Source organism: Brassica napus, chromosome C3 (genome assembly GCF_020379485.1).
Source record: "Brassica napus cultivar Da-Ae chromosome C3, Da-Ae, whole genome shotgun sequence".
NCBI classification, from domain to species: domain Eukaryota; kingdom Viridiplantae; phylum Streptophyta; class Magnoliopsida; order Brassicales; family Brassicaceae; genus Brassica; species Brassica napus.
Window position 1 is genome coordinate 28,378,118 of NC_063446.1, and position 72,089 is coordinate 28,450,206.

Consider the following 72,089-nt stretch of genomic DNA (forward strand, 5'->3'; position numbering starts at 1 on the left):
AAAAAGAAGCCAACAGAAACTACACTAACTCAAACTTCCCCTCAGAGTTTTATCTCCATTCTCTGCATTATTATTGAAGCCAATATTTTTAATACAAGGGAATATTCTTTTAAATGGGATACCTCCGGTTTTTGCTATAATAGTTTTGAAACTCACAAGGTCGTCAACAATGGTCAATATGATGCACAAGTACTTAAATCCATAGCCAACATTGACAGTTTTGGCTGTAGAATCGAGAGATATTGCGTTGTAGACCCGCCATAAATACAAAAAGGTATAGATGGTTTAAAAGATCAATCAAGTTACATACTCTCCAAACCACTCCTACCATCTAAAAGGATCTTACTGATTTCTCTGTCTTATTTTGGTCAAGTTTAAACTGTAACAAAAGCAGCACAAGCAACACAAACAAGATCAAGAAAATGAAAATTTAAAGCGTATGAACAAAATATAACATTGAGGAAGCTCGAATGACGTAGCGACGGCAGTGACAAGGAAGAAAAAATTTCTCTGTATAATCCTTACTGTGTTTTATATTTAAATTTGTTAATCAGACTAAACTGAACGAAAGCCGACTAATAGTAGTGGTGATGATTGTGTAAAACAACAAACAACTAATACTGATAAAGAAAGGTTCTAGCGGTTGGTTTCTCTTCTATATTTACTTTTAAAATTATTTAACATAAATAATAATTTAGGATATATTCTCAAATCCAACCAAACTTAAAACATTAACCTTCCCATAAAACTATATTAGTCTAATGAAAAATTAATAACTATTTTAAAAATAATAAAATATAAAAAAGGTAAAAACAAATGTATTATAATTCATTATGATCTTCTCTTTTTCACAATTTATCAAATAAGAACTAACAAAAAAACACTGAATCTCAAGAAATTTTACGTCTTTGGATCAATGCACTCAAAATAGAAAATAAATAATATGCAACCACATTTACAAATCGTAATTCGTACATGATCAAAAAGTATTAGAAAAATTAACTTAGCAAAATAAAGAAAATTAAAAGCTATACTAACATAAAGGTCCGCACATTCTTTTTTAATCATGATTTAAAGATAAACATTACAAAATACATACGCTGTATATACATTAGAAAATAATAGAATTACAAGATAAATCAATTGAAAGCTGTTTAAAAGTACATATGCATCAAAATATAAGGACGCGTTTTATTAGTCAAATAAACACAATACAAACTATTAGAAGAACTAAAAAAAATAATGTGAACATAAATACTGACATAAAATAAAACAAATAATTAGCAAAACAATTATCAAACAAATAATTTTTTTTTAAAAAAAAAACTAAAACTAAAACATATTTATAATTATTTATGTATAAACTATTAAAACATCTTTCATGGTGAAAGAAATGAAAACAACACCAATCTTATAGACACATCAACGTTTAAAATGTTCTACGTTTTAAATAACGGCCCAAAAAAACTACTAATGATGGATGTGCAGGTGATGAGTTGACGAAGTCAACGACTCCAAAGGTGTTACAAACCGTCGAAGTATCGTCGCCTAGAGTAACGCTTATGCTTGGTATTGAGACCGACAAATTGAGTAATTGAAAGACATATTTTATGTTAGTCATAGTCATAGATAATCAGTTTTTTGGAAAAGAAAAAAAAGATAATCAGTTAATGATAAATACGTTCAGCCTCAGCTGAAGTAGCTTAGGTCCCCCTTGAGCATGTATTTAATACTATAAACAAACGAACCTCTCAAGTTGTAACTGAGATAGTTAGGAAGAAACTAGGAGTCAGACCAATAGTTGATCCGAGTAAAACAATGGCTGCTAGACGTCAATGTTGTAAACCTCTACATCATTTTATACCATCCACTACCGGCAATACACTTATTCTGTTAAATGGTGAAGAAGTTCTTCTTTAAGAAAAGAAAGTCCCAACCACCACTACTTATACACTACCGTTCCTCCTGAAGGAAAACAAAATAATTTTCCGGCTTCCTCCACTAGCTCACGGTCACACAAAAAAAAACACAAAAGTACAGAGTTTAAAAATCCTTCACACAATGCCTTTAATTGCATGCCCTCAACCCTCATACCAATGCCACTATTTTACATTACCAAAAAACATATCAGATCACACCATCTCACCTTTCAAATAAACTCATACGTTCAAATACATATGAAGTCTAGGTCAATTAACAAAACACCTCCTAACATATACATTAACACTTTTGCATACCCCGCTCGAAGTAAAATTTGAAAGGGGCCGGTCAGTAGCTAACCCGCCCGTAGGGCGGGCCAAACTCTAGTATTGGATAAGAATAGCTGAAAGGATACTACAAACCGTGTTCTATTTCTTCTATACGCTGTTATTGGAATTTTAAATATAAAAATTTCAATAGCCACAAGCGAACGTAAAGGCGAGTTCTCAGATCTGTAACCGTGCTCTGCCGTCTCCTCTGATCTGATCCACCGCCTTATCCAGACTCACAAGGGAGATTATTAACACTCCTTGTATGTTCTGTCGTCTCCAAAAGCTCCTCCTCTCTGAAGTTTTTCTGGCTTCTTTGCCAAGTTTCCTCCTCTACGGATCACGTAATCGCAAACCTTCGATCTCTCCTCAAGCAAACTGCTACGAAACCTCACCCCATCTCTCTACTCAATGACTCAATCATCGCTGACTGTTCCCAAAGGCGGATCCTCCACTGTGCGCAGCAAGCTTGAATTGGAAGACGAGATCATCCGGATCCCGGACTGCGATCTCGACGCTGTTGCAGACCGCTTTCGTCTGACGCTCATCGGGCGTGTCTTCAATCTCCAAGGACGAAGCATCGATGCCCTGATCCACCTCCTTCCCCGCAACAGGATTTGGAACGTTGAAGGTCGAGTTCGTGGGATCAATCTTGGCAACGGACGTTTCTAGTTTGATTTCGACAACGAAACAGATCTTCTCTCGGTCCTAAACAAACGTCCCTGCCACTTTAATCAATGGAGTTTCGCGCTTGAACGTTGGGAACCCTTCACCAGTGAATCCTTCCCCAACAACATCCTTTTATGGATCAGTGTAACAGGAGTCCCAGTCCATTTCTGGAATGATCCGACGTTCATCGCGATCTCTAAACCTCTAGGAACTTTGACCTCCCTAGACTCAAAAAGGGCAAGGTTTCAAGTCTCTGTCAATGTTAACATGCCTTTACAATTCGAGCGGCGTATTGAATTCCAGAACGGAGATATCAAAAGGGTTTCCTTCACTTACGAGGGCCTTCACCGATACTGTTTTACTTGCCACATGATCTCACCCGACGAGAATGCATGCCCTCAAGTTACTCCGGAGGAACGAGAACACAAAAGGCAGCAACGAGCGGAGCTCAGCGCTCAAGGGGACCCACCCTCTCTCCTGGTAGGACATGACACTCGAACTGTGAACATGAAAATACCTCGATCCCCACCAAATGGGCAACGCTCCCTTCCTCCAGGGCGACACTTGCTCTCTTCCTCAAATCAATCCCACAGCGACTACCGCAGAGAAGGGAAAACACAAAAACACTCTCGATCACGTGACACCAGAAACTACCACACCAACCACAACGAACCCGTGAAACGCAACCACTCTCGTAAAGAGGATGTCTGGAGACGCATTGAGCTCCCACCCCGTGCTTCTTCCGCATATGGAAAGTCCACTTCCCCTCGAGGTCCACGTAGAGAGAACCCTGAAGGGCAAAAGAATAAGGTATCTAACCATTGATTGCCGTAAAATGGACGTTACCCAAATCAACGCCACCAGGGATCTCGAAATTGGCGTCCCCGTTCACCACCAAGGACTGACCTGCTCACTGCCAGGATGCTAGCTCCTTCTCGCACCTCCCACCAGAAACAAGATGCCCCTGCTCGAGCTGCCTCAGACTCTCAACGAACCATCTCAGAGCAGTTTGGCCAACTAGAGCTGTGTGAAATAAACACGAGTAATCAACCTAAGAGTCCAACCGCTGAAACTGCTGAAGACTGCCTACGACGTATCAAGGGAAAAGCCCATATCACTGATACCCCCACCTCCCGTGATCGTGAACCTCATAATCGATCCTCTTCTCTCACCATCAGAGGACAACAAGAAAACGACCTCATGGTTCCCCAATCCAATCAAGCTCAGAAGGACGTTGCTACTTCTCCTATTCATACAAACAAGGTCTCTAAGAATCTGGATATCGACCTAGATATTGACTTTGGACAAGATTTCGACATTTCCCTCACTGAGGATGAGCACGCCCTGGTTGATAGCATGGCCACGGAAACAGAACACCTAGAAATGGATGCAGAGATGCTGGATAACAACGATCTCCTTGACGAAACTCCAGATGACAACGCAGAAAAAATCGACGCCAATTCCCAACTCTCTCTCCAGCAAATGCTGAGCCCACAACAGATATGCAGGAAGATCTCCTGCGACCCCCGGATCCCTTGGTGCCCCCTCACGCTCAAAAGAAAACTGATCCAATCCAGGACACAACCCACCGAGCCCCATTATCTCCGTATACAGCTAAAGGTTACCTAAAGAAGCATATCCCAAAGAACCCTGAGTTGAAAGGTGCAAAGGCATCGAAAAAGCTTGGCCCCGTGGTCGAAGTTCTCCAAAAAAGCGCACCAAGCTGGGTAAACTCTCTACTGTCTCTTCCTCTGTTGTCCCTCGTAGTGAGGTGTTTCCTTCTGCTCTAAGCACGAAAACTTTCAGGTTCTGTGGTGTCCTAGAAACCACCCAGTAAGAAGATATGAGTGCCATAGCTTGGAATTGTCATGGCGCCGGAGCTTACCTGACCAAGAAACACCTCGGGGAATTGCATCGTTGTTTTACTCCTTCTTTTCTTCAAGATTTTCAGTTTGAATTTGTTTATAATAAATTGTTCACCGTGGAACCCGAGGGCCGAAGCGGTGGACTTGCTCTTTTTTATTTAGACTCTTTTGATGTTACAATTCTTTTTAACAACAATCGTATAATCGATATTGAAGCTACCATACCAGGGCACAAAGTTTACATTACTTTCGTCAATGGAGATCCAGTTATTAATTGCCGTGACGTATGGGAACGCTTGACCAGAATAAGCCTTACCAGGTCGGGAGCATGGCTCAGTCTTGGAGATTTCAATGAACTAACCAGCAATATCGAAAAAAGGGGGTCGCAAGCGTAATGACTCAACTTTCATGCCCTTCAAGAACATGCTCGCCAACTGCGGTATGATCGAATTCTCGTTTTTAGGCAACCCTCTCTCGTGGGTAGGCAATAGAAGCAATGGCAAAGTGCAATGCCGGCTAGACCGGGCAGTGGGGAACGAAGATTGGCATCATTCCTTCTCCCACACTAATGTGGAGTACCTCCGCCTATGGGGCTCGGATCACAGCCCTATACTCACATGCTTCCTCTCTTATAAGAAACCCAGAAAAATAGGGTTCAAGTTTGACAAGCGCTGCATAGGTAAAGAAGGATTCCGTGACGCCATACTGCATGGTTGGAACGACCCAACCTTCTTTGATCGTGATGATCTCCACGACATAATTGAGCTATGTCGGAAGTTCATTTCTCGCTGGAAACGGGCAAATCCCTCCAATACTGCAAAAAAGATCGAGGACATAAAAACCCAGCTCGAGCAAGCCCAACTCGATGATAACTTTTCGAACGAAGCGATCCTGAATCTGAAATGGAATCTTTGTGCAGCCTTTCGTGATGAGGAACTCTATAGGAAGCAAAAGAGTCGGGCTAATTGGCTACGAGAAGGGGACCGAAATATAAGATTTTTTCATGCTACTACCAAGCAGCGGAGAGCAAGAAACCGAGTTTTGAGGCTACGCAGATCAAACGGCTCCGGGGCGGATACGGAAGACGACATGGAGCAAGTGGTAATATGCTATTTTTTGACGTTGTTCACTTTGTCAAATCCCTCAGATTTCGATGAATCCCTCCGGTACATTACGGAGAAGGTAACCCCAGCCATGAATGAAGCCCTCACAAAAACTCCATCAGATGATGAGATTCAGAGCGCAATGTTTGACATAAACCCATATAAAGCCCCCGGCCCTGATGGAATGACGAGCCTCTTCTTCCAGAAGTATTGGGGCATCATAGCCGAAGTCGTTCGCCATACGGTAAAGGAGTTCTTCTCCAATGGCACCATGGACCCCGTTTAAACCAGACAAACATCTGCCTCATTCCAAAGACGAAGAGACCGACTGAAATGACTGAATTTAGGCCAATAAGTTTGTGCAATGTCTCATATAAAGTCATCTCAAAGGTTATGAGCAAGCGCCTAAGGAAATGCCTACCGAAAATTATTTCGGAGACCCAATCGGTCTTTGTAGCTGGACGTTTGATCACAGACAATATCCTCGTCCCACACGAAGTTTTCCATGCACTGCGAACTAACCCTGGATGCCGATCAAAATTCGTAGCAATCAAAACAGACATGAGCAAAGCCTTTGATCGGGTCGAATGGTCTTTCCTGGAAGCACTCCTTCTGAAACTCGGCTTCGCTGCACAATGGGTAACATGGATCAAACTCTGCATATCATCAGTCTCCTACCAAGTCTTGTTGAACGGCGAGCCAAAAGGAAAAATAACTCCTTCACAAGGAATCCGACAAGGCGATCCTCTCTTCCCTTTTCTCTTTATTCTCCTTACGGATGCTCTTATCTCCCATATCCAAGGAGCTGAAAGAGAAGGAAGAATCACTGGCCTTAAGATCGCTAGAAACAGTCCACGAGTCTCCCACCTTCTCTTCGCGGATAATGGTCTTTTCTTCTGCAAAGCCGACGTCCAGCAATGCTCAGAACTAGTGCGGATCATTAACATCTACGGTTTATCCTCTGGACAACAACTGAATGTTAATTAGTCGTCCATCCTCTTTGGAAGTAAAGTACCCCCAGACATCAAATCAGAACTCAAACGACCCCTCGGGATCTTGAAGGAAGGTGGAATGGGAGTCTATCTCGGATTACCGGAGAAAATTTGTGGCAGAAAAAAACAGGCTTTCGCCTTTATTCAAGAACGGCTCTTTAACCGTATCAACTCCTGTCTGGGAAACTCCTCTCCAAAGGAGGGAAAGAAGTACTTATCAAATCAGTGGCTCAAGCCCTCCCCACATACGTTATGTCGTGCTTTCTACTCCCCCAGGAGATTACTAGAAAACTTACCAGTGCAATCTCCCGCTTTTGGTGGAGCACAAAACAAAACAACAAAGGATTGCACTGGATCGCCTGGAAAAATATTTGCATCCCCCGGGATAAGGGTGGACTTGGCTTTCGAGATTTCAGAAGTTTCAATCTCGCATTACTTGCGAAGCAACTCTGGAGACTAATCCAATATCCATCTTCTCTCCTCGCAAGAGTCTTAAAAGGGCGATACTTTCTGCTCTCAACCCCCGTGGCCGTTACTCCGGAAAGCTCTCCATCGTACGTATGGCGCAGCTTGATGGCCACTCAACCACTCCTGAAAGCCGGTCTGAGACGATCTGTTGGCACATGAAGCAATACTATGGCATGGTCTGATAACTGGATGCCAGACGCGAAGCCACGACCAGCCACCCGTTGTGGTCCCTCTTTTAACCCAAGCCTTCGCGTGTGCGATCTCATAGATCCAGAAGCTCAAGGCTGAAACATACCAAAGATTCAAACCTTGATATCACACGACGACATCCCTCTTATCAAAAGTCCGAGACTTCCCAGAGCCCCCCTTCCAGACGGCTACTGCTGGGCTCCCACAAAGTCTGGAACCTACACCGTCCAGTCTGGGTACGTGCTTGCAATGGAAATGGAATCAGACCGCTCCCCTACACCCCCCCCCCCCCACTGTCTCGGAACCTAGTACCACAAGTCTGAAAGCCAAAGTTTGGTCCATCAAGACCTCAAGCAAGATCAAACACTTCATTTGGAATGTTCTATCAGACAGTGTACCGGTTTGTAGTCGTCTCACATATCGTTACTGTGGTACAGACAGGCACTGCCCTCGCTGCGGTGCTGACAACGAAACCGTAAACCATCTACTCTTCGAGTGTCCACCTTCTGTTCAAGTATGGGCCCTTGCCCACATCCCTCACTCTCCGGGTCTCTTCCCAAGCGACTCCATCTTCAGCAACCTCAACCACCTCCTCTGGCGCGCAAAAGGACTTGGCATCCCGTCCTCGATCCTCGATAATGTGCCATGGATACTGTGGTTTATATGGAAAGCTAGAAACGATAAACTCTTTAATGGGAATGACACTCCTCCTCTTGATATAGTACAGATCGCTATCTCGGAAGCATGCAACTGGAGACTAGCGCAAATTCTACAAAACTTTCCCGAAGAGGAAGAGGCCCTCCCATCGACCATCGCTCAACCCCTCGGCCCCTGATGCTCGATTGATGCCTCATGGCATCAAGAAGACGCTCTCTTCGGCGGAGGACTGGTCCTAATGGACGAGGATGGGGTAACAAACGTTGGTTCATTCTCTAGTAACCGAAGCTTAACCCCCTACATGCCGAGTTTCATACTCTGCTGTGGGCCATGAAATCCTCACTCCAGATGGATCACCTGGATATGACCTTTGAAACGGACTGTCAGTAACTGGTCAAGATCATCAAAAACGACAGCAAAGAAGACTGGCCATCCTTATTGGTCGAATTTGAAGAGTTTCACCACCTTCATTATATGTTCAATTTTTGTTCCTTTTGTTTTATCCCTCGTACTTGTAATCTCCAAGCCGACGCCCTTGCAAAAGGTGCTCGAGCTCGCGGGTTAATTTTTTCCCATGTAAACACTAGATCCCTTTGTTGGATGGTTCAAAACACCCACATGGATCCCACTTAATAAAACATGGAGCTTTAGATGTCAAAAAAAAATTAAAAAAAAAAAAAAAAATTAAAATTTCAACTTATAAGGTCTTCTATTATCAGATAACATAACAAAGAAAGACTAAAGTTAGCATATGTTTAATTTTTTAATGTTATTACTGGGATCGGAAGGCTTGTATTTCTTTTCTTTTTTTTTTTTGATAATCCAGGGGTTCCCCGCTTCGCGGGTCATTCTCCTGGGCCCGGTCAGGCAGCGGTCCACTTCACCCGGGAGGGCTTTACCTGGGCTGGATCGAACCCAATACCGCTTTGGTGTCCAGAAGAGACAGGGTAGTTTCTGCATGGGGGGGGGGAATCGAACCCGGATGGTGGTTGCCACCACAGGCCCGTCCTGCCACTTGGACTACCTCGTCCGGACAAGGCTTGTATTTCTGAAACCATTTCAATTGTCTATCCGCGAGCCAATGGAATATCGTCCGGAGACGGATAATATATAATATCAATCAATATCTTCCACATATTTTATAAGGGCTTCAAATCACCAAAAATTTATTGAGGTGCCATCACGAACTATATCTGTGTTAGCAAAGGTTTATGGTGTGTGGAGAGTATCAAGCTTTGTTTAAATAGAATACTGTACGAAGTCGTATAGCTATTTCTTGTATATAAATAATAAGATTTAGGTAGTGAATATAATATATGGGGAGAATATTGAGTTCCCACAATCAAGCCTAATAGTTCGGCAACGGTAGAAATTCATAATTTTATTTGATGCACACACGAAGATCTTACCAAATATATATGAATTTATAAATAAGTCAAGTTTTAAATTAACGTGCACACAAAGGTTAACATAAAAGACTTCCATATTTGATATTATTTCATATTTTGAAATGTACGAATATAATTACTTTTGAAAGAATCAAATATTTTCGGCAGATTTACTATCACCATAAAAAGTATACGCTAATTAACTCAAATATGATTGTCATTATCTTCCTTTGAACTTCTATTGTATGGAACCCGCGAATACAATTGATATGATCCAAACCGTGACAAAGACACACGAATTGTCCCAAATGCCTAAATAGAAATGGAAATCTTATTAAAACATATCCTCAAGCATATTTTCAAAACGAAATACCATGTTCTTGCAAATATTCCGAATGATGCTGTCGATTATTCAACGCAGTCTCATTCTTAAGGATATTGTTTGGAACAATGGACCTTACTCTTTTGTTCATTGATCGTGTTTAGGTTACTTTTGTGTCAACCGTTTTAAAAGGAATCAATGGACCTTGTTTTTCTAGGTTATTCATGTGTCTGCAATTTTCATTAAAATAAAATTTGACCATGCTTTTCAGTGAACAATTAGAAAAATGAAACAATGGAACAATGAACATTATTGTATAATTTGTTAGTTTATTCATTTGTTCTTAAGATAAGATGATTTATAAACACTTTATAAGACCGCAGTGAAATTATAGAGAAACTGACGTATTACTGAGTTACATATGGATTTCTAAGTCAGTGAATATGTAAAATTGACATGTCCCTTTTGTATTACGGGTGTTTTACTGGAAGAAACAATAAGGTTACAGAAACTCAAGAGAAGTAGATGTTAGAAGACTACACGTGATGTTAAAAAGGGATAAAACTTTTGCAATGTCAACAACTTCTGAGATGTTTCACGGTAATTTGTGTATAATAGTCCATGAAGATGATAAGTGTCTATGTTAATGTTTTTCTAATAGAGTTCAGTGTAAAAACGTGTTTAAGTTAATGACATAACCGTGTATTAAATTTATCATATACATTTAGGTTTTGATTAATATAAGTAGGGGTTATTGGTTGTTGTATTTTAATGGATTTGAAAATCCGAACTAAATCTAGTGTTATTGGTTCTATGATTTTCAAATCTGTATTAAAATCATATGTTATTGGTTTAATGATTCATAAATTCTATATCAAATCAAGTGTTATTCAATCGTACGGATTTACTAATATATTTGATTTTATAATGGATTTGAATGGATTTGTTTGGATTTTTTAGTTAAAAATACAAAGACTCAAATCCGAGGGAAAATCTCCGGATTTGCATATTTTACTTGGATTTACAAATACTATATGGATTTTTAAATCAATCAAAATATATAAACCAATAACACCTAATAAGTTTTTCTAGCAATTGGATTTTGGACTTACTAATTTTTCAATTGATTCTTATGTTACCACGTATGTCAAATTGACATTCTAATTAAGTGATACCTAAACAAGACCATTTTATAATTAATACAACTTAAGGTTGTAACTTTTTTAATGATTCTCTATTAATATATAGGGGATATATAATATAGCTGGTTAGGCCAATGTCAATTCTTCTTATATATTCACGTCCAAATTTTAAGAAGATACTCCTATATAATTTGTTTCCATTGGCTCGTGAGTGTCGAGAAGAACACTCCTCATTGTCTTATTGCTTTACAGCAATCACAGTGGTACGTTACACACATCATACAATAAGTAAAAGGGAGATACGAGCATCAGTTAGGCCATCCACGTCTTCCAATTTAATCAGCCAATCATGAGGTTCTCTAACGCCACGTCACTTCCTCTATTAATCGAGAGCATATAACAATGGGTCAACTTATGTGGGCTACAAATCTATGTTAAATGGCCCATCGTTAATGAGCCCAAAAGAACTCAAATCCTGTCACCGTCGTCCCGACTCTTCCACTTCATCTGAATCGATTCGACTAGCTGCAAATTTCAGTTCTCTGTATTAATCAGCAGATTCACCATCCCCTCCTACTCATCAAATAACATTCTTGAATCATATCTTCAATTTATTCCTTACCCAATTCGTTTCTTTTTCTTAATCAATGGATTACTGACGCAACCAAAGGCGTACCGCTCCGCCGTGCTGATCCCGATACTGATGAAAGCTATAAAGATATATATACCTTTATGACTTGTCATCGTAAGTCTTTCCATTGATGTTGCTTCATGAGTCTACATTTGTGTTTCCTTTTCAAAAGCTTAGTTCATCGTAAATATAGTTTTTATCCTTCATGAATAACTTTTAACTCTCACTTATTTATCTGCTGGGCTTCGACTGATTCTATTATTATGTAAACATGTAGTTTTTCCCAGATTCGGGTTACATGTTAGTTCTACAAAGTTAAGGAGACAACAAGGTCATGGTTTCCGAGGGCTACACTACTGCACCATTAGGAGATAATAACGCTTCTCCTTCTACTGCTGAATATACAAGGCTACAAAAAGCTTTTTCGATAAAGCAGAGTAATTTACCCGAATTTGATTCATCTCAAGTCAATCAGGTTTCTTTGGTCAATGGGTCTGGCTCTGAAGGTGGTTCAAAGAAGCCTGCTGAGAATGGATTTGTGACATGAGGTGGCTGTAATAGCTCGAGCAGCAGAGCATGAGACAATCACGATAATTTGTTCTACTTTTGAATCGCGTGTGTGAGGACATTGATCTTTTTTTTGGTCAAGCACATTAATCTTTCTTAATTTACACATTATTGAGAATGGAACAAATTTGGAGGGGACAATGTCACTAGAACCTGATGTTAAATTTGATTACCATTCGTTGCTTTATTCAAGCTGTTGAGTAGAAATCGTAATGTGGCTCTGGAGATAATCAGTGTTGTTGGGTGGATAAGGTATTTGATCATTATTTTGGGTAAGAGAAAAAGATGCAGACGCATACTCAACCTAGAAAATGGTTGTCAAACTGTATACTAATTTGTGTTTATGTTTGACTCCAGGCATTGAACATGAAAAGGTCTTCAAAACACCACAGAAGAAGTAAGACACAAGAGTTGAAAGTGGCGACTACAATGTAAGAAAACTAAAGAAGTATTTGTAACGAGGAGATTAAAAAAGTTTCTACGGTGTGTGTGTCTCTGAGGATTCAGTTTGGTTTATTTTGTTTTCATTACCAAAATGCTATTATCATACTGGTGCACTTAGTTAAATACAAATAGGTAGACCAAATATTATTACTTCAAATCAACATTAGTTACTCAAAGCTGACTTCGGCTACGTTATGTATATAATAAGATAAATTTTCATTGGGATCTAAAAAGTAATTGTGTACAATATGATTGATTACATTAGATATATGAATAAATATGATTTTATACTATTCCAAATGTTGATTATAATAACTAAATTCAATTTGACAACAAGATTAAAGTGAATCTTTGATTTTAAAAACTTAATAAATCAAATTAGAAATATACAAATACATAACCAATTTTAAGGGATAAGTGTATGTATTTTTTATTGAGCCCTCATATCATATTTGAAGTTTTGAACTGAAATTATTAATGTGTTATACATATTTGATGTTTAAGAGATCTTTTGTTACAATTTAGATGATGTTTTCAATTTTTGATATAAAATTTATTATTTTAAGCTAAATGGCTATTCTGTAATTTATTTTTCTATGGGTTAGACAGTTCTAACTAGTTACAATACCGAGCCAATGTCTGGTCCGGTTTTTAAAACATTGAGTTAACAATTTTGTTTTTTTACATTTGTTCACCATCCTATACATATTTTAGATAGTTAAAATAATATTTTGTGAGTTATACTCATATTTAATTTAATTAAATTAATTATTTATTATTTTTAGAACGTAGATGTAATATATGTGTAATACATATCATTAAATACAAGGATATTTGTATAAATTACTCAGGCGTAGCCCGGGCAAAATCTCTAGTTTTATTAAAAACTTCTACTCGTTGGTGTTGAGAGACTGCTCTCGTATATGTGTTATTTTGTTTTGGCTTTTTGTTGTTGTAATATTTTGTATTCTAAAGATTTGACATAAATAATTTACTCTATTTTTAATGTTTAGATATTTTGGATTCGAAATTTTGGTACATCTTCCAAAGATCTAAATTATTTTAAATTAATTTTCTCTAAAGAAAAGAAAACTATACGCAACGGATATTGAACTCTTTAGGGCATCTACAACCATGACACTAAATTTGGTGTTGAAAGTACACCAAATTTGGTGTTTTGGTATCAAACGTTTTTTACCATCTCCAATCAAGACACCAAATATTACACCAAAAGTAGTATTATATATTGTTTGATGTTATTAATTTAATAATTTTATTATTTTAAATTGATAAATAATTGTTTTATCACACTTTGATATTATGTTTATTTTGATAAAAAAAGATAATATGTTTGTTAAATTTTTGTAACTATATTTTTTTTTAAATTTGTTTAAATTTATATTTTAGGTTTGACAATATTAAAAACTAGTATTAATTATGAAAAGCACATAACAAAATAATATATTTATTTTATTAAGATTTGTATCAGTTAGTAATACAAGTTTACCTATATTATAAAAATGTTATTTTAATGTTTGGTGAATTTAATAGTATTACATAAAGTTTAATTATTTACTATTAAATCTAAATTTACAATAATGCAATATTATTAATTTTTCATTACTGATTAAATATAACTTAAATAAAGATTATAATATTTTAAAATAAAAATACATTACAAGATAAAGTAAATGATAATAATCATTTAGTGATTTCTTATTTGAAAATAAAATAAAATATAAAAATTATATGATATTTTAGTTTTTACAAGATAAAGAAATGATAATAACCATGGAGTGATTTTTTTAATTGAAAATAGAATAAAAAATATTTTAACTATGTAAAAATAATTTAAAACACAGAAATAATACAATACATTTATGTTTAGTTACAAATTTGAACCGGTTAATAATAATAATAATTGAACTATATTATTAAATAAGACATAATAAAATATGAATATTTAATATTTACTGTTTGGTGTAACACTATTTACTCTGCACAGAATTTAGTGGGATGGTGTTATTTTTGGTGTTCCATTGGAGATTAAATCACACTAAATTTGATGTTTTAGTGTCCCATATATATTTTCTTCTATATTTCACTCTAAAATAAAATAATTCTATTATAGAGTGAAATTTGTTCTAATAGTTAATTTTATAATATAATGAAATATATAGAAATGTTGTTTATTTACTCTATATGTAGAATAAAAGCATAATTTTTCTATATTCCAGTATATTATAGAGTTAGCCATTAAAACAAATTTAACTCTATGATAGAGTTATTTTATTTTAGAGTGAAATATAGAAAAAATTATAGAGTATCAGTGGAGATGCCTTAGCTCTTTAAATCTCCACTGCGTAATCTAAAATTTTTAGTTAATAGAACTAGTTGGTAATAAATTACTCTTTTCCACAACTACCGTGTCATATAATGGAACCATATTAAAATTGTAGGTTATTAATTTGGATTGTTTACTATCGAGAGAAATCGTTGTCTCCATTGAGGTTTTCCCATAAACTTGCATCATTAATCCGCTGCGTTTTTTATATCGCGTTTTAAAAGAAAGATTTGACATTATAGTACAAAGGGCCATCATGTGGGATATACATTAATGGAAAAGGATTTCAACCCTCAGTTTATTATTTCTTTAGAAACAATAATATGTACTCCTTGTCAACAATTCAACAGTTATCGGCGCCTCCACTTGGTGAATTCTTTATATATTGGAGAATCTTGTATCCTTGTCAAAACCCATAATCACTGCTTTTGAATTCCGTTCTCAATATTCATATATTTCATGTTAATAAGTGTAATCACATAGTATGCAGTACTGTGGAAAAAATCTGAACATAGGTATGGAGAAAAGTAATAAATGTATACTGATCGACGACGAACTTTATATATCAATTATCTTAAGATTCATACAAAATAAAGACACTTATGTATTAAGCCCCCTAACTCCGCAAAATTACTAATTAGATGGAGATCAGTGATAAGCATTGAAACATTTGATGCGCCTACAATACGAGAGCGGGTCCATGGGTAACTAACTTCTTATCACCACAGTACACATACATATACGGATATATATTATTCATATTCTAGATAAGGCAATTATGACTCTATTGTGAGTTGTGACAGATGATATATATCTAAGTATCTGTACTGCTTTTCTTAATGTGGGCCAAATTTCGTACTGTTTTTCAAGATATATTCGTTAAGTGTTCTCTACGTTTAAAGATTATGTCGGAGAAATAATGTTCACTGTATATACAGCGTTTGTGGGCACTACCAATAGGAGGCATTAATATTTTATAATCATTTGAAATAATAGTGTATTTAGGTGCTACCAAGTTCTCTAGTGGTTCAAGTATCCCCTTATGCTCTCCTCAAGAGAATTATTGAAAAGTACTATTTGTTAAAATCTTAAAATGTGTGTGGTTGTTTTGAGAGTCGACGACCTAACTTGTAAGGCCCATTTGAGAGTAAAACGCTACTCGATGTATGGTGCCGGCTTTCGGCCTCGTCATAGATCGATAAAATTAGTGAAAAAACGAAACCGTGCTGCTATATTATTACCACCCTTTACATATCTACATTGTTTTTTTCCGGGCTTTTTTTGGTTCATAAATATCTTATTACTCTAGTTAATTTCAATAAGTACTGCGAATGTAAAGGACAAAAATATTTTTGGAGTCTATAAAGTTTCTGATATTCATTGACACATTGTGAAAAAAAAAACTTTGAAATGGTAGACGCCTTAATTCGATTCTGTTTTGTTTAACTTTCTAAAACTTCATCCGATTTTTCTTTGTTTAACGCTCTAAACATTTTATTGATCATATTTCAAAAAAAAAAACAGCTATATAACATGTGTTTATTTTATCCGGCAAACCGCTATAACACGTGTTCATAGTTCCATTTCTTAGCTTCTCTTCGTAGCATCACAATCATGGACATATTATTAAATGACATATCCATTTATTTGATAAGAGTGGTAACTCCATACTTGCTTTGAGTTAGGCATGTCTCAACGAAAATGACTATCCTAATTCAATGTTTCTATCGTATTTATCATTCATGTCTCATTCATTTTCCCTATAATTCCCCAACCAAAATCTAACTCATCCAATCATACTACCTTATGAGAAGAACACCAATTGATCATGACGTTGCTCTTTACTTTCTGCCTATCTTAATTTACAAAATATAATTGAATTATATATATGCATCAATCCAAGAAACATAGAGTAATTGTGTGAATATTTGGAACAGAAGAAATGATGGAACTTTTGCAAGTAAAAGTTTGAGCAATATGTTTTATAAAGTTGTTTTTTTAACACTCAAAAAACATATTACATCATCATATAATCTTTAATTATATCATATGATGTTCAACTACCTACAACATATGTAATATTGATGAACAACTCCACGGATAAGAATACCACGATGAATCTCTTTCCGAAACGCTTGGATCAACGGACAGTTTTAAATGTACGACATTTTTTATGGACATGCAGCAAAAAATTGCATAGTCTGAGATTTGAACCTCGTACTTAGACGTAGAAACATTTAAACCTTAACCAATAAATTACGGGGTTTCCATCTTGCTAAACAACAAATATTATCTAAAACAAACAAATTAAAGCTATCACTATTGGATTGTATATATGATTAAACCGGTATTAGTATTGTGTATAAATAGGTGTAAGTACACTGATACAGTTACGACTTACGGCGTATACCATTTTACACCTATTTATGCACAATACTAATACGGGTTTAATCATATAAACAATCAGTTAATAACTCCAGTAATCACTCTACATACATAATGTTTTTCAAACAAAGAAAATCTCTTTTTAAAACTGTCATATCAAAGTGATAAGTGTGGTTAATTTATGCTTGCAAAATTTCAAAATTATAAGTAAAAGTTTAATTTTGTAAGTGATACATCGCGATAAATTTATACTCGACATATTTTTATGATAACAACTTGAAATCCAAAGCACGATCTAAAACGTATTGCTATGAAACCTTTAGCTAGCTGTACATGGCTAACAGCATAGACACGAGATAGCTTTTATTTTTTTAATTAGAGCACTAAAAGATTAGAAGATTAAATTGAGATGATTGTAAGTCGGTCAAGTTTAACTTAAAACGTTATGAACAAATTATTATCACGAAAACAATGTGCTAACTTGAACAATTTTTGTTTAACTTAAAACAATTTTTCTTTGTGATGTTTCAGTCTGTCCACTGAGAAACGGTCCAATAGTTGATAGATAATGCAAAATGTGTTACATACAATGTATATAGTGAGAACAATAAAGCTGCTAAAATCTGCACTATAGCAAAAGAGACGGTAGCCACCAAAATAATTGATATGGATTGATCATTCTGAAAACTCTTTTTGGGTTTCAACTTTTGACCTTATATACTCAGATTTTTTTTTAAATATATATATATATATATTCATTAATGGCCTTTCATTCTCAGCTTCTTACGTAATTATGCTAAAGTTGGAGCGAAAGTTAAAAAAAAAAGCTTTTACAGAGAATAAAAACTTCATTTATTTTCAGAAAGAGTTATGTAGACATGAGATGATGATTAATTATGTTCTAAGTACCTTCCTAAGAGATAACGCTTTTTAAAGACATGGGAAGATATATCAGATCAGATCAATATAACAAAAACCACATGTACAATTGAAAACTCTGAGACCCTCTGGCTCAAAACAGAAATTTCTACAAGACTTCAAGTCCTCATCTTCTGCTGCTTACTGCATCCAACTGCAAATACAGATGAACACTTTCTTAGTTATTACTTCCCCTATAAATCATCTTAACATAAAACTTTAACACACAAGAACATAAAAGCTTACATCTCAAGGTAGACGAAATCTCAGAGCTTTTAACCACACGCAGTCTCTTCACAGATGAAATAAACATGCTGGGATTCGAACATAGGTAAAAGAATAGTTAGCTTACATTCATTTCGCAAATGATAAATCAATTTGAGAAAACACTAGCAAACAAGAATACTTAATATTTATTTTGTTGTTATGTGATATAAGAATCTGATTCTGAAAAACACTGAATCAGATTCAGAGAAGAAAAGGTAGAAAAGATTCTTACTGCCAAGGAACATCCCCAACAAGCATCTTGTCCCCTTCATTGTCTTCATAAGTTAAAGTGAATTCTCCTTTCCCATCAAGTAAACGAATGATCGGTTTCTCTTCTCCTTCAGCACCAGAGGTATCTCTTTGGGCTAAAAGAAACAGCATAAACAAAACACACAAGTCAGTGAAACAAGAACCTTACTATAAATATTAAATAACAAAGATTTGGAATCAAGATTTAACCTGCGAGTAGACCTCTGAAGAGTTTGTCAACGGCAAAAGAGAGGTGTTCGTAGCTATTGTAAGCATTGAGATCGACTTTTCGACCAATTGGAACACTATCCATGTTGATCTTTACATACATTCCTTCCCTCTTAGGTTGGACTTGCTTTTCGCCATCACCACTCTTGTTGACTTGACCTCCAAGGAAGGATTCGTTTCCGAGCTTTGAAGAGCTTGTGCTCGCTAGTTTTTTTCTGAACGAACGAACCGGAGGCCAACCCACCACTGGACCAGGAGCAGTTCTTTATACCATACAGTAAATATGTTAATACCAAACAGAGCAAAACAGAGCAAAGCAGAGGTGATGGGTCCACAATGTCTAGAGAATATTCTTTTTCAAAGTAAAGAATACCTTTTGTGAGAGATGTGAGGAGCATAAGTGGTTTTGTTGGGAGGCGAGGAATGGTTTCCGCTGAGATTGAAGATAGATTTGTCTTCTGCTTCCTTCTCGATGTTGTTGTTTCTTGTCTCTATGTTCGTCTTGTAAATGGCAGAACGATCTTCTTCATCACCACCGGGTGGTGCAAGCCTTAGCTCAAGTTTGTGTTTGTGATCTGTGTTGTTCTTCTCTTCATGGTACCATTTTCTTCCTTGAGGAATCAAATCGAGGAGTTTAGGACATGTTTCTTTGTTTCTTGGACAACCCTCCATTTGACTTTCTTGGTTACAACGCAAGAATCCAAACTTCAAAAAACTGATAATTTGCTTCAAAAGGATCAAGACTTAGTATAGCTTCCTCACAAGATGAGAGGTGTGACAGAGATTCACAAAACCCTAATAAACCTTTTAAGGAGAAGAAACCTGAGAACCCTCTAAGAAAGAAACAATCTCCAAAAAAAAAAAAATTGAGAGAAAGAAAGATGTAATGAAGGTATGGTAAGACAAGTGGTGGGGTTTTATACAAAATCAATGCTTTGGTTTTTTTGTTCCCTGGCTCTTTTTCTCTCTCTGGTGCACGCTTTGGTGGGCTCTCTCTCTCTCAACTCTCAAGGGTCTGAAAGGGACGAGATGAGAAAAAAATTAAGAATACAGAGAAAAGAAAATTTGGATTTGTATGCAGAAGAGCCGATTAATAAACAAAAAGCCAGAAAATAGGGAAGCAGAGAGAGTGACTCTACTTTTGCATGTTACAGAGAAACCGGTAACTTTTCTTGGCATGAAAGAAACACAGTAAAAACGATTTTAGAATACTTTCTTGGGGTAAAAGACACGCAATCTATCTTTTTTTATGCCTCAAATATCGGTAATTAAGGGTTTGTCTAGTGAAAGAAGCAAAGCGTAGTATTTGCGAAGTAAAGAAATAACTAAATGAATAAATCCAGTAAACAACTTGAGCCCAAAAATATAAAACAATTGTTTCTGGGGTGAATAAGAACAACTAAAATATGATAACAATAAAGAAACTAGGAAAGATCCCATAATTTAAGGACCATTATCCACTGTCCATGCGATACACATCCCCATGCTTTTAAACACATTTTTATTTGTTGTAATAGTGATATAAAACTTTAATACTCATTACAATATCTACAAATATACATTTTTTTTTTTTAATTTTTTTTTCTGTTCAAAATAAAGGAACTTCATTAATTCAGCTAATAAAAAGTATCATATTATGTAACTGAACAGAAACCTTATTTTAATAACCACGTCGTGGTGGCCTAGTGGTTTCCACTAGAGGAGGAGTTGCCCTGTTGGTCCAGGCCAGGGATCGATTCCCCTCTAGTGCGAAATTACTAGCTCCACATGTGGCCACGCGGATATGGGCCTATGCTTACAGTCCATTTGAATACCCGGGAGAGGATCCATCTGTGGGTTGTACCTCCCACCCGGAGGTTAGGTCTGTGTCTTTAATAGACCCGAGTTTAACCTCTTTTTTTTTTATCAAAAAAAAATAAAGGAACTGTATGGGAGAATGGAAGATTAACCGAGTGATTTCAAGAAATGGGAGTACATACAAATCTGCATGTCGTCTCCGTGAATTGTTTATTTAACTGTTCAAAATAAAAAACTTGCCATCACAACAAAGAAAAGAAAAAAACTGTCAATTTGTTAGGTAGCTTAATCAATAGTTTGTTCAAAAGTTAAGAACAATGCGTACGTGTGGATAGCGATGGTATCTATAATATGTTTCCCTAAACAAGTAAATATTTCTTCTATTTTGTTTTAATTGATATTTAAAGTTAATGCACATATATTAGTAAAAAATTGTATATTTGATCTTGATTACATAAAAATATCATTGAATAACATTAATTCAACTAATAAAAAGTATCATATTATGTAATTGAACAGAAACCTTATTTTAATCAAAAACATTCTATTTAAACATCAAATAAAACTGAAATACAAGGAGTAAATTACACCATAAATCATAGAATTGACATAGTTAAACATAAAAAAATTAAAGTTTAAAAATAAACATAACAAAAGACATTTATTTGGTAGTATTTTTTTTCTTTTCAAGAGGGGAAACAGAATGTGCATGCCTCCCCCACGTGTGACAGCGGTATCACGGAAGAGACAGACGAAGAAAAATGAGGCTGAAGATTTCCGGTCGAGTAAAGAAAGGTATTTTGGTAAAAAAACATTTATTGTCTTCGTTTACCCAACTCCTTGACTTTTCTCTCACTAGAGACAAACCTTAACTACGCGGTTAACCTCTTCAGTTTAACCTAACCGCACTTTCTTATCTCACCATGGTTCAAAGTGAAAATACAGCAAAATAATATAAATATTTTAGAAACCAGAACTAGATCCGCTCTGACAGATTAGACAGTGGATCACATATTACAGCTGCGCAAGCTTTGTAGTTCGTACGATAAGGTTAGATTTTGGCCTTCAATCACAACCGTATAAATGAAAAGAGAGGCACAAGAAACGAAGGCTGTGATTTAAAATTACAAAGAATCCAATTAAAAGGTGGCGACACATGAGAAAAAGAAACAAAACAACTCGTGAAATGAATGTCCATATCATGAAAGGAGAAAGAAAAAAATAAAAGGGGAAGATAAAGAAGAGAATAGTGGTGGCAATGATGCTCTTTCCAGAATTTCACCACGAAATATAAGCTGATGGTTTGTTTAATTTTTATATTTAAATTTGTCTAAATCAATAGATTATTTGATGCACTAATTTTTATTTTGTAGGGTTGTTGCTTTTCGGTGTGCTAATTGCTATTATCAGTTGTACACTCGTTTTCAGTGTACGATAGGCACATATTATGTATTAAATAAACAAAACACGACAGTAAAAATATAGTATTATATATGTTGTTTAAAGTTTTTTTACACAAATTAAGAAAAATGTTAATTTTTTTGTTTTATCTTTATTTAATAATAATTTTTATTTAGTTTTCATAATTAATGAATTAAAATAAAGATATAAATTAGAAAATTTGTTTAAAATATGCATTGAAAATGTACAACTATACTTATAATAAAATACAATTTAAAAGTTAAAACGACACTTAATATAAAACGGATGGGATCTATGCATTTTTTTGGAATTTTTAAATATTTTTAAATATTGTCCTCTAATTTTTATTAGTCATATATTTTAATGCTTCTGTCCAAATTAAAAATGGATCAACTTATCCAAAAAATAAGATAGATTAAAACATGAATGCACTGTCTAAATTAAATAGTATTAGTCTAAAATTTTATGTCTTATCTAAAAAAAGTAAAAAATCATCATATTTTTGGGAGGTGGGGGAATGAAATTTCCGATATTCTCAATAAGCGTTATCTTTTCTTTTGGAACAACATCAATAACCCTAATCTAAATGGACGAAATGCACAGCAAAAGGCCCAACTTTTTATTTAACTTGCATTGGAGAATTTGTTCGGTTTTTATAAAACTTAAGCTGAACTCAAAACCAAAACTAGTTACGTATATTTGGGTTGTGTTCGGTTTACTTTAGCTTGATTTGGGTGAAAAAGGAAGAAGAGAAGATTAAAAGAATATGGGGATGAGGTTGTGGTGTGGATATAATTTCTTTATTTACTTAATACCTGATTTTCAAAAATTATATCACAAAAATCTATTTGCGCGTCACTCGTGTTACTTCATCGATAACAAATATGATAAGAAGCTTGTAGTCTCTTATGGGTGGGGGAGAAGACAAGAACATAATCCTTAGAGCAAGTCCATCGATAGAAATGGACTCTTATGAATAAATTAATAGTTAATTAGATGATTTGAGAAGTCAAGAACCTATGTTATAATTTTGGGACGTAAAAGACACTAATAGGGAATCATGGCTTTGGCGAAAATTGCTTCAGCTCAGACCGGAGGCATCAAGTTTCATGCGCTATGAAGTTAGAAGTGGTGACTCGACTTTCTTCTGGTTTGACAACTGGTTAGGCACTGGAAGTATTATTGACACAACAGGAGATCTGGGACTGCGGTACTTGGGTATTCCTCGACAAGCTCGTGTAGCTGAAGCGTGTCCAAATGAGGCTTGGGGTCTGCGTGGGCGGGGGAGGAGAATGTTTGGTGATGTGTATACAGCCATTGAAAATGTTCAGAAACCAGACGCTAGGAGGGGAAGTGATGTTATTTTATGGAGGCACAATGAGGAAGATTTTAAGGACCATTTCTCAGCGGCTAGAACATGGGATCAGATTAGAGTTCGGGGGCCAGAAGTACCTTGGCATCATCTAGTGTGGTTTACCCAAGGAGTACCACGCCACGCTTTCATTGTTTGGCTGACATTTAAGGATAGACACTCTACAGGAGTCCGTATGCGACAGTAGGGGATCGCACAGGGTTGTATGTTATGTGGAGAGCCTGACGAGAGCAGGGACCACCTGTTTTTTGCTTGCCCTTACACGTTTACGGTCTGGTCTAATCTAACTGCTACTCTGCTAGGCACCGCTGCTTCTCCGGATTGGACGACGACGGTGACTTCTCTGCTACGGCGCAATAGAAACAAGATGGATGCTATCCTTTTGCGAATGACCTTCCATACAACCATTTATTTGGTTTGGAAGGAGCGCAACTCTCGTAGACACTTGGGGCCTTGGGTAACTACGGAAGCGATTACCAGGCAGATTGATAAAGCAATCCGTAACAGGATCTCTTCATTGAAGTACACTGGACAACATAAGTTGGAAGGTCTGTTCCGTCGATGGGTGGAAGTATATATTCGACAATAGAAACTAGATGATTTAATCTGATCCAAATAGAAACATTACATTAGAGTTTTTTTCCAATTTTTTCACTTGTAAATGCCCTTTTATTCTTTGATTAATAAATATAAAATTTAATCAAAAAAAAAAAGAACCTATGTTAGGATAATTAATTTTTTCCTCCTCCAATGGGAAAACCTCATAGGGGTTTTTAATTTTTTTTTTTAAAGTTGAATGATTTAAAATAAAAGCTTACATAAAATTTTTAATAAAAATGACATAAAAGCATATTAAAAATACAAATACAAATCGGAAACGAGAAAAAGCCGATTAGTTGAAATCCTGTTGATGTATTATTTTGGATTTCAATTGTTGATGTATTGTTTTGGATTTGCCCGCATTTTGATGATCATCATGATGAATGAAAAGATTTTCGAATTGTTGATCGAAAACTTGGTCGAATTTTTCATACATCATGTCTTCGATATTATTAGAAGAAGAAGCCATTTAGAAAAGAAATGAGAATTGAAATGGTGAGAAATGAGAAGTGAAATGGAAAGAGAAACAAAAAGAACACACAACTTGCAAAGCTTGTTCTATATCACACAACTTGCAAATGGTAAGAGAAACAAAAAGAACACACACTTGTTCTTTTACACTCGGAAGAGGAATACAACTTGCTTACACTCGGAAGAGAAATACAACTTATGCACTCTTTAAGTGAAATGGCTAAGCTTATGAAGATATAAAAAGGAGTCACAACTTGCTTTTGTTGTCACATGTTGCTACTGTCGTTTGTTGGTATCACATGTTGCTACTGTCGTTTGTTGGCTCCACCTGCAAAAGCAAGAGCTTTATGAGTTACAATCGTAAGCATCAGTGACGAGCTTTATGAGTGAGTGAAACATACAAATGTCATCTCTTGGCTTCTTATGTCACATGACTCACGAGATACACAATACAACAACAACTGATCAAAGCAACCCGAGATACACAATACAACAATGTAAGAGATATATTATACAGACCAATACAACAACAAACAACAACTGATCAAAGCAAAGAGAGATACACAAGGAAGCAACTATGTAATATATTATAAAGACGAATACAACCCGAGATACACAATACAACAACACGAGACAAAGCAAAAGCAAATGCAACATTAAGCAATAAGCATTAAGAGATATATTATACAGACCAATACAACAACAAACTAACTTGATCCAGACTCGAGAAACCATACTACAGACCCGACATTAAAGCATATAGAGAAACCAAACTAACTTGATCCAGACTCGAAATTAATCATGAAATAGAAACCAAACTAACATATGACTTATTTAACCTGAAACAAAATCAGAGTAAGGGAAAAAGGTATAAAAAACTAACCAATGTAGCTACTATGTTCTTCCTCTCTCTCTATGGAGTTCCTACAAAACCGATAAGCTCAATAAACTTATTGGATCAAGGAGATACTGAATCAGAGACACAGAAAGATACATACCTCTCTTTCTCTCGCGGCTCTTTCAATAACAAAGAGGTTTGGAATCTGGACAACAACATACGAATATTAAGATCGAACCAACCGATGTAATAAGAGAGACAAAGAGAGGAGATTAATAACAGAGTCACATCCCATCATCGAAACAAAATTTTCGATTCTAATCGAAGGAATTGAATTCACGGGAACAACAAAATAAAATAATCTGAACCTTCACGGTGATGGAATGGACGGAACTGGAGGAAAACATCGACGAGTAAAGAGAAGCACCAAACATCATCTCCGTTGGAGATTTCAACAGAATCTACGATGACGAGAGAGACCAATCGACGACGGCGATAGAGACCAACCGACGAAGCAACGACGAAGCAACGGATCAAACTTCATCTCCGTTGGAGATTTCGAAAGAATCAAAATCGATTCGTCGACGAAGGAACTTCGAGAATGTCGAAGAAGAGAAAGAGAGAGACCGAGAAAGAAGAGACAATTTTTTTTCCCTTCGTGTGAAAGCAACGAGCCAGTAAGCAGCCGCCACGTATGGGGTTTCTATTAACTTTAAACCCTCTAAATTAAACACCGGTTCTCTCTCTAAACCTAGCGATGGAGCTGGTCTTAGAGCCTTAGACAGTAACCAACTGTTATTTGACTATTTAAATCTTGATTCTGTCTAAGCATTAAGTTCCATGAGCATTTGATTATTCTATGACTAGAGCTATACATTCCATCTACATTAGTTTGGTGATTTCTTAAGTCAACATTTATTTAAGTACATATCTTAGAACAAACTACCAAGTAGTACAGTCGACCAAATATTAATAACTAACCATATATTTTCCAACTTACTAAACAGAATAAAATGTGAGCAGCATCTCTAAAGGGTTTAAATTTTGCAGTTTTCCAATAAGCTGTGGATTTTATACACAAGCAAACATTGTGAATTTGAAATAGGGAAGATTACAGCTCATATTTTAAAAAGTGATATTACCCAGTTATATAATTCCTTACTAACATATACTCTCAAAATGTATACATAAAGCGCACAAATTGCTTAATAATACACTCATATTGAAAATTAAGGAAAAAACGCAATACGAAATATATTATATTATTCATTGAGACATAAGTAAGTTAAAGATTAAGAGTCTGACTAATGACCATTATAAAAATAGTATGAATGAATAGAAAAAAAATGCAAAGAAATAAAATTAGAACATTATTCCTTATCAATTTTAGTGAGGAACAATTTTGTTTTATATTCCTCGAAAATAAAAGGAATGAGAAGGAATAGAAAGGAAAAACTATTCTTTATAAATGGTAAAAAAAATTAGGAATAACAAAGAATGCATTATTGCTTTTCATTCCTTGGTCAACATTTAGACCCTAAGACTATGAAGATTATACTGAAATAAGTACCATGGATCACATCAACTAGAGAAATGATTTAGTTTTAGACTATCGCTCAATGATATATAACAAACTTTATCATTACTAAACACAAATATAACATTATTTGTAAATAAAACTGTAAATGTGTTTTTTTTTTGTATATTAGGGTTGTAGTATCTCCTATGACTTGTATGCACATTGACATTGCAATTTACCGTACAGAAGACAAGTTCTTCATCAAAACAAAAACAAAAACAAAAACAAAAACAAATACTGTATGTCATGCCACGCAACTGGAGTTATTGACAACACGAAAAATAATTAAGAAAACGAATTTTCTCAGTTCTCACAAGTAAACATTTTAAAATCAAAAGCCAATGTCAGACACTAAATCGCCGAGTAAAAGCCCACCTAATGCTCCTCCCAAAAGCCCAGCTCCCATTCCAAGCCCAGGTTTATTATTCTTGGGCGGCATTTGCGTCGGCGGACGATCGTGCCCGTATCCCGGCGGCGGATAACAGTACCCATGCTGAGTCTGTGGAGACGGCGGCGGCGCATACCCGTGAAACGAATGTGACGGTTGCATTTGGTGGAACGAGTGCCCGGGTGTATCAGGAGACGGCGGCGCATACCCGTGAAACGAATGTGACAGTTGCATTTGGTGGAACGAGTGCCCGGGTTTATCAGGAGACGGCGGCGCGTAACCGTGAAACGACTGTGACGGTTGCATTTGGTGGTACGAATGAACGGGTTTATCAGGTGGCGGCGGATACACATTGAAATGATGCGGCGGAGAACCACCGTAAGACGGCGGCGGATACACATTGGCATGATCCTGCGGAGATGCACCGTACGACGGCGGAGGATAGAGATTCGAGGCAGAGGACGACGGTGGGTAAGCGTTGACCGGCTGTTCCGGGTAATGAGAATTGTACTGGTGCTGGTACGGGTATGGACACGGCGGCGCGGAATAGCCTTGCGGCTGAGACGACGGAGGATGTCCAATTGACGATAGTGGTGGATAGAAACCAGCTTCAGTCGCCGGAGGACAGCTCGCCGGCGGGAGAACAGGAGATGAATCAACCGGATTCGATTGAACCGGAGATTCCACTAGATCCGGTTTAAACGAAGGCATATCGAACCGGTACGAGAAAGTCAAGGAGCCTTGACCTTTCCCACACGGAGTTCTCACCTGATACGTCACGAATCGCATCCCTTGTCCGTTTCCGTTACCATCACCGTTAAATGACGGCAGCGAACTGAGAAGCTCAAGAACAGGGACTTGGACTTCTCCTATATCTTTGTCGCCCAACATTCGATCGCAGACCAGTTTCACGACGAGGGTCAGGCGGCCTTCACGTGCCAACCTTTGATCGACGGAAAACTTGACGGCGTGGTTCCATGTATGCTCAGATCCTCCGGTTCTGTCAACGGCTGTTTTCTCCTTGTGATTCTTCTGGGAATCACCGCCGTTGATCCAAACGACGGCGTATACGTCCATCTTGGTGATAAGGTTGACATTTTCAAGATCCTTTGCAGAGTAGATGTTGAGCTCTAAGGTGAGATTCGCCATGGTGTAGAGAGAGAGAGAGAGAGAGAGAGAGAGAGAGAGAGAGAGAGAAGAGAAGGAGATTAAATTGTTGTTTTCGTCTAAAATGGGATGTAGTGACGGATAAATATTTGTCTAACGCGTAAAATATTAAGTAACGGAAGCTTCAAAGCTATTATAGTCGTGTTATTACATTGACAGGTGCGTATCTAGTGGACAGTAGAAGATTCTTCTCATTATAAAGAAATCAATCTAAGCCGTTGATTTTCATTGTCTTTTGACACGTATCAGTAGATTAGATACTAGTATTTTCCTATCTCGCTTCAGTTTATGGCATTGCTTTCTAATATCACACAAGGCTTGACCGATTGAACGAAATATTTCCTGACGCGGAAACTTTATTATGCCTGTGTCCACCATTAACGATAGAAGGAAGTTAAAGCTTAGTTTACAAGTCAAATCGTTTTTGGGCTCCACGACTGGAGTAGAGGAGTCAACGCCGTATGAGACGAACCACTAGGCTGATTCGCTCGCATTTTGCAATGCCATGACTTCTCTTCGTAACATGTTTTATGCCGGTCAAAACCGTCGGTGGTATTTAACGAAATATATTAAGAGTAAATTTGCTGAATATTCATAAGAGACGAAAGAATGAAAAATATGTCCATGCTACAGTAAAACGGGAAGGATGGGACAATTTGCGCACAAACGTGACCGAAATCTCCTTCTAGATGTGTGCGCGTGATGTTGACACTCTAAAGCTAAACTGTCATATTATACTACATGCCATATAGTAGAGTCATACAAATGATTGAATTAGTTACGAGGTTGGATTTCATCCAATACATGACTATACTATACATAGTTACGACATAATATAGAATACTCGATACAAACACTCGATACAAACACATAAGCTTTTTATTTATGTGCATGCTCACAAGGCTTTATCAATTGGGGGGGGGAGGGGGGGGAGGAGAGTCAAATTTAGTGTGACAGACGTATATAACAATCGTACTAGAAACTAAGTTTAGTTTTGTCCCAACGTTGTAGCCATGAAACAAAGATTACAAAATAGAGAGAAGCAGTATGTCGGAAAAATTATAAAAAACATCATTGGTTAATACATAAAAGTGATGCAAGATGAAAGCATACGACACAAAGGGGTTCATTGCGTGAGTAAGTCCGAACTGAAGCTGGAGAATGTTGCAACAGCACATGTATGTGCTGCGACGCCAAAGGAGGCCTCTCTAAGGGTGTCGCACCGATTAAATTGTATTGTCGCATTGACTTCCAGGAGAACAACCGTCACAACACACTAAATCTGAAAAAGTTCACAAGTAACACATGTAAGTGAAAGAAAAATACTATACTACATACCATATAGTATAGTCATTCGAAGGAGTTAACTAGATACAAGGTTGAGTTTCATCTATTGAGTAGTATACTTTTCAAAAATACACATATCTTGTATACTATATTACTAAAAAATCTCATATAGTATAGTCAGAGAATTTACACCATGCAGGGACATGCATTCAACCACAAATGTATATAGATCTATCTATACTAAATTATTGAAACTACAAGCACATCAACTGTGGTTGGGAAGGACAAAACGAATTGTTATACATATCATGTGGCTTAGTACATGGCTAAGTGCAACAAAACACTATTATTTTGCTTACATTTACCTTGGCGTACACACGGACATGAACACATTTTATCACACCCATGCATGATATACTATACTACAAACCATGTTCATGTAGTCTTAACTATACTATAAACGATGTCCATGTGGTCTTCACAGATCACACAAAGACACTGGCACAAAACCGATAGGCGGAGCACACATCAAATATGCATACAATTCAACCATAACCTATACTATTACCACGAAAGTCATTGCCATTATTTTCCTATATTGGGGAACCATACTATGTTTGTGTCCCATATAGTATAGTATAATACTTCATCTTCTTCACCCTCCCCTGTAACACCCACTAACTATGCTCGACAAAAAATAATTAATAGTGACATAGTTTCGACATTTTGGTTTTCATGAGCAACATAGAAGACAAGGAAATGAATTGCCAATCAAAATCAATTGTGGTTATCGTACCTTTTTTCCTCCTCGCCAGTACCTGCTCTAACCGGATCTGTAAAATAAACGGCGTTTCGATTTGATAATGACAATGGCTTTGTCATTATCTCTTCAATCGCTTTGCCGTAAAATTGAACAAACACCGGAACCCTAACCACCATATTTTTCTTCGAACACACGTGATTCACCATATAAACCTTTAACCTTCGTAGACTAAGACTCCCAACCGCTATATCCAACGCCACTGCTTCTGTCGCATTCAAATGGAGTAGTCATAAAAATGATTTTTCGTTATTCAAGAGAGAAAAAAGAACCCACTTTCTACGCGCAAGCAAGGGTAATTTTGTCACTTTTCACCATATTATATAACATATTGTAGCCATCCTTTTGTTATGTGTATAAAGTTAATATTTTGTCTTCTATGTACATGGCCCCTAATTTCTCATACGTTAATCCATAATAATGACACTAGAAAGATAATAGAAAAAAGAAACTAACTACTCCCTCTGTTTTGTTAAGATAAAAAAATTAAAAAAAAAATTGTTCACAAATAAAAAAATTTTATGTTACATATACAAAAATTGTAAATTTCAATAAAATTAATTGAATTTATTGAAAAGCTATTGGTTAAAAAGCATTGAAATTTAATATTTTTAAAAAATTAATGTATTTTTTTAATATACGTGAAAAACATCAAAATATCTATTTTTAAAAAAACGGAATGTGTAGTTATCAAAAAAGGAATCTATCTTAAAATTTACTACCAAAAATGAAAGAATAAATATTGGGAAACCACAACATTGATGCGTCTTCATAGGGTAATATATCAGCATAAACCTTACACAATGGCAAAAAAAATCATTGTTAAGAAGACTAATGCAAGACCAAAGGAATCCAACCATGGTTGGGGACCTTAAATATCCAGGAATCGAAGAATACTATCAGGCCTTCGTTAATATGGGCTTTCAATCTCTTATTTGGGCTTTGAATATTTCATTTGTTTAATAGAGACATTAACCTCCTTTTTGATTAAGAGGTTACAATGGTGCCTTATATACAAGAACCTAACTTTGAACCAGAATTTAAGGTAGACCAGGAGAAACAACTTTGGATTAGGTACACTTTGATTTGTTAAACATAGGCTTTGATTGGTGACATGAGTTAGAGTTGATTTAGTTTGATTTAGGGCCGTAACTCAAAAATGTTATCAATTATGCATTAAATTAAATTTTTTTTTATTTTAATTTGTTTATAGAAGATCTATGATAGATGATTTCACTCACCTTCTGTTTCAATGTCTCTGCACACACGTTAGCACAAAAGAGCCTCTAAACAACTTATATATTCAACTGCATTTACACTCCAGTGTATATTAAAACAGGAGAATCCAAAAAAAAAAACAGGAGAATCCATCATCCATGCAAGAAGTACACACTCCAGACGTTAGGTCTCAATGTTTCATAAGATGGAAACGCGTGAATCGGTGAGAAGTGAGAACATATAATTTTAGTCGCACATCATACAATTAAGTTGCAAAGAAAACCACGAACAAATTCCAAATAAAGCTCAATTCCTTGTACGTGTGGGGTCCAAATCCTCTTTTAAATCAATTTCCATTTTCATAAACTTCTGTTTGGTGGCGCCGTGGCGTTGCGCATGATATGATTTCTCTAATATCAAATTTAATGGAAATAACAAATTACAAATGGAGTATCACTAACTAACAGAGTTTAAAAAAAAAACTAACAGAGTAAATATATAAACTCCTTAATAGGTACGTTTTTCTTTGAAAAAAATCACAGATCATGGAAGGAAACCACTCATAATTGTCAAAAAACTAAATGCGCTCTATACTATTCTTATCTACCCTTGCATTCAACTTTGAAAAAAAAACAAGTTTTTAAAATGTTATGCATAATTGCAAAAGCAAAAGAAACATAATCATAACTTTGTTGTATCAAAAACAATAACCGTTCTACACTTCTACTTCTGATTATGATTAGATTTAGGACGATGTAAAATTAACCATAAAAACCGTAGAGTGATCATGCAAAATTTTGTGAAAAATAAAGAGGGGATGTCTCCATCAAAACACTTAGCGCATTAATCATTCTTAGATCTGAAGCGAACTAAAAAGACCCCACTTGTAATAAAAGCTGTATATCTAACATCAAAACCATATAAAGTTAAGTGGTATTATCGGTAATAACACACATCTTTCAGTGGCATTTCAATAAGCAACTTCTCTTTTAATCAAACCTTTCCTCTGTCTCTCTCTTTTCTCTTTCTTCAAAGTTCGTGCACAGAAAACAATGAGAGGACTCTCCATAAACTCCGGCGCGGCGGCGATTTTCGGGATCTTTGTAATCCTCGCCGTCCAGCACTTGTCCGTAGCCGCCGTTGCTTCTCACTCCCTCGACTTCCCTCCGTTCGAGACAGAGTGCCGCGGTACCATCGCCGAGTGCTCGGTTTCCGCAGCCTTCGGCGACGAAGGAGATCTCTTCTACGGCGGAGGAATGGGAGCTGAGTTCGAGATGGACTCGGAGATCAACCGGCGCATGTTAGCGACCAGGAGGTACATCAGCTACGGTGCGCTGAGGAGAAACACTGTTCCCTGCTCAAGACGCGGCGCGTCTTACTACAATTGCCGACGTGGCGCTCAGGCCAACCCTTACTCTCGCGGCTGCAGCGTCATCACTCGCTGCCGGCGATAAATATTGTAAACTGTAATTTCCTCGAAATTCCTTTTTTATATATAATTTGTCAGAATTTTCGTAGCTCATTGCTTATTTCATACGCAGTCATAGAGGATGATGATTGGTAGGGCGGTACATGTTCTGGACAGGCAAAATTTAATCTACAGCTATATATGTCGATCTATCGAGATTTGTTTTCCTTAAAAAAAACTCACAGCCAAAAAAATCTGTGCAAAATCAGCGTAGAAAACTTTTATTTTCAGAGCAAAAAATTAGTGTTTTAGAAATCTACAGCAAAAACAACTACAATAAATAAATCTACAAATTAAATTCTACCTCAAAAAATATAAAGCTACGACACTTACCAATCATCTCCATAAACTATATATGTAAATTTCTGGATAATATATGTCATCGATATGTAAAAGTTTGGTACATAAACCAGGAAAATAAAATATGGAATAAATGAGATAATTTACATTGTACTCGATAGTATCAAGGCTGATAAAACGAATGTGTTGAGCGAATAATGTAGTTAATTGGAATATTGATAGGCAGTCTATAGTCTATACGTGTTATGTAATGATATATTGTATTATAGTATCATGCATGTGCTAGAGATACCTCCTTTCCCGAAAGTAAATGTTTTAAATTTTTTATTTGTTCCACAAAGATAGATTTTTATATGTTTAAAGTATTTTTTTATACTTTTAAAAAACATTAAATGAAAATATTTGAATTGATTAAATTTCATTGGTGAAAAGTAATTGAAAAATGTATAATAAAGTAAAAAAAATTAAATTATAAACATTTATTAAATTCTTAATAAGTGCGTATTAAATTCTTAATAAGTGCGTGAACACTTCAAAAATTTCTGTTTCGGCGGCAAGAGAGAGAGTACTATTTTATGAATATTGATGGAAAATAAAACGGACGATAATGTGATTTGGTTGGGAGCCAGCTTCACTTGTATCCCTTTCGGCAAAGGCGCAAAGCTGCAGAGTCTCACACGTATCTTATAATAACTTTTGTTTTGTGAACACGTCAGAAAATAAATAGTATAAATAATCTATCATAGTCCAAATAAATATATAGTGAAATTATTATTACTAAAATTTGTTGTCACGAGTAGGTCTGGAACTTTTATCCGAGATCCGGATTCGATCCGTGATTCGATCCAGATCCGATCCGAAAATCCGGATATCCGGAGAGGCTGAATCCGGATCCGGATAATAAAATGTTGGATCCGTCAAAGCCGAATCCAGATCCGGATATCTTGATTTTTTAGTCTGGATATCCGGATCCGTAAATTTTATTAATAACTATTTCAAAAATAGTAATATCTATATATAAAAACTAATTTTATTTAATATATTTTTATTTTTATAATAGTATATATAAACTTTATGTAAAATTTGTAATATTATACATATAAATAATTAAAAACATTATATATTTTTATTTTTAAATTATTGTTAATATTTTATATATATTAATATTATTTTTTATTTATTTTAAGGATTCAAATCCGGATCCGGATATTATAATTTTTAGAAGGATATCCGACACCCGGATATCCGCGAACCCCGGATCCAGATAAAGATAATAAAATTATGGATCTGCCGGATAAAGATCCGGATCCAAATATCTTAAAATTACCCGGATATCCGATCCGTCTCAGGCCTAGTCACGAGAACTCCAACGTATAAACCAAACACATGAGTTTTTGACCAAATAGAAAACAAAAGAGAAAACCAACACACATAAGCTCTTCGCGACTAACGGGATTGACCATTACTAGGAAAAAACTCGTTGGAAGGGAAACGAAAATTTATCAAAGACAAAAGGAAATTGTTATAACCGGGCCTCGTAGTCTGGTGGTAAAGGAACCTCGGCTGAGGTGCCCGTCACCCGACTTCGAGCCCCGACCACGAGGGGTATTTACATGGGCTGTCTCTCGCCCTCCAGACCACTTCGCGTAACCAGGGGCCCTTAAGTGGACGCTTAAAAATCCTGTAATTGCTTGAGCTTAGGCCCGGTGGGCTAGTCGATCACGCAAAGTGGTCGGATACTGGATTATAAAAAAAAAAAAAAAAAAAAAAAAAAAAGGAAATTGTTACACTAATTCAAAAAGGATTCATATGGGTAAGGACTCATTTGAAATCGCACCAACAATTCGTTTACGTACATTTTCAATTGACTTATTCTTGGGTTCATCCCCTAGAGTGAACCTAACCAATAGAATTGTTTTATTTTATATTCGATATCTTTTAAAAAAAGAAACAAAATATTGTCAAATTATATTATGTTTTTAAAATTAAAAAGCAAAAACAAAAAAATAAAAAATAGTAGTAATTACAAAAAATAATATTTTTAACGGTGCCAACATAACATTAAACCCTAAATCCTAATCCCTAAACCGTTAATCTTAAACCCTAAACTCTTGGATAAACCCTAAACTCTAGGATAAATCCTAAACTCTAAATCAAAATCACTAAACATTAAAACACTCAAGGGTTTAGGGTTTAGGATTTAGGGTTAGGGTTTAGGGTTTTAGTTTTTTATTTATTTAGAGTTTAGGATTTATCCAAGGGTTTACGGTTTATCTAAGGGTTTTAGGGTTTACCCAAAGATTTAGGATTTAGGATTTAATGATTATGATTTAGGGTTTAATGTTTTGCTACAACGTTAAAAATATATTTTTTAACAATCTTTTTTCTGTAACTATTATCTTTTTTTTTACTTTTTTAATTTTAAAATCATAATAAAACTTGACAATATTTTGTTTCTTTTTTTAAAAGATATCGAATTTAAAATAATAAAATTCTATTAGTTGGTAAACTTAGAAGTTTACTCTATGGGATGAACCCAAGAATAACTCTTTTCAATTTATTGCACTTCGAATCAACGGGTCTCATTTTTCCTCTTGTCGCATTTTCACATTAAAATACATGCAGAAAAAAGAAATGACGCAAAGGCAATTTGGACCACATCTCTCTCCCATCCCTCACTCACAGCCCACAGCCCAGAGGCAAACAAAACTCATCACCGATTTGGAATAATTATTATACATTCGAATTATTATGTAATATTGATCCAATAATGAAGCTCAAATATAATACTATATGGAAATTAGAAAGTCTCTCTCATGGGCATTACAAAACAAGAAACGACAACTACATCTCCCACGTCCTTGTCACGCGGACTTTGCTTTCCCATATCCTTAATACAAGTTCTCTGTACAAGTAGCATTTTCTTTTCATAAGAATTTCATTTTAGGTAGATTCGAATGGTTACATCAATCTTAGTAGCTGGCATTGATTTCTTTGGGATCAGACAACAGCTCATTTGGACCCAGTTAGAGCTCTCTGAGCTTTCTCTAATAAGGATGGACTGGACAGGCTTAGACCAGGCCAATGTTAGTTTACATGTGACAGGTTCAAAATAAACCATGATGATTTTTGTTGTCATTTAGATTTAGGCCAGTCCTGTGTACTATCTCCGGTTAAATGTTAGATTCGTGAACTTGTTTCCAACAAACATGATGCTAGTTTTTTTTTAAAACATGACACTAGTTTTTTTTAAACATGATACTAGTTTTTTTTAAACATGATACTAGTTATGATGAATGCGGCAAAAATCTTGTAATATGGTTAGATTCAAAATATTTTCACTCAATAAATGGTGAATTCTTTTTCAGTAGACTGAGAATATAGTTTTTGATTCACATTGATTGTATATTATAGACCGAGCAAACTTGGCTTGGAGACTGACAAGCCCGGCTGCTTTCCGGAACAAGACAAAGCTCAATTGCTTTACATAGCTTTCTATCAGGCTTCCTGGTTGTTCTTCCCCCCCTAGAAGCTTCATCTCCTGATTATGTTATGGAAAAATAGAAACTTAAAAAAACGATAATAGTCTAAAAACCGTGTATAACCATTAGTCATGTTTTTTCGATCAAAAAAAAAAAAAAAAATCATTAGTCATGTTTACATACCTCGCGAACAATCTCAGTGTATCCTCTTTTTCTTTTCGGTGTGCAGCCATCATAGCTTCCTCTTCCTGCTAAACTTATGCGGTGGTGGTTATGATAAGACATAAACAGAGATATTACCACAAATTCTACCATTGCTCATGTTTTAGAGGTCTAAGTGAGAATTTTACCTCCAGCAGTGCATCAATGTTTTCATCAAGTGAAGGGTCGGTTTCATATTGCCTCGAAACAGTTTCACTTTTGTTCTGTCTAAAGTTTGTCAAGGCCATATAGCCTGACATCTCTTTTAGAAAAGTTTTGTGGTCTGTCTTGTTTTTCTTCCCGCAACCCTTTACCACGAGGTGGTGACACTTCCTTCACTTTCTCTTCGCGGTCTGAAAATTCTTGGGGATATGAAGACAAGTAGTTCCTCTGACTAGGGAGCCAGAAAAAAAAATTGTTTAGTTGTATGACTGTATGTATGTGTGCGTGTTAAAAGCTACCATACTTGTTTGTGTATTGTATAATTTAATAAAAAATACGAGAGCAAGAATATTTAAAAGTAGAGAAGTGGTGGCAAACAAAGCCTGTGGATGACTTGCTTTTGAATCAAAAAGCTTTTGCTTTTGCCTAAAAGCATTACAATATAAAGGATTTCTGATTTTTTTTTGTTTTTGTTCAAACAACTTTCATTGAAACTTAAAAGAGTTCAACTCCATCAATGGAGGATACAATATGGCTACATGGAGTCAAACAAACCAAAGCATAGACCAATACACTGGACAAGCAAATAAGAAAGCTTAAACAACAAGTACTCAAATAAAAACTTAAAGATAGAGGTGATATCACGAGTTCAACCACCGGTGTCTCCGAAAGAGGGCAGTCAATCAAGAAAACTTCTTCAAATTGACATTCCTGTTCGAAACAATAAAGGGGAGAGATGAAAACCTCCATGGTCAAAAAGGTCAGACAGTTGACACCACCTAAACGAGAGACGATAAACATCTTCACTTCTGCTTCAAACAGAACCATCTTCAAAACAATGCTCCCTATAACAATTTCACTAATAACAAGTGATAGATGTGGGAGGACGAAACACTCCTTAAAGGAGAAAGGGGGACAATTACTGCCCAAACAAACCAGATTTGCTGGAAGGATACATAACTTGAGAACTTTCACTCCAAGCTGCCACAAGAGGAGAGAATGCCTTATCATTGCAAAAGCCATTAGGGCAAAGGTGAAAGGAAGCCTGCATACTGCAGTAAAAGGACAACATCTGCATACCGCAGTAAATGGACAACTGCATACTGCAGTAAAGGACCACACATATACCACAAAGGTACTAACAAAGGCCACAATAGAATAACTAAATGTGACCGAAACAGTTGGGACTAACAGAGAAAAGCTCGGATTCAACAAACCCAGTTCATATGAAATCATCAAACCTAGCTTTGGATTAGAGAACTTATGGGGAAAGGTAACTGTGGCCCAAAAATCGTACAACCAAAGAAAACCCGTAACTAGAGTATCAGGTGGAGGGTCAGGAGGAACCGGTGAATCTAGAGGATTTGACGGGAGAGCAACCTTCAAATTTGAATCTGGTGGATCTGAGAGAGGGAGTGGAAGGGAATCTGGACCTGCTACGAGCGGCGCCATGGACAAAGACAAAGGAATAGAAGAGGAAGAAACTTCTCGTTGATACGCGTGAGACGAAACCAACGGCGGCAATTGAGTGGTGAAACAAAGGATTTCTGAATTTAAGTAAATAGTTTAAAGTTTAAACAGTGGGAAATGAGTTTTCATTTTCCTTTAATTTACCGTTCTAATAGCATAATTAATAGTGGACTTGATCATTTGCTAAAAGTTGTAAGCTAAAAACGAAAAGGAACAATAAATTTTGAAGAAGACAATGACTTCGAATTTGAGGCATGGGGGTAGGAGCAACGTCAAATCGATCAAATCACGTTTCCTTTACTTGAGACACAATTACGTACCAACGCAATTGGTTTGCCATCTCCTACACAAAAATACAAACTAACACATACATAAAGTTCACGTTGAGCAATTAACACAGCTTTAAACATGTTTTCTTTACCCTCTGAAGAATCAAGAATGGGACAAGTAAAACAAGAAACAGTATTTACTATTTACGTCCACATTTTGTGATTTTGCCTCGCAACTTCAGAAATCAATCGGTGCGACCTGCGAGAATATTAACAGATACCACGTGTGATGTAAATGTCCTTCAGACATGCGGAGAGGCAGCATGATGTCTAAACCACTTTTTTTTTTTCTTTTCCTATAAAGCCTTTTAGAAAGTAAAACGCATCATTCTAAAGCATATTCCAACAGGGAAATGAATTTCAACAATTTGCACTAAAACAGATCTGAATCGAAGCTTGCTTGAGTTGGTAGGTTTGCCTCAAATCAGTACTACCAAAACTTGAATTAGCCAATGAGAGATCAAATTTTAGACTAGAGAAAAGTAGACGACCAAAATTCAAATAACCGTTTGTATTCGAGATCAAATAACTTAACAATCTCCCAACACAGAACACAAGACGCAAGAAAGAAAAGCAAACTGGTAGACAATTTTAATAGGGGGACGACCAAAAACACAACACATAAGCATAAACTGAGAGTCGCTGCGACCCGACCATAGTAACCCGACAAAGAGCTTCTCACTCAGCACTTGACCTCCTTCAAACCATGTGCGAAGTACAAAAATGTTGGGTTAGTAGCACCCTCCTTGTAGTAAGCAAAGACAATAGTGCTGTCATCGTGCATGCCCTCCCCAACAAAGCTACAAAATTGCATCAAAACAACCACACATGAGATTTCAATCCTACTGATTAGATATAGAAATTAAAAAAAAAAACTTACAATTGAAAGTCCTTGAGCTTGGGGAGAAGGAACTTGGTAGCTCCCTCAATACCCTTCTTAAACTCTTCCTGCTGTTCCGGGGTGAGATTGGGCGTCAAAAGCTTGATGTACTTCTTGATATAGGCGATGAACCCCTTCTTGTCGTAAGTGGGCTGCTCCTGAAGCCTGAAGGTGTCGACAATGTCAACAACCTTCTCAACAGAATCGTCAACACCCTCGTCCTCACCACCTTCTTCAGCAGATGGGTTGGCACCAATGTTAACCTCTACACATCCCTTGGTAGTCCACTGAACATAAAACCAAGAAACAAAAAAAAAAAAATCAGAACAAAGGATGAAACTTTGATGGGATTTGATGATGGCAATACACAGACCTTTCCTTCAACTTCCCAAAGAATACCATTCTCAATCTCCTTGTAAGGGAAAGAGTCAGAGAGAAGCTCATCACCTGGAAAATTAATTAATTAATTAACCCACAATCTTCAGCAACTGTTCATATAGATATAGACCTCAAGCATAGATTATAACCCAAAGCAATTCGTACAAATTGCATTAAAATCGAATAAAAACCCTAAAACCTAATTCAATTAACATTGATATAACAATCAATCACAGATCTAATCAATACACAGACACAAGATATACATAACGTATGCAGAGAAGTGCCAATTCACGAAAAAAAACACTAAGATGCGATCACAGATCTAACGAAATTCAAATTCGAAGCTGATTATATCGAAATCAGGATAAGCCATGATCGAATCGAAGATACAGAGAGGCGATTGATAAAGAGAGTGAGATAATGATGTGAGCTTACCGGTGAGAAGATCGGTGTACACCAACATGGTCGCTTATTGTTTTTTTTTTTTTAAAATCTCTCACGAATTATCTAGAGGTTGCGGGAGAGAGAGACGCAGCAGCGACGAGGGTTTTGAAACGAGGTCGTACCTTTGCTATTTATAGCCGAGCGTGTCGAGGGTTTCCGATGGAGAACAACAGGATAATAATAATATAATTTTCCCGATTCGAATTTACTATTTTGGGTTTTATCTTTTTCCAAATTTCTGTTTTATCCTTACATTTTTTTTTAATTGAAAAAATGTAAAAGATTATGTAATATAGTAACCCGCCCGAAAGGTTTTACGGGTGGGGATTCGTCGGGCTGACCCAGAACAGTAAGCAGATAGCTTCATTTATAAGCCCATGGGCTTTTCCAGGTCAGACAAAATTAGTCATGTCACTCCTTTTGTTTCCCACATCTATTTATCTTCATTCATATCTCTACATCTGTTGGTATTAATGAGCACAGTCATTTCTCCATGGGTCCGAGTCCTACCGGTGACCGTAACAAGTAACAAGATGAACGAATAGGAAAAAAACTCAAAGTAATAAAATTACATGAATGAATAGTAATGGTAGTTTCATCCCATATTTAATAAAAAATAAATTTATTCTTTATTTCAATACAAAAAAAAAATGGTACAAAATAAGATGAAAAAATATTCCTTGTGAATGATGACTTTTTAGGAATATTAGAGAATTCCTTGATATCTATTCGTACACTATGTATTGCATTGATTCTCTATTTACAAGGGTTAAATAATAAGCGTAGAATATATTACATTCCAGTTGTACTGTGTTTCTTTATCTATATCAATATCTAGGATTAGAAACCAAGTTTCAAGTAATATATTTTCTTAGCATTACGGTTTCTTCTTCTCAAGGACCAAAATCTTTTGCTCCATGAATTCTTGCAGGTCCATAAGTGTCCCAAGAAACAGAGAAAGCTTTAGTTGTTGGTCCAACTTTACCCCCAAGAAGCTTGTGAGTTTGCCTTTTTTTTTTTCCTTTGGAATGTTACTAATCTTTACTACTAAATGCTCAATAATGTTTTTGCTTTACTTATCGTGATTATGCTGATAAATACTATTTCAACTCTTGAGTTTGCTGTCTTGTTTGTTAAAGTTGTTATCGATCTCATATGATTCAACTAGGCCTGGGCATTTCTGGTATCGGTTCGGTTATGTTCGGGTATTTCGGGTTTTGGGTAGTTCGGATAGGGGCTAGAGGATCCATTTAGTACTTGACCTATTTTCGGTTCGGTTCGGTTCGAATAGTTTCGGGTTCGGTTCGGTTCGGATAGTAAATGCAGGAACCGGAAAATATCCGGAAAAAGTTCGGTTCTCATTTGGATCCGGTTCGGGTTCGGATAGTTTGGGTAGTTTGGATAATTTGGATAAAATATTGGTTATTTAAGGTAAAATATCGGTTATTTAAGGTAAAATATCAAATAATTAGGATGATTTAGATAAAAATTTTGGATATTTCGGATTACTTTAGATATTTCGGATAAAACTATCCGGATAGTTTCGGATACTTTCGGGTAGTTTGGATACTTTATAATAATTTAGTTATCCTCAACTATTTTCAAATACTTTTAATAGAATTTTAAATTAAAAATATATATTTAGTGATGTTATATGTAAATATAATTAATATTTTTATATATTCGGATACCCGTTCGGTTCTCGGTTCGGTTCCGGTTCGGTTCGGTTATTTCGGATATAAAAATATAGGAACCGTTCGGATATTTGAGGGTATTGGTCCGGTTCCGGTTTCGGGTATTTCGGTTCGGTCTCGGTTCGGTTCTTCGGTTCCGGTTATTTTGCCAGGCCTAGATTCAACCATTAAATTTTGGGACCTCAGAGATGGGGTACGTACACTAATTAGTTTTACCATCTGATCATTGTTTTACTTTGATCTCTCTGTTTTTTTTTTCAGGAATGCTTTTGTTACTGCATCGGCTGGCAACATCAAGAAGTTTAGCCTTCCTAAAGGAGAGTTCTGCCACAATATGCGGTATGTTTCTGGAATCTCTGTAGTTAGTTCTTGCATCTGCTTATTATGAATTATTATTAATTAATCTAATTTGACAACCATGGAGTTTACTCTAAAACACTTTGAAATCATTAAAAAGTAAGTCTTAAAGCATTTTATCAGTGGACGTGAAATTGTTTTCAAAATCACTAGTTAAATAAGAGACATTAATAAATCTTATAACCAGAAACAGGGAAGTTTATAAAGGTTTTTAAAATTCATGATTAAATAACATGAAATTTGTCAATTTGATACACAAATTATAAATGATTGATTGATTAGTTACATCTTTTGATAACAAACGATATTTCGCTAATTAACTTCATCGAGAATTTTTTTTGAAAACGTATATATATTCAAACTATTCATAATCACAATCTTTCAAGTAAGACATTTTGTTAATGCTATCAAAATGAACACTCGACAAAAGAAAAAGCATGTACAATTTTTTTTTGAACCATCTTCAAACAAATTACAGATAAAAATGAGGCTATTGCTATGAGAGGAGAGGCAGGCTTGGTGCGAGGGCTTCCTCTTCATCTTCTTTGTTAGGTTTGGCATTTCTGTAAAACGTATAAATTAGGAGTTGCACTGTCCCAAGGAAAAACCCCATTCCATTTGGCACCTACACAAATAAAATATAAACCAGTTTCTTATCATGTAATTAATACTAAAAATATACCTCTGTATCAAAAGTTTTACTTACTAGTAGGAAAACATCATGCAGCAGCAAAGCGTAGACAGCCCAAATGGCGCCATTTAAGAAGAGTAAAAACGACAGCCAAAACGGCATGTACTTCACACTTCTCGTCTTCACAACTGTTTTCTGATAGGATGAATAATTCAAATGATCTGGATTAAAACGATACTATACGTGTATTTCTGAAAGACCATCTAATGATAATATGTACAATGACATTGAAGTTGAACAAAAAAACTACAATGACATTGATATGTTACTTACACACGTGCTGAAAATTACTCTCCACACTTTTTTTTTGTTTATTTGCTAAGGTTTATTTGATAGGTTATTGAAAAGAAAGAACAAAAAATAAAGTTATTGTTGTCTGTGTTTGTGTTATTATCATTTGTTCGTAGCAAATGTGTGTAAAATATGGTTTGATCAAAGAAAAGTGGAGAGACTTACAATAGCGGAAAGAGGAGAACCATACATGATAATGTTGAGCGCAGCACAAATGAAACCCATTGAATTAGAACGTGTTTTTGCATATCCGAACGCAGTTCTTGTTCCCACAATCATTATAACTGGGAAAATCACGTTCAGCGCTAGAACCAGTGCAACTGTTTTCAACTGAAAAAAAAAAAGAATGGAAAGAAGATATAAATTAAACACGTAAAACTGGACCATGCATATATCCTAGACATAATATTTTCAATCGAAACGAGTATATTATTTAAATAAATCTGCTAGTCTGAATCTGAGTCATATCAATGCTATCTCTAAACTGTAGATTTCAACCAACAAAAAAACACATAAGATCTCACTGTCACATGTACATAATAACATAATAATATGTATAAGTAGAGGCGAAGACGTACAATTCTAGGTTTGGGGACAAAGAAGAGGAAAATGAGAACGTAGATAGATTCAGCAAGAACACCAAAACCATTGACAGTAGAAACCAAGTATTCGCCTGGTGTCACTATTCCATAATATGTCCATAACAACGAACCCATCAATGTGCAAATGTATGGCAAACACTCGTACTCCTCCGTCGATCTCCGTTTCACTATCTTCCAAAACGTCTCCCTAATATTAATTTTTAGTTAGAGACCTAGTTCTTATAGTGCAGTCGTCTTTTATTTGATTAATCAAAATCAGTTTAAAATCATATAGAAAGAGAGAGAGAGCTCACACGGGAGATAGGAAGACAAGCACCGATATCACATTTCCTGCAATGATCATATATACAACTAACTCAGCCCTAACGGTATAGATAAAATTATGGTCATGTACGTGTATATATGATCTTTTGATGTACATCTTATATATTAAAACATAATTCACAACCTTGATTCATGTGCGATTTTTTTAAAAAATAGACATATTCCTATAAAGTCATACTACATTTAATCTCTAATCTTATCATTTAAATTTTGGGCCAACCAGAAATTTTTATTCGGCTATCAATAATTGAATTTAAACAATAGAAGATCATTAGATTTATAGATATTATAAATTAAATAGATATAATTTAATGTTGAAATACTATAGCTCAATGTGTTAATTATTTAAATATTTGTCGATGTTAACTCTTAAAATTATAAAGATTTTTTTTTCAAATAACAAAATCATATTATCTAACAATGATTAATCTTTACTACCTTAAACCAATGAAAACAAATTTTAAACTATATAGTTTATTTTAAAAGTTAAACAAAAACTAAATGTTTAATTATTTACTCGATAATATAAATCTATGAAGCGAAAATTTTAATTTTTTAAAAACTTTCTAAATTTGTGAAATGTTACAATATATTTGAATATGACAATAAAACAATATTTTATTAATCTTTATATATATAGTTACGATTTTAATGAAATAATAATCCGAAAATATATATATAGAAGAAGATAGAAATACATGTGAAAGTTTGAAACAATCTATTCAATGAAAAAAATATACCGTAAATTGATTATGTTTTAAAAATTGATAGACACATATATATTATAATATGTATCAATTTAGAATTGAAAATAAAATGTTTATATAAAAATAAATGAATTGAAAATAAAATGTTTATATAAAAATAAATGAAAACAAAAATCCGCGCGGTTGCGCGGATCGAGATCTAGTTGATAATTTAAATCAAGTGAAAATAAGATGATAATGTTACCTATAACTCCAACATAGAAACTTAGTTCTGCCATATCTCTGGGGTGAGGTTTATTAGATATATCATATATATTTCTCCTAAATACAATAATGTTAAATTTCCAATTACTTAGGATATAGAATCTCTTACGATATATCGTTACTTGGGATGAAAGCTATCTCTTATGAGACCATCCCATATATATATGTATGTGATTTACCCTATTAATAACATCACGACAGAGAGAGCTTTACATGGTATCAGAGCCTCCCTTTTGGCCTGTAAATTTTTCAAAGCTCTTATAAAGAAATAAAACAGGACGATGTCAGGCGATTCCGGCAAAGAAATCGCTGTTAGCGACCGAAACTTGATTTCTCCTTATTATCTACATGCCTCTGATCATACAGGGCAGGTACAGACTCCGTTTTTATTAAACGGATCAAACTATGAACGTTGGTCAAAATTGATGACCAATTCTCTTAGAACCAAGATGAAACTAGGGTTCATCAATGGAACTCTAAAAAGACCAAAAGAAGAAGATGAAGCTGAACGGTGGGATATGGTAAACGCCATGATCATCAGATGGATATACAGCAGCATCGAACCAAACCTACGGACCTCAATCTCTCTCGTCTCAGATGTTTCTGTGATGTGGTCAGACTTGAAAGCAAGATTCTCCACCGGAGATGATACTCGCGTACATCAATTACGCTGATATCTCAGCATGTGAACAAGATGGACAAACGGTGGAGGTGTATTACGGAAAGCTGAAGGTATTATGGGATGATCTGTATGGTTTTGACGGGTCTTTCAACTGTTGCTGCGTGCAAGATAGGTGCGAATCAATGGTAAAATTCCGTAAAACACAAGAAAAGATCTTAATGCATCAGTTCCTTATGGGACTTGATAAGAGTAGATTTAGCACAGCAAGATCAAACCTGCTCAGTCGTCTTGGCGAGTATAACATGGAGAGCGTTTACTCACTGATCATGCAAGAAGAGAGGCATCTGGCAGTTACTCAAGAAAAACCTGAAACTGGTGGAGTAGTTGGTTTCTCTGCTACGGCTGCAGCTGCGAGACAGAATCAGTCAGTGACATGCTCACATTGTGGGAAAACGGGTCACGAAAAACATCAATGTTACAAGATCATAGGATATCCTGAATGGTTTGGAGAGCCAACAACATCCACTGGTCGTGGTTCAAGTGGACGTGGGAGAGGTTCTAACAGAGGCAGAGGAAGAGGTCGCGGCAGACCGTCTGCAAATCAAGCAGAAGCACTTCGACAACAACAGCCATCACAAACGGTCATTAACGAACCTGCAACCTCAGAGACAGGAATTCCGCAACTCGCACAAAGTCAATGGATCTCCATAGCAAATTTTGTTAACCAGAAGCAAACTCAAGAGAAACTCTCTGGTAAGAAACAAAAACTCATTCTTTATGGGACACACAACAAGTATGATTTGATCATAGATTCTGGAGAGTCGCACCATATGACCGGTGACATCAATCTATTAACGAACCTCAAATCGATCAACGCGGTTGCAATCTCTCTGCCTAATGGTGGAGTAACTTGGGGAACACGTCATGGAACTTTGAATCTTGGTGGAAAGCTTATTCTAAATAACGTGCTCTACGCACCACAGCTTTCTGTTACTTTGATCTCTATATCACAGTTGCTTAATGAAATTGCAAGCATTGTCATATTTACTAAACAGTTTTGTGTGATACAGGACCTAGCTTCGAGGACTTTGATTGGTGCGGGTGAAGAGCGCAGAGGGGTTTATCATCTTACTGGTTCAGTTCTTCCTCAAGCAAACCACACCAACAAGACGGATATCAGAAATTTATGGCATCGACGTTTGGGACATCCGTCGTCGAAAGTGTTGTCTTTTCTATCAGATTTAGGAAAATTTTCTTCAAGCAATAGTGATTTAGATGTGCTTTGTGATACTTGCAATCGTGCAAAACAAACTCGTGTAACCTTTCAAGAGAGTTCTAATAAAGCAGATGATTTGTTTTCATTGATTCACTGCGACGTATGGGGGCCTTATAGAGAAAAATCTTCATGTGGAGCATCATATTTCTTAACCGTTGTCGACGATTTTTCAAGAGCTCTCTGGACTTTCTTGCTTCTCGAGAAATCTGAAGTAGGAAATGTCTTGAAAAATTTCTTCGCTCTTGTAGATCGTCAATTCAACAAGAAAGTGAAAATCATACGAACTGACAATGGAACAGAGTTCACATATCTCCAGAAGTATTTTGATTCACAAGGGATCGTACATCAAACTTCGTGTGTGGCAACTCCACAACAAAATGGACACGTGGAACGCAAGCATCGCCATATTCTTAACATAGCCAGATCACTGCTAATGGAAGCTAATCTTCCCATTCGTTTTTGGGGTGAAAGTATTTTAACAACTGCACATCTTATCAACAGGACGCCTTCTCTTCTACTGAAAGGCAAGTCTCCATTTGAAATATTATCAAAACATTCTCCAGCATATCAAGATCTTCGGATGTTTGGATGTTTGTGTTACGCTAGAAAAGTTCGTCGTTCTACTGACAAGTTTGAAGATCGTGGAACTCAGTGTATCTTCCTAGGGTACCCTTACGGCAAGAAAGGCTGGCTCGTATTTGACCTTCAGAGCGAGCAAACATTTGTATCTCGCGATGTCATATTCCATGAAGATGTGTTTCCATATTCAGAGCTGCATCCTGAGCTTGTAGCCCCTACTCCACAACCTCAGCCGGTGTTCTATGACGATATCATGCCACCTCACATATCTGCTCCGGCTGCTAGTGCACAAGAGGTAGCTCCAGTTTTTGCTGAGACAGGGGGAGAATCTGCATCACCACTCGCAGACGAAAATCCTACACCTCCCGTAGAACCTACCGAACCAGAAACTAATAGTCAAGAAGAACAGAGCACATCACAGGAAGTGCTTGGTCGGGGTCATCGAAAATCAAAACCATCGGTTCTACTAAAAGACTATGTGACGAACTCTGCAACAATACATGATAAACCCCCTCGAGCTCCACCAACATCACATCCTAGCTCCTCTAGTAAGTGTCTTTATCCACTAACTGATTATGTATCATGTGATATTTTTTCTCCTTGCAGAAAGCCTTTCTTGCGGCTGTGTTTAAATCAAAGGAACCTACTAGTTTCAAAGAGGCAATGCTTCAAAAAGTTTGGAGAGAGGCGGTAGGGTCTGAAATTACAGCACTAGAAGACCAACATACTTGGGATGTGACCACTCTTCCTCCAGGAAAGCATGCTCTAGGATGTAAGTGGGTTTTCAAGATCAAATATAACTCCGATGGCACCATTGAGCGTTTCAAAGCTCGCTTAGTCACTTATGGAAATAAGCAGCAAGAGGGCGAAGACTTCAATGAAACATTCGCTCCTATAGTTAAATTAACTACTGTACGAGTTCTACTCAAACTGGCTGCCACAGAAAATTGGAACTTGTATCAGATGGACGTCCACAATGCATTCTTGCATGGGGACTTAGACGAAGAAGTATATATGAGACTACCACCAGGGTTCTCATTTACTCAGAAGAATGCTGTTTGCAAACTTCGAAAGTCACTCTACGGTCTTAGGCAAGCACCAAGGTGCTGGTTTGCCAAGCTTTCTCAAGCCCTCATTAAGTTTGGTTTCGTCCAGAATCGCAAAGACTACTCTCTATTCTCCTACATCAACGGGAATACAAAGCTCTATGTTCTTGTTTATGTGGACGATCTGGTAATTGGAGGCAACAATGAAGCCTTTACTGCAAAATTCAAAGCCTACTTAAGTCAGTGCTTCCGCATGAAGGACCTTGGTGTTCTTAAATATTTTTTGGGCTTAGAGGTATCTCGTGCAAACAGTGGCATTTATCTTTCACCAAGAAAATATGCTCTGGATATTATTTCAGAATGTGGATTGTCTGGTTCAAAACCGTTTGACACGCCTGTTGAACATAATCACACGCTTGGACTAGAGGTTGGTGAATATCACACAAATCCAGCTCAATATCGAAGGTTGGTTGGTCGTCTTGTGTATCTTGTTATCACACGACCAGAACTAAGTTATGCGGTTCACTTGCTAGCACAATTTATGGCTAAGCCACGCAAGAAACACTGGGAAGCAGCTGTTCGAGTGGTTCGCTACTTAAAAGGATGTCCAGGTCAGGGTCTCTTCTTGGATTCACAACCATCTCTGAAGCTTGTGATTTATTGTGACGCTGATTGGTCGGGATGTCCACGAACAAGAAGATCTCTCACCGGTTTCGTCATCTTCCTTGGTGACACACCAATTTCTTGGAAGACAAAGAAACAACCTCCTGTTTCGAGATCATCTGCAGAGGCTGAATATCGAGCCATGTCTTACACCTACTCGGAGGTACAATGGCTGTTAGAGCTTCTTACAGCGTTTGGTATTACACAAACAGAGTCGATACCAATGTACTGTGACAACAAGGCTGCTTTGCATATTGCTACAAATCCAGTGTTCCATGAGCGTACCAAACATATTGAATCAGATTGTCATATCATCCGAGATGCAGTTAAGGATAAAGTCATTTCAACACGACATGTTAGTTCTCAAGATCAGATCGCAGATTTTCTCACAAAAGCTCTTGGACGGCGTCAGTTCAATTATCTACTGTGCAAGATAGGAGTTCGAGATCTACACTCTCCATCTTGAGGGGGAGTATTAGATATATCATATATATTTCTCCTAAATACAATAATGTTAAGTTTCCAATTACTTAGGATATAGAATCTCTTACGATATATCGTTACTTGGGATGAAAGCTATCTCTTATGAGACCATCCAATATATATATGTATGTGATTTACCCTATTAATAACATCACGACAGGGAGCTTTACAAGGTTCTCAGGAAGACAGAGAAGAAATACTGATCCAAGAAGATGAGAGAGATAGCAAATTATAAGGAAATGACTTTCTGTTTATCTGGCCACAAACTTAGATATATATAAGATATATGTGAGCTTATGGTAGTATCAATAAAATATAAATTCTCTTTCAGACAACAAAACGAGTATGTGACAAGACGTTAATATAAAAATTAAAGGCTCATGTAGCATGAGAATATTTGATTAAGGAAAAAAATAAGTCTACACTTTTCAGGTTGAAAAAATTTCCTTTCCTTCTTACTCTTTTATACTCCTATTGAAATTGAAAGCGGTGATTTACTAAAGATTTGGATGGATGTAATAGCATGACGATATCTAATTTAGTGTAAAACGTAAGAAAACATTAAAAATAACATTGATCCAGTACCTAATTGATTTTTGGGTAAAGTCCAGACCAAAACAGCACATCATCAGCTTTAGACCCAACTCAGGATTATAAGAACACCATTATCCATGATATGAGGATAAAGTTCCCAAAAATAAAAGAGAAACTATTAGATGGATATTTCAAGTTTTGAGAATTTCATTCATCGTTTTACTAATTTTTAGTATTTAGTTATTTTTAGAATCTCATCTTTATATCATGGATGGAATTGCTCTAAATTCATGAAAACAAAAGAAGATAACTTTCTATAAAAAGTAGCACATATGCTTTAAGTCTAATGTTGCAGAAATAGTTCTCGGTCATGATGGGTTCTCATGGTGGGTCTCTCGATACTAGGACGTACAACATTCTGCTAGATAGTATGTGTTGTAAATGTAAGGTAGAGAAAACATTGATGATATTTGAGTACATGCGAAAGAGAGAAATGGATGTTACTATTGTTGATTATACTATCATTGTTCAAGGGATGTGTTAGGCTGGTAATTTGGAGTGAAGCCTAATGTTGTAACATACAAAACAGTGATATGGAATTTTGTAGGCGAGGCCTAGTTCATGAAGCTGATGCGTTGTTTAGGAAACTGACCGAATAACCAAATGAAAGCGTGTATGAGTAGGTGACACCGGAAGCTGAAACTCATGAGAAACTAAAGTTAATTTGATGCTTCTACAAGCATATAATGATGCAGTTGCAGTTGGGGAGAGGGTACACATTAGATATGTCTTTCACTAGCACATGTTGCATATGATTATGCAGAAACTTAAATTTGCTTCAGCATGATGTATGATCCATTGTGGATATAACTTAAATTTTAACACCACTATTGTTGTAAATTGTTGTAAATTTACAAAAAACACCACTATTGTTGTAAAAAAAACACCACTATCGTTGTAAATTGTATTATTTTCAGGTGTAAGAAAGTTTTGCCATAGCTGGTCAGCTACATAAGTTCTGTAATGACTCATTTCGAACGAGATGTCATATTGGACCTGTAAAGATTCGTCAAAAAGCTGTTGAGCCAGTGACTTCCAAAACTAGTGTTGTAAGGGGATTTAGTGATGAGAATGTTGAATAAGCCCTATCAAAGCCTTTACTGAATTAAAGAGCAGAGTAACTACTACAGCAAATAAGAAAAGATAAAAAAAAGAATAATAAAAGGCAGAATGGTCAAAAATAGTATTCACGCGTTAACTTTAGCGTCGTCTTAGAAAATTCCAACAAAGTAATTACGTTGCGCTTTCTCACGTCAAGTCTCTCGCTACTACTCTTAAAACACACGAACTTTCTTCACCTTATTCTTCCTTCACCAGTTGACTCGCTTTCTCCCTCTCTCTGAATCTCTCAGTCTTCACCAGAATGATGAACTTCAACGACCAAGATCCAATGGCCACGCCCGAAGAAAAGAACTCTAGTTCTACCACCTACGCAACGAGCAGCAAAATCATGATAAGCGCCATTGTAATCCTCTTCTTCGTCGTCATTCTAATTGTCTTCCTCCATCTCTACGCTCGCTGGTACCTCCTCTGCGCTCGAAGACGCCACCTCCGCCGCCGTAACCGCCGCGCTACAATGGTGTTCTTCGCCGCCGACCCTTCCACCGTAATCCCCACACGCGGTCTCGACCCTGCCGTCATAAAATCTCTCCCCGTTTTCACTTTCTCAGCGGCGACACAAAAAGATCCTATCGAGTGCGCCGTCTGTCTTTCCGGGTTCGAAGAGACCGAGTCGGGTCGGGTTTTGCCCGGTTGCAAACACACTTTTCATGTTGACTGCATTGATATGTGGTTTCATTCTCATTCCACGTGTCCTCTCTGCCGCTCTCTCGTCGAGCCTCACGCCCGAAGTGAAACACCGACGGCGGAGGAGGAGCAAGTGGTGATCACAATTTCTTCTGAACCGGTTTGTGCAACTGAACCGGGTTCGAGCTCTGGATTGAGTGATGAACCGGAAGATTTGGGGAGAAAACCGGCGGCTATCGAGGTGCCAAGGAGGAACTTCAGCGAGTTTGAACACGAGTCGACTCAAAACTCGCCATTTAGGTCGCCCATGATGAGTCGGATGTTATCTTTCACTCGGATGTTGAGCAGAGATCGTAGAAATGCTTCGTCGCCCGTTGCCGGGGCTTCGCCTCTATCTCCGTCGTGGAGCTGTCAGATACCGATGGCCGAGCCAGATATCGAGCGTGGAGAAGAACAGACTATGTGATTCTGCCACGTGGACGTTTTTTATTGGTTTTAGCAAGTGACACAACAATTTTATTACAGTATTATAAAGTCAACAAGCCTTTGTCGAGAGTTGTTGATTTCAGAGCCCGTGAACACGTGGCGTAATCTGAGTTGTTAACGAGTCAATAGAGAAGATGTGCATGCGTAGTCAGTCGTCGATGTTGAATTTTATTTCATATTAAATTTTTTCTTTATTCCTTTTTTTCAAACTCTACAGACTCTTTTCTGTAATACCGAATTCAATGGTCATGAAATAATGATAGAGACTTTACATAAGTTTATTTGCAACCAGGGCCGGCCCGCCCTATAGGCGGTATATACTTTAGTTGTGATCTAGGTTATTAAGTTTTGTACGATTTTGTGGTTTGTGTTTTAGGTTTGCATTTGCAAGAGATGTATATGATAATGATTTTTTTTTTTTAAGTGTTATGTGAAGAGGAATTATATGTGATAAGATATATTTTAATTTAATATGTTTCTTTTAGTATAAGTTATTTAATTTTTCTACTTTTTTTATTATCGGGTTTTTACATAGTTTCTTTCAGTGAACTATCGCAAATATATATTTTTATTTTCATATTAGTATTAAAATTATGGTTGAGATTTTTATTTTAGTATTTTAGTTTTCATATTTATTTGAATATAAACCTTACATTTTATGTTCACGGTATTTACAAAGCATAAACTTATTTTACCATTAAATCCAATTTAATGGATATTTTGTATATGTTTAATTTATTCTAAATTTGTGAAACATTAATTCACTATTTTTCTATGAACATTTTCACTGTTTCATTATTATTGTTTTTGTAAGTACCTACTTATTTCTCTTATAAATTCATGAAAATGTAATGTTTTATTTTACTTTTGATATTAGTTTTACTTTGATTTTGAAAGTAAGTAGAATGAAATTTTTAAAACCCTAATCGAATGGATTTAACACAAATCATTATTTATGTTATATTTATTTCTTGAATTTAGTTGTAAGTTATTTTATTAATTTTTATTTAAAATGATAATTATATGATCCTAAAAAGGTATTTGCTAATTCATTATAACAAATGTTATATGTATCGCCGATTCAACTCTGGTTTTATAGGAAAGTGTTGACTGACTTAATTATGAATTTAGATTGTTCCTAAGTGTTTGAGAGTGATTCTTCTACTAATTGTTTGGCTCTACACCTTGTTTGGTTTTATGAATAGTTAAACCTCTCTGCTGTGTTTTTTTTTTTACTATGTCATGTGTTCTTGTAATGCTACGGTCATGCAAACTAAATGGTCTTTGATTGTATGCTATGGTTATTAATGATGCAAACAAACTTTGAAAAGAGTTAAAAATTACATACACATGAAAAAATAAGTCGTAAGATACACCTAAAGTATCTGATAATAATAATAACAAAATAAATATTAAAATTGACGCTAAAATTAAAATTAAATACTCATTAAAATGTAAGTTTTTTAACTTGTTCATCAACCTCTATGGTAGGTTTACCCTAATAAGTCAATAACCTTTGATGGATTGTTGAATTATATTCTTTTTGTCAGCGATTTTTGAATTATATATTTCTTAAACATTAATTTTCTTCTTATACTATGAAATATATTTTTTAATTGACTACACAGAATTTTCAAAATTATTTGTAAACGTTTGTATTAGTCGTCTACATATTGCCAATGGTTGAATTTGAGCTTCTGATATCTTGTTATTTTCATGAGTTTTAATATTTGTTATTAGTTCATTTTTATCATTTTAGGATGCATTTAGTTATATATATATATATATATTGCATTTGTGTGTTCACTTGCATTTGATAGGGGCTAAACTGGATGTTTGAGAAGTTTGGGACGAAATCGTGAGGTTATCTTTGAAATTTACAAAGTCTGTGACCGATTTGAAAATCATCAAAAGATAAGGGACCATCGTGGAATTACAAAGAGGTCTATAGTGCTCCATCAATTGTTTTGGGGCTGATTCAAAAGGACATACGTGCAAATCTAAGAGTTTTCGGGTCACTATGAGAATAGCTGAAAGTTTAAGGACCAAGTGTGCAAATAAGCAACAGTTGGCAATTGTTTCTTTCCAAGAGCTTTTATCAGGATCCGCGACGGCAAGGCCTGATTCCGGTGACGATGGCCACGATGGAGCAAGACATGACGACGAATGGAGCCCTCTGATTGGTATTTACACGCCGGCGAAGCTTGTTTTCACCGTGGAGACTTTCGAGCATGACGACGTCGAGGAAGAAGCTTGGCTGAGGTTGTGAATCGAGAAGAAGATGCGGCGGAAGCAGTGTCTTGACGCGAAGAGCTAGGGGTTGGAGACACGGTTCAGATCAAACGCGACGGCTGTGCTCGAGTTGAATACATGAGAGAGCAAGCTTTGATGGCAGCGGAGAAGAGAAGACGCCAAGAATCATACGGATTGGACGCGATCAACGGTAGCGGCTCAGTGGCAACGCTGGAGACACGGCGAGCGTTGCAGCGTAGTTTGAGAGGTGAGTTCATCGATCATAAGTGAAGCCCATAAACGAAACGAAGCTCAACAATATGGTCGCCTTTAGTTAATGAAGTGATGCGTTTTATGCCGATGGACACGTGTCACGCCCACAATAAACGACTTTCCTAGCTGGACGCTGAGGTGGCATCACAGGAGGGTCACCAACATCTTTATATATATATATATATATATATATATATATTTGACTTTAAGATCCCATCAAATTTAAAGCTTCTTAATTCTTAGCAAAAAAAAAAATAATTTAAAGCTTCTCGGTTTATACTTATCAATTTGTATTGGCTAATACTCCGTCCGTTTCATTTTAATTATCGTTCTAGGTTTATGCATACAGATAAATAAAGCATATGATTTTGTATATTTTCAAAATAAAAACAAAATTACCTATACCTCTGACAATATTTAAACCAATAAAAAATGAAGTAGAAAATCTTATTTATAAATTTTACATTAAAACTCTAAAACGACACTTATTTTGAAACGAATTTTTTTCTCTACAAGGAAAATTAAATCAAAACGGAGGGAGTATGGGTTATACTAGGTTAAGATCTGCGTCTTGCATGAAATGAACATTATATATAAAAATTATTTTATATATTATATGTTTTACATATTATAAAATAATAAATATATATTAAATTATTAAAAGTTTGTACTATTACATATAAAATTGAATTGGTGGGAACATATAACTAAATTTTATTAATCCAAATAATATTTTTTTTATTTGATAGGATATATAATTAAATTTAAATGATATTACCATATATAGTATATTTTTAATATAATTTAAAAAAATTAAGTTATCAATGTTTGTTAGAGCTTTTATCAAATAAAATGTTCAAAGTAAATCTCAAAATTAAAATATTTATGTATTTTATATGGTGTATAGTTTAATATAAAACGATATATATATATATATATATATATATATATATATTTTAATAATTAATTAAATAAGACTTTTTACTTATATGATTTTGTAATCATTTGTATCTTCTCATAACAAAACTTTTAATCCATGGATCATAAAATTTTAATGTGAGACTTTTAACAGTTTTTAGTAATTTGTAGTCGTTTTTAAAAATTCAAAATATAACATATACATAAAAAATTAAATTTTTATTATATGGTTAATATGGTTGTTTAATTTATTTTAATATTTTAAAATTAAAAAAATATGATATAAGATACACTAACTTTTATTATATTCATTATTCAAAATCATTAATCGTCATATATATTTGGGGGATTTGCCAAAAGTGACTCAAAACTTAATTTTGAATACAAAAGTATATCTCAAATTCGATCAAATGCAAAAGTAACCCAAAAGTCTAGTGAAATTACAACAGCCCCCTTATGAACAAATAAAAAAACATGTATTCAGTTTTACCATTATAACCCTCTGTTAGAGAAGATTTACAAAGAAGTTTTCTCTATGATGACTTCTTTGTAAGTCTTCTTGTTCAGTAGATCTTAAAAATAATTTTATAATTTTATAAATAATAATTTGATGGGTAGAAAATTGAAATCATGTAATAATAAACATTTCTCAATGATATAAATTTAGTTCATCTGAAATTGAATTATTTTCAACATAGATGAGTGAATGTATATTGGCTCATGAGTCATTGGTTTAAAGTTTGATAACATATGTTATAGTATTGTATGTATCTTTAGGGTTAGATTCTAAAGTCTTACCTTCATTTTTTTTTCAAATTGACTCATATATGTTTAGTAACTATCTAATAACTTGGTTTAAACACTTTCTAAGTTTCTTTTAATTTTAAGAAAATGTTTTTTTGTATAGTTAATTGATTTTAGGGTCTGGAACACTCACAGAAGACTTAAAACAAGTCTTTCAATACATTCCGTCTAAATTTTAGTAGAATTTAGGGTTCCGCCTAAATTTTTGAAAAATTTAGGTTTCCCGCCTAAATCAAAAGTCTTCCATAAGTCATCCAGAAATCTTTCATAGGAAGTCTTCTCATGGATTAGATCTTAAAAATAATTAATAAATTTTATAAAAAATATTTTCAAAGGGAAAGAGTCAAAATCATGTATTAATAAACATTTCTAAAAGATGAAAATTTAGTTTTACTGAAATTGAATTATTTTTAACATAGATGAGTGAATGTAAATTAAGTCATGTAGTATTGTTAGTATTTTTAGGGTTAGATTTTGAAATCTCATCTTTTTCTTAAAAAAAAAATTGAATTATATGTGATTAGTGACTATCTAATAACTTGATTTACTTTCTAAATATTTTAAAAGTTTAAGAAAGTGTTTTTTGCTTAGTTATTTGATTATAGAGTTTGGAAGACTCACATAAGACTTCCCAAGAAGTCTTCTGACATATCCCGCCTAAATTTTAATAGAATTTAGGGTTCTCGCCTAAACTTAGAAAAAATTAGGTTTTCTGCCTAAATCGAAGTCTTCCAGAAATCTTCCCGAAGTCTTCTAGGGAAAGTCTTCTCATGTATTAGATCTTAAAAATAATTAATAAATTCAAGGAATAAAAAATATTTTGAAAGAGAAAAATAGAAATCATGTATTAATAAATATTTAAAAATGATGGAAATTTAGTTTTACTAAATTTGAATTATTTTTAACATAGATGAGTGAAGGTAGTATCTAGAAGACTTTCCAAAAAGTTTTCTCTTAGAAGACTTTCCAAGAAGTCTTCTCTTAATTGAAAATATTTAACCTAATTGAAATTTTTGTCTCCATATATAAAGAAAATTTACACATTCTCTTTCTTGCTCTCAAATGGCTGCAGCAAAAAATGTAATGTTTCTCACTTTAAAACCCTCCAACCATTGGTCATTGTGAGTATTTGTTTTTAGAAAAAACGCTCCCTGTCCCGAGAATCGAGAAAACCCTAAAACCTTGACGCCGCCGCCGCATCCAGTTCTCCTTGACGCCGGTGGTGCCTTTGGCCGCCGGCGTCGAGTCTTCTGTTCCGCTTTCTGTCGTCTACTGTCCTCTTCTCATATCACCGGCTTCTCTTTCTTCTGTGTACGTGTTCTAGGTTACTCTCACGCTATCGATTCTTCAATCTCCATCGCCGAAGCCACCTCTCCTCCTACGCTCCTCGTCGCCGCTCCTTGTCTCAGAGTATCTGGAAATGCCGGATCTATTCAGGTCGTGTGTAGACTTCCTCTCGCCGTCCGTCTACGCCTCTCTTTTCCTCCAGTTCGAGTTACTCCAGGAGAAGGAGGCTTCTCTCCGTCGCGTTGCACCATGATTCCTCAAGTCGGGGCTCAGATCCGTAATATCCCCTCTGCTTCGTCGTCCTTCAAGAAGGATAACCGCAGATCCTTTTCCTCCGCCCCTGGCTCGACACCTACGCCTCTCCTCTTCGTCGTCGCTTCCGTTCCGCCCGGTCATCGCAACCCCCACGCCGTCAACACAACAACACCCGCACAACTTCTCGAGAAAACCCTAATTCGGGTGTTTTGTGTCATATGGGCCTTGGTCTTATGGGTCTGGATTTATGCTGATTGGGCTCTTGAGTGGATCTGTTTGGGCTTAGCCCATAGTCTTGATCCTAGCCCAACATCAAAGCTTCTCGAGGTTGTACCGTCGACGATTCTACGTGTAGTCCTACTCCGGCAGCCTCTCCGCACTTCACTGCAACGTCACTTGAACTCAGAATCACATGTTTCTATCAACTGCGATCATTTAGAAGTTGTACCGTCGACGACTCTGTGTGTAGTCTTACTCCGGTGGCCTCTTTGTTTTTTACTGCAATGTTGGGAAATCCAGACAGACTCAGAAACCGCCTTCACGTGCTCTCAAAACCCATTCGTTGGGTTCTTCAACGTCGTTTTTGACTTTTTTGTGTTCTTTCGAACGCAGGCTTTAGGACTACAAGTGAAGATCTTCTACGGGTTTCTTCTCTCCTTAGCCACCTCTATCTTTTATTATGTGTTAGTTATGTTTGCTTATCAGCTTACCGTCGAGTATTTCTCCGTTTGTAATCGACATAGCCCAACATGCGTTTAATTTTAATATAAAGCATCGTTGTCCGAAAAAAAAACCCTCCAACCTCTCTCTAATCTATTTGAACATCAAAACACCAAATCTAAATCCATTTTTCATTTTTTTCTTATGTCTTCTCACAAATTTATCTTCTTTTTGCAGGTTTTTCATTACATGGTTCTCATCTTTCACTCATTCAAAAGTAGATCTATAAATGTTGGATATGTATTATTGTGTGTTTTATATATTATATTCTAAAAAACTATAGATTCAACATATTTTAAATGTTTTGTTTATTATTTAAGCATTAAAATTATATTTTTGAAATTTTATCTGTTTTGAAGTCATTAGAATGTTTTTGAATTCGCAGGGTTTTCAGATCTGAGACTGAAGTTGAAAGACTTCTCAGAAGAATCTAGACAAGTCTTCTAATGCATTTTATGGTAGAAGACCTCCCACGAAGTCTTCAGGAAGTCTTCTGCCCAAAGTGGTACAAATTTTGGATATGTATTTTTTGTGTTTTATATATTGGATTCTAAAAATTTATAAATTCAACCTAATGTGACAGTTTTTTGTTTATTATTAAGTATAAAAAATGTTTTTTTTAAGTTTTCTCTGTTTTGAAGTTATTTGAATGTTTTTGAATATGTAAAATTTTCAGATCTAAATCAGACTTTAGAGGACTTCTCAGAAGATTCTTGGAAGACTCTCGGAAGACTTCTTGGGAAGTCTTCAAATGCATTTTATGCTAGAAGACGTCCCATGAAGTCTTCAGGAAGTCTTCCAAAGTTTTCTGCTCAAATTTATACAAATTTTGGATATGTATTGTGTGTTTTATATATTAGATTCTAAAAAATTATAGATTCAACCTAATTTGATTGTTTTATTTATTATTTAAGCATAAACAAATATTTTTGAAGATTTCTCTGTTTGAAACCATTTGAATGCTTTTGAATATGCAGATTTTTCTTATATGAGTTAGAATTTGGAAGATTTCTCAAAAGACTCTTGGAAGACTCTCAGAAACTCTCGGAAGACTCTTGGCAGACTTCTTGAGAAGTCTTCTAATGTATTTTATGCTAGGAGACTTCCCACGAAGTCTTCGGGAAGTCTTCCAAAGTCTTCTGCCCAAAGTGGTACAAAGGAATGATGTCAAGTGGAGACCAAGCTTATCTATGTTGAGGAATGATATCTAGTTCCATGTGTAATAGTTTTGTTTATGGTCTGTTTTATGATTTGTATGTGCACTATTTAGTTGTGAATTCTTTTGTAAACTTGAAGAAATGTTAATCAAAAGAATTTTCTTAACCATTCTACCCACTCATAACAAAACACAACAACGTAAAAACTTACTCAAATTTCCTAAAACTAAGAGAGAAGACTTCACAAAAAAAACTTAGTAAAATTCACAAAAGATCAAACTTGAATTTTAAGTGAAAGTTAAATTTTTTTAAATTTCATGTAAGTTAAAAATTATATCTTATGATCTAAAAAGACACATTAAACCACATGACTTGATATTCTTGAAGTTACTTAACACTTATGAGGAAGACTTACAGAAGACTTCTCCGGTTAGCTAGAAACATTATTACACATCAATGGTTGTAACTTCATAATTATCACCAATTAAGTTATGAATTCGACTCAGTAGTCCCATTATTGACTAATAAACATGAATTAGCAAGAAAATATTAAAAATTCATTTTAATTTTGGATAAATTTGAAGTTTAATAAATATTTACGTAGAAGACTTGTTTTGAAGTCATCCATGGAAGACTTCAAAAGAAGTCTACCCTGTGTAGACTTCAAAAGAAGTCTTCTGTTTAGGTCATTTTTGCAATTGAAAATTTACGAAGGAAGACTTTTTAAGAAGTCTACTCTACAGAAGACATCTTCTGAAGTCTTCCTTTGTAAATATTGGTTTACTTTTGAACTTGAAATATCTTCGGAAGACTTCTTTAGAAGTCTTCTCGGATAAACATGTTATTTTTGAATTTGACCGAAGTTGGTCAGAATTTTGACTTTTTGTATAAGACTTCAAGGGAAGTCTACCTGGAGAATACTTCAAAGTCTTCCAGAAATCTTTTCAATGTTGCAAGAAGTCTGCTGGGTTACTTTTGCAATTGGCTATATTTGACTTTTCGAGAGAAGACTTCTTTAAAAGTCTTCCGTCGGATGACTTCTCTAGAAATCTTCTCTCGCTGGCAAAGGTTTGACCAAAACCCAGAATTAAACTCGAGAGAAGTCTTCTCAGAGAAGACTTTTAGAAGTCTTCTCATTGATATTAAATGTTTTACTATTATTTTTCAATTGCAAAATTAATCCACACAGACATCTTCCGGCATTGAGAAGACTTAGGGAAGACTTTTAGAAGACTTCTGTAGAAGTTTTCTCCAGGAAGACTTCCTTAGAAGTCTTCTACAAAAAGTCAAATTTCTGATGAACTTCGGTCAAATTTAAAACTAACATGTGTATCCGAGAAGACTTTCTAAGGAAGTCTTCTCTTAGAATTTCGAATTTTTTTGTTTACAAAGGAAAGTTAGAAGACTTCTAGGGAAGTCTTCTATTAAAACACACACAAAAGGCCAATTGCAAAACTAACCTATGCATTGACTAGAAGACTTCTCGATGAAGAAGACTTCTAAAGAAGTCTTCTTCGTCGAACAGATGTGAAAAATAGAATGTGGTTCGCGATTTCATACCTTGAACTCGTGAGATGACTTGTTTGTTTTCTCCAATCACCCCGAACTTCACCACAACAGCTACCTACTCGTTAATCACCAAGAATCGTGAGCTTATGAACCTTACATAATTTGTAATCAAAATCTTCAATTTTTTAATGAATTTTGAGAGAAAGTGTAAGATATGTGGTTTGTGTGGATATGAAATGAGAAAGGATGAGAAAAAATCGAAATTTTAGGGCATTAACACTCTCAATTTGGTAGTTCATGGTGGTTGAGGTATTGATGTCAATGACAAAGTTGTAAATATTTGGTGAAGATGAGGATGGTAAGGTAAAAGCATTATTTTCGGAAAAAAAAGAAAAAAAAAAGTAATGGCATTTTCGTGAATAACTAGAACTTCTATGGTGAATAGGACAAAACAAAGTTTTAAAAAAACATAGGTTATTTTTGTATTTGACTTGAAATTTTGAGTCATTTTTGAAAGAACTCCTATATATTTTAGCCACATTAGAAAATTCCGAACTTTTATTTAAGAAAATAATAAAAAATATTAATAATAAATTTCTGATTAATTTAATAAAAACTAATTATATAATTAGATGTATCAACCTATTTTTCTAATGATTATAAGAATCATCTTAATGATGACACATAGCTACAAAAATAATTTACAATGTTTCTCAATTAATATATTAGAGATACGTAACTTGTTAATGTTTTTCCAGCCCTTTTGTTTGTGTACATTCGTTGCGTTTCTTTACATACAAGTCTACCTTACAAATTACAATTAACGAAAACGTAATCGAATTACGTATAGTTCATCTGGTCGGGTTACGTATAGTTCATCTGATCGAATTAGATTTATATGTTATTTTGGAAAATGAAATTAATATAAAGCTTCTGATGTTTCTTCGCTAACCGGCGTGTACGGTCTTGATTGCCCATTTGGCCATTTTTGGGTTAAGTAAATGAATATTAAAAAAAAAAAAAATTAATATAAAGCTATAAACATGCATGCAAGCAAGCAACTAGTTTACAAGGATGGAATCCATGTTTGAAGAGTCTTAACACGCAAGTAACATTCAGAATGAGATTAATGGTTCTCAACACGACTACGACATTCGAATTTTTTACTCCAACTCTTTGACTTAGTTACTATTTGTAAGTCTTGTCACCATTAGTCCTGAAATATTTGACTCTTGGTGTGTACGCCTAAGTGGACTAAGTCTTGCCTCCTAACCACACCACAACGTGATATTAAATTAAGAACTAATAGTATATATATATCTAATGTTGATTCTGCTTTTTCTTGTTTACTTTGGATACATAATCTAGAAGAAAAGGGAAACTAATTCATATTCACAACAGTATATATATCTAATGTTGATTCTGCTTTTTTTTTGTTTACTTTGGATACATAATCTGGAAGAAAAAGGGAAAATTTAGGTGACAGGGTGGGGAGGAGGATACAGTCACAGAAAGTATTAAATTATATATCAGACCTCTCTCTTCTGACTCTTCATCGTTCGCCACCTGGTGCATGCGGGTTTCGGCGGTGGTGCGCTCCGCGTCACTGTCAGAATAATATCTTGTGGTGTTTGTTTTGTTTGCTATATATCTTAATCCTTCGGCGATTGATTTTTCTTTCCGGCATCGGTGGTCTCTTAGCATCAATGGTTGGGATAAGACTCTGGCGAATTCTCTTTTCCTTTAGAGGTTCGGTTAGTTTTTGACTCTGGCGTCAGTTCCTTCTTCTCCGGTGATGACGGTCAGCTATTGTCTCTGACTTATAACTTTTTTCTTCAGGGGTTAGTCGGTTTTCCTGGGTGTTTCTTCTCGTTTTGAGGGACACTTCCGTTTCCTTGTGACTGGTGGATGGTGATGTGGATGAGATCTTGATTTAGGTCGATTGACGCTCTCCTGTGGATAAAGCATTCGTTATGTGTAAAGGTTCTATCTCTTTGTGGTTGGTGTTTGGTGATTCAGATGAGATCTTGAATTGGTTTGATGAAGCTCACCGATGGTTGGAGTGAAGGCAATGAAAATCTATGTCTTAAAGATGCTGGATTCTTTGATCGTGATTTATGTTCCCGGTGGAGTCCGGTGGTGTCGATTAGCTTTTCCGGAATGTTGAAAGCGGTCGATTAGTTTTTCCGGCATGTTGAAAGCGGTGGGCCAAATTCTGAAGACTAAAAACATTTAACCGAACCCACTAATCAAAGGTTGGTAAAGCTATCAAGGACCGATTTAGGTCCGTGTCGACCCAGAGACGGATTTGACCTAAGTAAGATAAAACATTGGTATAGGACCCCTATTTCATGGAGCCCCCAATTTTAAAAAACTTTTATATATAGAAAAATGTATACTTAATAATAACAATAAAATGTTAATGATATTAAACAAAAATTATATTATGAGATAAACTTGATGATATTGATTTTAAAAATAGTTTAGATTAAACATTTACAAATAAAAAATACAAGAAATTTTGATTTTTACTATAAAACTAAATAAATTTTTTATTTTTGTATAGGGCCTCATAACGGTAGGTCCGGCTCTGTGGCTACCAGAAAAATGAAGAGTATACAAATTTCCGAGAACTTTCCATTGTCAATCAGATGACGCGAAAGTCTTTGTTGCTTTACCAAAGAGCCAAACGTCCAAGTAATGATAGTGTAGCGGTGAACTGGTGATATATAATATACACAGGAGTTATGTCATGTTTTATGTGTGTGTTCAAGTGGATTTTGGTACTATACAGTATGCGTTCTTTTTTTTTTTTTTTTTGACTCAACTTCAACTTTGTATTAACCAATTCGTGGTAACGAGATTACAACCTCACAAGATTTTCACCCCACATATAATATCGGGATCTAGTATCACCTATGAACATTTAGAAGGATCCTACGCTACTCGAATCAATCCGATATTGCATTTTTCACCACAACGAGAATGAGAACATCCCACTACTCGGAATGAACCATTTCTTAGACCATTAAATTCTACCACTAAATCCTACCACTAAAAACAGACTACAAGACATATCCTTTGCCAGCAGATCCAATAATGAGAATTCTAAAGGATTAGTACACAGCGAATGGATCTAATGAATAGAGATTTTAAGCTTGGCCATTGCTTCATCACCCGAAAGGCGCTTTTCTCACTATTGAGAGAGGACTTTCATTAGGGCACTTAGCAACTGGATTAGTGGTCTGAAGAATCAGTCCGGCCAGTTACTGAATCGCCACACTGGCGCATCAACCTCTCCATGTATCTGAGAGCTTCAGGACAGCGGTTTCATAGCTGGAAAAACGGGTTGAGGCCTTGGCTTCACACTACAAGAAAACATCAAGGATTCTGAGGGAAAAAATCGTCGGAATTTCGTCGGAATATCGTTATTCCGACGACATACCGACGAAACACGTCGTCGGAAATAATTCCTCGGAATTTATTTTTTCCTCGGAAATCCCTCGGAATTTTCCGTCGGAATTCCGAGGAAATAAATTTCCGAGGAAATTCCGAGGATCACTAGTTTGTCGGAAATGTCCTCGGAATATACCGAGGGAGAACTTCGTCGGTATAATTCCTCGGAAGTTCATCGATCGATGCGTGTTTGGACATATATACATCGATCGATAGGAGTATACCGACGGACATTTTCCTCGGTTTATTCCGAGGGAAAAGTTCCTCAGAATAAACAGAGGAACCTGTCCCTCGGTATAGCCCGAACGTTTTTAAAAAAACGCATCGATCGATCAAGTGAAAAATATAATTAATTTCCTCGGAATGTAAAAAATATTAATTTTTTTAAAAAAATAAAATTTCTGAAATTTAAATTCGAAAATATGAAATTAAAAGTAAAATTGAAATCATATTAATTAATATTCAAAGTTTCACAAATAAAAATAAAACATTCCGAGTTTGTGGAAAAAAAAAAACTACGGGTCTGGCACGTCCGGGAACACCTCGTTCGGGTACATCCTCTGCATCATCTCCATCATTTGCTGGTTCAGCCTCCTCTGTGCCTCATAGCCCGCCTGTTGAGCCGCCATCTGGGTCTCTAACAAAGACATACGATCATCTTTGTCCTTCAACTGGGCCGTAAGTACTTCTGGATCAACAAAGGGCGGTGGTGCAGAAGAAGGGGGAACCGACCGGGTGCGACGACCCAAACCGACCAAACGTCCCTTCTTCTTTTGAACCGACTGAATAGAAAAAAGCCAAATTTAGAAATTTAAACCAAGAAATAAATGAATTGAACTTTTAAAAACAAAGAACTTACGGATTCAACGATTTCGTTGATTCGAAACCGGGACAAGTTGGTCGAAGCCGTCGAAGCGTCATCCTCGGTTTGAAGCTGAGACAATTCGTCTACCACCTGAGTTTGGACCAGGTCGACCACGTCCCTCACAAGACCGTCATCAATCTGGCCGGTCTTCTTGTTGGTATACGCCCTCCTCATTAGGGCGAGATCATCAACCGGCTCGCCATCATTTTCTTCCGCCTTGAAAAAAAACATAAATTAAAGAAACATTAGAAATTAGAAGAAATGCACAATAAATTTAAATTCTGAAACTCAAATAATTGAAGAAAAAGCGGTTGAACTTACCATGCGATCTCCGAGAGTGGCAATAGATTGAGCACCCAAGTTATGCTTGTAGATGCCCTTCCCTTTACGGTCGCTCTTGCGGTTGGTGGAGTTGGTGGAAGAAGTTTCTTTCGTCTCTTCCTTATCCCAATGCGCACACAACTCCTTCCAGACCGTGTCGTTCATCGACTTTGGGACCTTTTAATAAAAAAAAAGAAAAATTTAATAAATTAAAAAATAGTTTAATAAATTAAAAAATGGTTTAATAAATTAAATCGAACCTTATTGATTTCCCACTTCTTCTTCCACTCGTGGATCTGCTTCCCATAGTTGTCCATTACTTTATGGACGAAGTGGTGATAGATAAAGAGCGTCTCATCGGAATTCCAGTTGAACTCTTGCTGAAAAAAAAACACAATTAGTAGAAAATTTATATTAAAGATTAAAAATATAAGTAAAAAATTAGAATACTTACCGCAAACTGACGAAACCACAGAACCTGCTTGTCGGTTGGGAAGTGAGTGAAAGTCGGATGTCCACTGTCGAGGGCCGAGTACATCATACGGTTGATCCATGCGCTGATCCCGTTCCCGGATCGGTTGAACCTTATTAAAAGAACAAACGGTTAATAATGAATCCAAATTTAAAGAAAAAAAAATGTTTAATTACCATGTTTGACCCCGTCCATGAGGATACGGAGTGAGATACGGAAGATGGTCACGACCGGGCTGTTGAACCAACTCCGCAACACGCATCACTCCCGGAGGACCCGGAGGAACAGGAGCGGATGCAGCAGCGGGAGCGAGAGGAGCAGGAGCGGGTGCAGCAGAGGGAGATGTATGGTTGGAGCTGTGGGGCGAAGGAGAATCCTGAAAATGGCTGGAATCCCGAGACTGGCTCCCCGTACCACCACGACCACGACGCTGTCGAGGCCGGGTCTGATCATCATGAGACCTGTAAATTTAAAAAATATATTTAATAAATACAGAAATATATAAATTAATTTTTTTTTTAAAAAAAAATTCCCAAATAATTTAATCACAAAAAAAGATTTATATATATTTAAATTTTTTAATAAATATATAAAAATAGTTCTAATAAACAAAAAATAGTTGTAATAAATAAAAATAGTTTAATAATTACAAAAAAATAGTTTTAATAATATATATATATTAAAAATATTTTTAAATCCCAAATAATAGTTTTTAATCACAAAAAAGTTTTATAGATATTTAAAATGTTTTGTAAAATCCAAAAAATCGAATTTATATAGAATTTTTTTTTTGTAAAGTCCAAAAAATCGAATTTATATAGAAAAATAGTTTTGTAAAATACAAAAATCGATTTTATATTCAAAAATCGATTTTATAAATAGAAAAAAAAAATTATAAAAAAATTCTAAATCAATTCAACAAAACAAATCATTCAACCAAATCACAATTCTAAACCTATTATACAACCAAATCACAATCCTAACCAATCACCCTAAAAAAAATCTATCAAAACCACACAAAAACCTAACAAATAGAGCCTAAGAGAGTGGGATAGGGTCCTTATATGATATGTGTAAGAGAAGAGGGAGATCGCCAGAGATATCGTCGGATTTCAGGGGGAAATCGCCGGAGAGAAGAGAGGATTTGCGCAGTGGAAGAAGAAAGAAATGGGGAAGAAGAAGTGGCTCGTGGTTATAAAACCTAGGGTCCGACGGATATTATCCGTCGGAATTCCGTCGGAATTCTAATTTCAATTTTCGCGAAATATTTGCCCGGTAAAATGAAAATATTCCGAGGAAATTCCGACGGATAGTAAAATATCCGTCGGAATTTCCTCGGAATATTCCGAGGAAATACCGAGGAACTAGTGTTTGGGGTTTCAAAACATCAATTTTTTTTGCCGTATTTCATTTCTTATACAATTGTAATGCATACCATTGAGGATTCTTTGAAAGTATTCCCTTTACCGTTCATTAAAAGGTATAAGTGTTTGTCTTATGTTGCGAGATTTCGTTCATACAATCGGAAAAGTGTTAATTATACGGTAAGGAACAAATTTTTGACTTCATAATGAACGTAAGACACTTAATAAGGGTTATATAGGTGTTATTCAAACGTCAAAACGTTATTTTCAGTTTAAAAACCCTATTTCCCCGGAATTTCCTCGGATTATTCCGAGGAAACTCCGAGGAAACCCTCTTCTTCCTCGGAATTTCCTCGGAATATTCCGAGGAAATTCCGAGGAACTAGTGTTTCGGGTTTCAAAACGTAATTTTTTTTAAATAAACGCATCGATCGATGCGTTTTTGAACAAAAACAAATCGATCGATTACAAAGATGGACCGGGCCGTAAGATTGTGATCGATCGATGAGAGAATCCCATCGATCGATCGAGAATCTCAATTGTTCCTCGGAATGTCCTCGGAAAATCTTGTATGTTTTTTTAAAAACGCATCGATCGATGCGTTATAGAACAAAAACGCATCGATCGATTACAAAGATGGACCGGGCCGTAAGATTGTGATCGATCGATGAGAGTATCCCATCGATCGATCGAGAATCTCAATTGTTCCTCGGAATGTCCTCGGAAAATCTTGTATGTTTTTTTAAAAACGCATCGATCGATGCGTTATAGAACAAAAACGCATCGATCGATTACAAAGATGGACCGGGCCGTAAGATTGTGATCGATCGATGAGAGTATCCCATCGATCGATCGAGAATCTCAATTTTTCCTCGGAATGTCCTCGGAAAATCTTGTATGTTTTTTTAAAAACGCATCGATCGATGCGTTTCTGAACAAAAACAAATCGATCGATTACAAAGATGGACCGGGCCGTAAGATTGTGATCGATCGATGCGTTATAGAACAAAAACGCATCGATCGATGCGTGTTCGGAAAACAGAATTATAAGGCAAAACCCGACTTTTCTGGATCTAAACCTTAGAACTCTCATCCCCTCCGATTTCCCCTATAATTCGCCCCCCCCTTTCTCTCTCTATAATCATCCGATTTGAACAATTTTGGGCTCCATTCCACTTGATTTTTCGAGCTCTACCTGATTCCTACACTCGTCTTCACCCTAAGACAGGTATACTCCGCGAATCTCCACATTCTGAAATCGTGTTCTTGAGCAATTTTTTGGGTTTTGTGAATTTCTTATTTCCGTGTTGATTCCTTGATCAAATATGCATGAAACAGATGTTTAAACATGGAATAGAACACAATTGTCTGTGATCAACGAGTTTGGAACAGGATTTGAGATGATTTAGGGATTGAGAATTTTTTTCAATTTGTTTTTTTTTTATCACAACTCGATTTCGCTTTTCATTTTCATGTTGCTTTGAGTTCTTAATTGATTATAACCATGTTGAGAGCAATGATTCTATTTGTAGAGAATGAAGCGCACGAAAATGTCAGCAAAGAAGAACACACAAGAAGAGGGTTCGTCTCAGCGAGAGAAGCAAAGGCCAAAGAAGTGGGATAAGTCTGATACCACCCACTACAACAACATGAAGAAGGTAGCCGTTCCGGCTACACAACTAGCATGTCCTGAGACGATGACAATATTGGGAATCCAAGCAGACATTGAAGGACTGTTCCAGAACATGGGTCTAGGCCAACTATGCAACCTCAACGAACCCACTTATCCGGAGTTGGTACGCCAGTTCATAGCATCCGCATACGTCACCCGTCCCGATGATAGCCATCAGGAAGGTTTTCTGGCATTCGTAGTGCAGAAAGTATACTATGAGGTATCTTTCACAGACCTCTGCGGACTATTTGGATTGAGTGCAGGGGAGAGGACATCTGGTCTTTATTGGACTTCAGAGCTGTTGAACTTCTGGGAAACGATTGGCACAGGGGTTTATAGATCTTCTCAGGCAAAGGAGTCACTTATCCGGAGCCCAGTACTGAGATATGCCACACGCCTCATTGGCTCATTGCTATACGGGACAACCACAGCCGCATCAGTCACGCAATGGGAGTTGTGCCTCCTGTACCAAGGTGTGAGGCATTTGCTACCGGCATTTGGAAACTCTACATTCCCACCTGCTACTGCCTTCAACATGGGAGCGGTGCTGGCCGCAAACTTAGCAGGATACAAGGGGAAAGTAACCAAATCCAAGAGCAATGCATGTGGATTTGGTGCAGTGATTACTCGGATCCTTAGACATGTGGGTGTAGACTGCAAGAACCAGCAGGTAGCACTGGACAGATCGAACAACATTGCTTGGAACTACCTGGATGTCATTTCTCTAGTAAGTAAGGAGTTCATAGCTGGTCCCCACTCGAGGATCCATCGGGATGGTCCTTACGTCTACGTATTCCAGGACCGAGCGAAGAAAACACTCTACTGCCACCTGCCTCAGATCGGTCTGACTTCTCTACTTTCAGAGGCTGCAGTTGAGTTCCTACCCCCTGCTACCGCACTAGTAGACAAGCCATCCTTCTTCACGCCAAAATATCAGACCAAAGGCAAGGGCGTGGTTGATGAAGAAGGAGAAGATGAGGCTGCACAAGCCATTCCAGATGATTCACAACCCCATCAGCTACTCCCATCAGACTCCAGCCAGTACAAGCTGCAAGAGCTTCCACCGAACGCCACTTCGCGCCAGCAACAACATTGGAGAGATCAGAGCATAAAGACAAACAACGACATGCTACACAAGATCTGGGCTGCCATTTCACGTATCAGGCCGTGTCGTTGCCAAAAGGATGATGTAGTTCATCGGGACAA

The 72,089-nt window shown here is 36.0% G+C and overlaps 8 protein-coding genes across 9 annotated transcripts; 3 read left to right on the forward strand and 5 right to left on the reverse strand.

Moving 5' to 3' along the window:
• Window positions 1-18,243: 18,243 nt before the first annotated feature.
• LOC106358145 (auxin-responsive protein IAA26) lies at window positions 18,244-20,121 on the reverse strand. Its single transcript, XM_013797897.1, has 5 exons — window positions 19,451-20,121; window positions 19,060-19,340; window positions 18,833-18,965; window positions 18,580-18,647; window positions 18,244-18,487 (listed from the first exon to the last, which is right to left on the reverse strand). The coding sequence occupies exons 1-5, from the start codon at window positions 19,747-19,749 to the stop codon at window positions 18,453-18,455; spliced, it is 816 nt and encodes a 271-aa protein (XP_013653351.1). The 5' UTR covers window positions 19,750-20,121; the 3' UTR covers window positions 18,244-18,452.
• Window positions 20,122-23,405: 3,284 nt separating this feature from the next.
• LOC125582997 lies at window positions 23,406-23,855 on the forward strand. Its single transcript, XM_048749520.1, has one exon. The coding sequence runs from the start codon at window positions 23,406-23,408 to the stop codon at window positions 23,853-23,855; it is 450 nt and encodes a 149-aa protein (XP_048605477.1).
• Window positions 23,856-27,251: 3,396 nt separating this feature from the next.
• On the reverse strand, window positions 27,252-28,872 carry LOC106358147 (protein SRC2-like). The gene is made up of 2 exons (XM_048753127.1): window positions 28,742-28,872; window positions 27,252-28,711 (listed from the first exon to the last, which is right to left on the reverse strand). Exon 2 carries the CDS (start codon window positions 28,691-28,693, stop codon window positions 27,488-27,490), a length of 1,206 nt encoding a protein of 401 aa, XP_048609084.1. The 5' UTR covers window positions 28,694-28,711; window positions 28,742-28,872; the 3' UTR covers window positions 27,252-27,487.
• Window positions 28,873-32,995: 4,123 nt separating this feature from the next.
• On the forward strand, window positions 32,996-33,656 carry LOC106358148 (rapid alkalinization factor 23). The gene is made up of 2 exons (XM_013797899.3): window positions 32,996-33,502; window positions 33,578-33,656. Exon 1 carries the CDS (start codon window positions 33,089-33,091, stop codon window positions 33,488-33,490), a length of 402 nt encoding a protein of 133 aa, XP_013653353.1. The 5' UTR covers window positions 32,996-33,088; the 3' UTR covers window positions 33,491-33,502; window positions 33,578-33,656.
• Window positions 33,657-37,110: 3,454 nt separating this feature from the next.
• LOC106358149 lies at window positions 37,111-39,520 on the reverse strand. 2 transcript variants are annotated; one of them, XM_022699555.2, is made up of 3 exons: window positions 37,637-39,520; window positions 37,470-37,534; window positions 37,111-37,345 (listed from the first exon to the last, which is right to left on the reverse strand). In XM_022699555.2, the coding sequence occupies exon 1, from the start codon at window positions 39,099-39,101 to the stop codon at window positions 38,145-38,147; it is 957 nt and encodes a 318-aa protein (XP_022555276.1). In that variant the 5' UTR covers window positions 39,102-39,520; the 3' UTR covers window positions 37,111-37,345; window positions 37,470-37,534; window positions 37,637-38,144. The 2 variants fall into 2 exon arrangements, with proteins under 2 accessions (XP_022555276.1, XP_022555275.1); XM_022699554.2 differs by having other exon boundaries at window positions 37,470-37,537.
• A 424-nt stretch (window positions 39,521-39,944) lies between these two features.
• On the reverse strand, window positions 39,945-41,337 carry LOC106358150 (translationally-controlled tumor protein homolog). The gene is made up of 4 exons (XM_013797901.3): window positions 41,145-41,337; window positions 40,702-40,775; window positions 40,329-40,615; window positions 39,945-40,248 (listed from the first exon to the last, which is right to left on the reverse strand). The coding sequence occupies exons 1-4, from the start codon at window positions 41,170-41,172 to the stop codon at window positions 40,131-40,133; spliced, it is 507 nt and encodes a 168-aa protein (XP_013653355.1). The 5' UTR covers window positions 41,173-41,337; the 3' UTR covers window positions 39,945-40,130.
• A 2,363-nt stretch (window positions 41,338-43,700) lies between these two features.
• LOC106356385 (bidirectional sugar transporter SWEET16) lies at window positions 43,701-44,902 on the reverse strand. Its single transcript, XM_013796145.2, has 4 exons — window positions 44,765-44,902; window positions 44,352-44,516; window positions 43,911-44,030; window positions 43,701-43,829 (listed from the first exon to the last, which is right to left on the reverse strand). The coding sequence occupies exons 1-4, from the start codon at window positions 44,900-44,902 to the stop codon at window positions 43,701-43,703; spliced, it is 552 nt and encodes a 183-aa protein (XP_013651599.2).
• Window positions 44,903-52,605: 7,703 nt separating this feature from the next.
• Window positions 52,606-53,854, forward strand: LOC106358151 (RING-H2 finger protein ATL2). Its single transcript, XM_013797902.3, has one exon. The coding sequence runs from the start codon at window positions 52,710-52,712 to the stop codon at window positions 53,556-53,558; it is 849 nt and encodes a 282-aa protein (XP_013653356.1). The 5' UTR covers window positions 52,606-52,709; the 3' UTR covers window positions 53,559-53,854.
• Window positions 53,855-72,089: the final 18,235 nt, after the last annotated feature.

Coding starts and splice junctions, on each gene's coding strand:
- LOC106358148 (XM_013797899.3), top strand. CDS start 33,089: ATGAGAGGACTCTCCATAAACTCCGGCGCGGCGGCGATTTTCGGGATC.
- LOC125582997 (XM_048749520.1), top strand. CDS start 23,406: ATGCGCTATGAAGTTAGAAGTGGTGACTCGACTTTCTTCTGGTTTGAC.
- LOC106358151 (XM_013797902.3), top strand. CDS start 52,710: ATGATGAACTTCAACGACCAAGATCCAATGGCCACGCCCGAAGAAAAG.
- LOC106358149 (XM_022699555.2), bottom strand. CDS start 39,101: ATGGCGCCGCTCGTAGCAGGTCCAGATTCCCTTCCACTCCCTCTCTCA.
- LOC106358145 (XM_013797897.1), bottom strand. CDS start 19,749: ATGGAGGGTTGTCCAAGAAACAAAGAAACATGTCCTAAACTCCTCGAT. Junction 18,966..19,059: donor CTTCAGAGGTCTACTCGCAG/GTTAAATCTTGA, acceptor TGTTTCTTTTAG/CCCAAAGAGATACCTCTGGT. Junction 18,648..18,832: donor GTTGGGGATGTTCCTTGGCA/GTAAGAATCTTT, acceptor TTCGAATCCCAG/CATGTTTATTTCATCTGTGA.
- LOC106358150 (XM_013797901.3), bottom strand. CDS start 41,172: ATGTTGGTGTACACCGATCTTCTCACCG. Junction 40,616..40,701: donor TTTGGGAAGTTGAAGGAAAG/GTCTGTGTATTG, acceptor TTTTATGTTCAG/TGGACTACCAAGGGATGTGT. Junction 40,249..40,328: donor AAGCTCAAGGACTTTCAATT/GTAAGTTTTTTT, acceptor GCAATTTTGTAG/CTTTGTTGGGGAGGGCATGC.
- LOC106358147 (XM_048753127.1), bottom strand. CDS start 28,693: ATGGCGAATCTCACCTTAGAGCTCAACATCTACTCTGCAAAGGATCTT.
- LOC106356385 (XM_013796145.2), bottom strand. CDS start 44,902: ATGGGTTCGTTGTTATGGACATATTATGGAATAGTGACACCAGGCGAA. Junction 44,031..44,351: donor GTTCTCCTCTTTCCGCTATT/GTAAGTCTCTCC, acceptor TCATCCTATCAG/AAAACAGTTGTGAAGACGAG. Junction 43,830..43,910: donor TGCATGATGTTTTCCTACTA/GTAAGTAAAACT, acceptor TTATTTGTGTAG/GTGCCAAATGGAATGGGGTT.